Source organism: Archocentrus centrarchus, unplaced genomic scaffold (genome assembly GCF_007364275.1).
Source record: "Archocentrus centrarchus isolate MPI-CPG fArcCen1 unplaced genomic scaffold, fArcCen1 scaffold_89_ctg1, whole genome shotgun sequence".
Taxonomy (NCBI): domain Eukaryota; kingdom Metazoa; phylum Chordata; class Actinopteri; order Cichliformes; family Cichlidae; genus Archocentrus; species Archocentrus centrarchus.
In genome coordinates, this window is record NW_022060298.1 from 295,464 (window position 1) to 367,552 (window position 72,089).

At 42.7% G+C, this 72,089-nt stretch overlaps 2 protein-coding genes and 1 pseudogene across 3 annotated transcripts; all 3 read right to left on the reverse strand.

Moving 5' to 3' along the window:
* Positions 1–1,589: 1,589 nt before the first annotated feature.
* Positions 1,590–10,717, reverse strand: LOC115777954 (butyrophilin-like protein 2). Of its 2 annotated transcripts, XM_030725980.1 has the most exons (7): positions 10,583–10,717; positions 7,627–7,965; positions 7,373–7,474; positions 6,550–6,870; positions 5,733–6,056; positions 2,310–2,633; positions 1,590–2,223 (listed from the first exon to the last, which is right to left on the reverse strand). In XM_030725980.1, exons 1-7 carry the CDS (start codon positions 10,623–10,625, stop codon positions 2,132–2,134), a joined length of 1,545 nt encoding a protein of 514 aa, XP_030581840.1. In that variant the 5' UTR covers positions 10,626–10,717; the 3' UTR covers positions 1,590–2,131. The 2 variants fall into 2 exon arrangements, with proteins under 2 accessions (XP_030581840.1, XP_030581841.1); XM_030725981.1 differs by lacking the exon at positions 5,733–6,056.
* Positions 10,718–20,148: 9,431 nt separating this feature from the next.
* On the reverse strand, positions 20,149–35,943 carry LOC115777962 (uncharacterized). The gene is made up of 8 exons (XM_030725988.1): positions 35,893–35,943; positions 28,618–28,968; positions 26,280–26,612; positions 26,093–26,191; positions 25,130–25,456; positions 21,399–21,691; positions 20,411–20,723; positions 20,149–20,282 (listed from the first exon to the last, which is right to left on the reverse strand). Exons 1-8 carry the CDS (start codon positions 35,927–35,929, stop codon positions 20,149–20,151), a joined length of 1,887 nt encoding a protein of 628 aa, XP_030581848.1. The 5' UTR covers positions 35,930–35,943.
* A 13,552-nt stretch (positions 35,944–49,495) lies between these two features.
* On the reverse strand, positions 49,496–49,645 carry LOC115777965 (uncharacterized; annotated as a pseudogene).
* Between the last annotated feature and the right edge of the window lie 22,444 nt (positions 49,646–72,089).

Consider the following 72,089-nt stretch of genomic DNA (forward strand, 5'->3'; position numbering starts at 1 on the left):
GTATTTGTAATCGGGGCTGTTGGAGAGACAAAAAGTGAAGAAAAAACACCCTAAATATGTTTACAACGACAAATGAACTTCATGAAAAAAAATCTTTGCTTTTAATGCTTTGCCTGGACCCAAAGTACATAAATCAATTTTGTCCCATATTATTTAATTAAATCTAGTAAATCCACCGGGTGCATCATGAGGAACTTCTGGTACAAATCAAATTCTGCTGTGGAGTTGCAGTATAGCAGTACCCTCTTGCTTGCAGCCAAGTACTCTTTTGGGTCCAGGCGTTGCCAAAGCGTATGAACGAATGTAGCACGAAGGCTGTATGTACACAAAACACAGCGACAGTGGAGGATTTCAGGTTTCCAGTCTATCTCCAAAACTTTCCAAAAGTCAGCGACGCCACTGGAAAAAGTCGCTAAATTTGTTGCTACTTGCTTTTTGAAAAAATAGTCGGTAGGGGAGTCTGAAAAGTTGCTAAATCTAGCGACAAAGTCACTAAGTTGGCAACACTGGCCGCCAGCAACGCGTGGCTAATCCAAGTAAGATGCATCGTGACAGTGGAGTAATCGATCCACCATTATACCAAACACAGCACGCTCCAAATTCAAAGATGGCTGAGAACAGTGGACATGGTGGAGCTACCAGTTCAGGTATAACTTTAAATAGTAAATTTTTTCTCAGTGTATGTATATTGAGAAAAGCACCGGATACATGCGTCACCTGAGCTGGTAGCTCCACCCTGTCCACTGTCCTCAGCCATCTTTGAATTTGGAGCATGCTGTGTTTGGTATAATGGCGGATTGATTAGTCCGCCCTGTGACGTCATTTCAACACTTTTCTACTCGTACCAACAAACTTGAATTTGTGTCCACACAGAGGGGAGGAGTTCATAGTTGAAGAAATTAGAGTTGTTTTCACAAGGCTTTGCACTCACAGCTTTTAGATTTGTACTCACATAAAAACAATCCTAATCTGCACAGTTTCTCAAATACAAATACGAATGTTAGAATAATGCACACCTCTTTTTGACAGTTATCTTACTCCATATGTAAGCAGACTCGTCTCCATCTGAAGTGCAGCTGATGCTGGTGGTGTTGTCTGCAAACTTAACAATGGTGTTGGAGCTCTGTGATGTCATAGAGTCATGGGTTATTTGGGGCGTGGCCACAGCAAAGGTGTGAACATTGTGACATGGGTGTCACTGTTTTGATCAGGGTGACGTACAGAATGTTTGTACTAAATTTCTGAGAAACTAAATGTTTTTCTCTCCATGTAAATATTTGTTTCATTGTGTAGGAGCTTGTTGCTAACAAGGACATGACTTTACTAACGTGGAACCAGAACCTCAATGAAGCACAAAAACCAACACTCTGAGTGTCTAATGAAGTGATGTGTTTGTGGTTGGTGTTAATCTGCTCCTAAACTTCACTGAGTGACCTTAAAAAGTCTTCAAAGGTCTTAAATGTGAGTTTGCTGAAGCTGCAGGAACCCTGCTTTGATCCTCAAACACATCAGGAGCAGCTGCTCCATCACAAACACCACAGAAGAAGAACAACACTGGATCAGGTTAAAGGTCAGCAGCTGTTTTTAATCTGCATTGATGTCACAGGGACAGTGCATGTTCATGGACATCAATGTAAACATGGAAAGTTGCCAGATTGGAGCCAAACTGCTCATTTCCATCTGTAGTCCCTGAGAGGGTCACATGACTTTATCCAATATCCCAGAGACACACAGACACACAAGAACAGCCAGAGACACAAAGACAAATGGCAACAATCCATCATAGTGAGTTAAAGTGATCACAGGTCTGCTTTGTTGGAGATGAGCCTTCAAAGTGGAACATGTGACCACTGACGGTCACGCCCCTCTGATCATGTGATCATGTTGTGCTCCTCCTCCTCAGAGCATCCACCTGTGCTTCCTCTCCTCTCTCCTCCACCTGTTCCAGTGAGGGAACGTCCTCCACGATGGAAAGTGCTGAGAGTTTCCTCCAGAGTGAGACCTCTGTCACAGTTCAGAGGATCTACAGCAGCAGAGACCTTCATGGACACTAAAACACTCAAACACACAACAACAACATCACACTGACTCCACTCTGACATCACTGATCAATAATCAAAGTACAAACAGATCAAACTGATTGATCAGCCATCAGAGGAGTCGGATCAATGGAGCTGCTTCTGTTCCCAATGATCCCTGTTTGATCCTGGAATTGAGCTCTCCCTGCAGAGGAGACACAAGACAGTCAGAGACACACACACACACACACACACACACACACACACACACACACACACACACACGCCTACCTTTGACTTTGAGCAGCACTGATTTCCATCTGATGATGTGTCCGTTCCTCCTGACCTCACAGATGTATCTCCCACTGTCTCTCTCTGTGGGCTGATCCAGGGTCAGACTGAGGTCTCCAGTTCTCAGCAGGTCTTCATTCATCTTCGTTCGGTCTCTGTAATCCTGGTGCTGTTCTTCAGGCTGGTCAGAGCCGTTCTGATACACATGGACTTTTGTGTCTTTTATTACCTTCCACTCCACTTCAGCATCTTCAGGCAGGTTTCCTGTGGTTTTGAAGGGCAGCTGAACAGACTCCGCCCCCTCTTCCACCTCCACCTGACAGGCTGAGAGGACAAAAAACACAACATGAGCTGTACAAAGTCTGATCATGTGACTCCTGTTGTGCACAGTGATGGAATGGCACCTCCTTTATCAGGTGTAGTAATAATTACTGTTTGGAATGGTTGGAGGCTCAACTAGTGGAACTTAGAAAATGTGCACACTGCACAGTTTCTGCACATGTGCCTGATGAACTACTACAGTCCTTAGTTTTTGGAACCCCGGCTGAGTGGGTACTAAAAAAGTACCTGGTACCTGGACCTAATGGAAGACCCTACAAACCAAGCTGAGTTGAGTGGCATGGAGCTGAGTAGGTACTAATGGAAACACGGCTAACAGACAGTTTGTCTCTACCTGCAGGGCTTCCTTCCTGCTGTCAGTCACAGACGGATCAACAGGTTGTGGATAAAAAGCAGATTCCTTCAGCAGAGGATCCATATCACACTGGAAGCATGTGTTCGGGAAAAGAATCCATGAAAATGTTTGAAACCATCTCAGACTCTGATGTGGATCTACCTGGTTTCACCCTCAAACGCTCGCACAGAGACGCTGAAGCCAGTGGCAAGAAAAAAGGTGGAGGTCTGGCTTTATTTGTGGAGCAGAGATGGTGCAATCCTGCACACATCACTGTCAAGGAGACGATGTGTTGTCCTGGTGTTGAGTTGTTGCCTGTTATGGCCATACCAAGATAATTCAGTCCTATCATAACAATACTGTAGACTCCACCCGAGGCAACAGGCGGAGCTCCATGTGACGTCTCCATGAAACTGTTACTAGGATACAGACTGGATGAAAGCTGGCTCTGGACCTCGAGCCAGGCTGGACACGCTGGGAGAGGTGGTGGAAAAATGCACACTAAAGACATCAGAAGCCATCAACACACACTTTATAACATCTTCATGGAACAAAGATCATCAGTACTGACAAACTGCTCCCTCCATGCACACAGTATCATTGTTTCTCTTAGTCTTAAGCTGGACTCGGATCCTCCTGAGACATTTTTATATTTCAGTCATAATAACCAAGAGGACAGTTTGTGCAGGGTGGAGAAAATCTGATGCATCATCCAGTTCATTCAGGATCAGCTCCAACCTGCAGTTTGTTTGCTGCCTCCATCCACCTTGGTTCAATTTGCTCTTCTTAAAGTTGGAGCTCTTAACAGTCAGGCTGTGATTCTCAACGAGCTGATGTTTTTAACAGAAATGAAATCTGGAGAGGGCTGTGTGAACTCTGACCCCCACATATTCAATTCAGTTTTATTGATATAGCACCAAATCACAACAAACTTGATTGTTTTAGTCAATCCAGAGAAAGAGGGTGGGGTGGAAGTTTGGTTCAAATTCTCCCCTGTAAAGGTGGATGAAGGGTGTGAAACACCTCCAGCTGTGCAGGTATCTGCCACCCTCCTGACACTGCATCAGAGCTGAACTCTCAGATTTTTGATTCTCCTGTGTGATCACATCATTTTAACATCCACGTTGGGACTTTGGGCGTCTTTGAGAATCCTTTGTGTTAGATTTGAATTTTCCCATTGAACTTTTCTCTGGATGGTTTCTTTAGATTTTCAGGGTTTAATTTCACATCTAAATCTGTTCCTGGATCAGTTTGGTTCCTATTTTCTTCGTCTCTGTTTGTGTCACTCAGTCGTGTTCTGTGGTCTCACTTCCTGTTTTTTACTCACCCACTGACAGGGGAAGGTGGGTCATGTTCTCAGCTGTGTGTGTTTTTTGTTTGTTAACAAAATGACTCAAAGAGTTTTGAACCAAAATTTATAAAACTTTGTAGAAACATTCCCTCGGGGCCCAAGAAAATATGATTTCATTTTCAAGGTCAAAGGTCAAGGTAAAAAAAAAAAGCCTCCTCACTGGCAAAGTTTTAAAATTTATATCTCTGTGAGTTTTTCATCTATTGCAGTGAAATTCTGTCCTCAGGTATAAACTGTGACTGTTGATAATTAATTTTAAATTAAAATGCTACAATAATGCAAAGTGACCTACAGACCCCACACATGGTTGGAGGATGGAGTCCTGACTCCTGCAGTCTGCATCCTTGAGCAAGGCACTGAACCCTCAGTTTCCCCTGAAGCACTGAGAGTGTGAGTGTGTGTGACTGTTAAACAGCAGTGAGGCTGTGCGCCAGGGTGGCTCAGCGGATGAGCAGGCGCCCACATATGCTGCCTGGTGGTGCAGAGGGCGCAGGTTTGTGTCCCGACCTGTTGCCATTTACTGCGTGTCTTCCCCGCCTCTCTGCTCCTGATTTCCTGTCTCTCTACACTGCTGACAGTCACATAAAGTTGTAAAAAGCCCAAAAAAAAGCCCTCAGGCGCAGATAAAATCCTTCTATGAATGAATGAGAGTTGTAGTGAGAAAGTGCTTTGAGTGCTCAGCTGAGCAGAAAGCTGCTATATAATTATAATATATAAGTAGCAGTGCATTTACTATTGCTCCTCCATGACCCACCTTCATCCCTATAAGAATCATTACAGTAATCAAACTATTCTGTGAGTCTAAATCCTCTGTCCTACCACAGTGAAGTGGATGTGCAGCCCTGGTATCATCATATCACCTTCACACTGACAATATTAAATATCTAGGCATCAATAACCCAGCTGTCAGAGCCGTTCAGTCCTCTACTTCAACCAGTGCAGGATGAGCTAAGCTGCTGGACCAGCCTCCTCCTCTCCCTCTGTCAAAGAGCAGCAGTCACTAAAATGTCACTTTGACGTAAAATCAGCTTTTTACTCGCAGTGATCCTCAATCATCCCAACAACTCCTGCTTCAAACCTCTCAGCACGGTCAGAGTCCTGCTGGACAAATAACAGTCCACGTATTAAACTCACAACTTTACAGAAGTCAAAGTCCCGGGGCGATTAGAAACCCCAAACTCTGAACTGTATCATCTAAAATACTCCTGTTTAGCACACACCGTGGTGTTCAGTGGACTATAAAGACAGCCCATGAATCCATGGCTCAACAGCAGTTTAACAGGAAAGTGGGAAAATCTGGAAGCATCTGAGCTGAGAATAAAATATCAGAAGAAGAAATGGAGCACGAGTCAGAGTCCAGGAAGTCCTCAGTGGGAAAAAGACAAACAATGCTCCAAACCTTTGACTCTGAGCAGCAGTGATTTGGCTCTGAGGATGTTTCTGTTCCTCCAGACTTTACAGCTGAAACTTCCACTGTCCCAGTCTGTGGGCTGTTCCAGGGTCAGACTGAGGTCTCCGCTTCTCAGCAGGTCTTCACTCATCTTCGTCCGGCCTCTGTAGGCCCGGTACTGTTCTTCAGGCTGGTCAGAGCCGTGCTGATACATGTGCACTGTCCTGGATTTCCCATCCTTCCACACCACCTTACAGTCTTCAGGCAGGTGTTGTGTGGTGTTGAAGGGCAGCTGCACAGACTTCACCTCTGAATCCGCCTCCACTTGTGGGACTGAAGGACAACAAAGCATGATGTAAGATATGATGTTATAATGCTGAGATGAGCGTTCCACTTTGTCATCAATGGTCCTAAATGCAAATGTGGAACTAGAAGGGCACTTCCACTTTTCTTCTTTTACATTAAATGTTGGCTCAGGCTGATGTGATTCATTCTTACTATGAAGAATACACGTGCACTGTTAGAGAACCAAACTGACATTTACAACAAACCACCAACACAAACAGCTGTGTACAGAAATGAGGAAGTGTGTCTACAATTGTGATAATTTATACACAAAGAAAAATGACTGTATGCTTGTAAGAGCAGCAAATTAGAGGCTCAAGAACGAGAAGATGAGGCAGAGAGTGAAAAACTAACCAAATTAATCCAGTGTGAGCTCAGGTTTCACACTGATAAATAAAATACAGTTATTGGATGAAGCTGACTGAGACTGAACCTCCATCTTGATGACCTCTGACCTTTGACCTGTATCTACAGCACTGACCTCTGACATTAAGCTCTACTTGTTTCTCCATCAGGATCTTTCCCTCACTGCTGCAGATGGTGCAGGTGTAGGTGGTTGTCTTTGTGGGGTGTTTCAGGGTCAGACTGAGGTCTCCAGGTTTCAGAAGGTTTCTCTTCATCTTCGTTCGTCCTCTGTAAAAGTCGTGCTGTTCTTCAGGCCGGTCAGAGCCGCTCTGATACACATGGACCTTCCTGTTGTCTCTGTCCTTCCACTCCACTTTAGCATCTTTGGATAACCAAACTGTGGATTTGCAGGGCAGCTGGACAGACTCCCCCCCTGAGTCCACCTCCACCTGGTAACCTGAGAGAACAACAAAGCACGACATGATGACATCATCAGCAGGTCTGATGGTCACATGACCTCCCTGTCCCCTCCTCCTAGTCTCAGATTGTGTGTCAGTTTGTTCCTGATGTGTTCCTGACTCGTTCTTTGGTAACTAGTCACAGCGTCCTGTAAAGAGCTGCAGACATGTTGATGAAGAGCAGAAGAACAGACACACTGAGCCTCCACAGTCTCACACACATCAGCACAGGAACCATGAAGATCTCACGTGTCTGCTCTGAACATCTGAAGCTCTCCACCACATGACTGAGCACAACTCAAGGAGGAACATTTACTGAAGCTGCTGCCACACTTCCTGTCAGCACATGTTTCCATGGCAGCCTGCTGTTTGCCACCACAGAAGAAGAACAGCTGTGTGTCAGATCAGTGCAGTGAAGTTTGTGTGAGCGACAGTCAAGGAGCCCCCAGAGGACACCTGTTAACCATCGGCATTATGGGTAGTGTAGGAGCAGAGACTCACCTGACATGAAATGCTCCCAGAAATGAAATAAAAGACCCACAAAAACCACAACAAGAAGAACCAGGAGAAGCATCAGAGCTTTGGCCCAGGATGGAAACAGTTCTGTGGAGAAACATAAAGAACAACATGACCTTTGACCTCTGACTGAATGTAATAAATAAATTTGATGATAGTCCTATACTTCAATCAAAGAGTTGACATGGTTAAAATCTGAGTGATGTGAGATGGATCTACAGCAGGTGTTTGTTGCTGACCTTTGACCTGCAGCTGTACATCTGTCAGTCTTTGTTCATCTCCAAGGTCTCCAGCAGAGCAGGTGTAGGTGCCGCTGTCAGACAGTTGGAGGTCGGTCAGCTTCAGGCTGAGGTCTCCAGTCTCCAGAGCGTCAGTCTTCATGGATGTTCGGCCGCTGTAACGCTCGTTCTGATCTTTCAGCTCGTCTCCTTGCAGCTGACGCTGGTGGACGGTTGAAGGACTGAGGTCGGAGCGGCTCCACACCACTGTGGGGTCACTCAGTGTTAAAGTGTCAAACTGACAGGGCAGGATGAAAGAGTCCCCCTCATACAGCTCCACAGCTGAGGCATGCTGGGAAACTGAGGACACACAGACAGAGACTCCATCATGTGCTGCTTTGAGGTAAAGATCAAGTTTAGACACATTTACAGAAACAGAACGACAAACATTACAAACCTTTTCAGAACTCACACAGATTAAAAAAACAGGACTTCAGAAAAGAGGCAACTGAGGAATTACAACAGTTCAAACATGATGAGATGATGATGGACTTTCAAGGTCTTCTTGAGATTAAAAAATGTGTCATATTTACAATATTTCTTCACTGAAGGACCTTAGTGATCTGTGTCCAAACAAAGCTCAGAGTCAAAGGTCACACCAGACTGTGAGTGGAAGTCCTGATGGAGGACAGATGTTCAAGGTCTTTAACATCAGAGAGACAGATCATCAGAGTTCAGACTGCATGTGTGTTACTGTCCATCAGTGCAACATACAGCTGTGTATCATCCACATAATAGTGGAAATGAACACAGTATTTAGATTATCTGAGCAAATGGAAGAAGATAGAGAGTAAAATGGGACTAAGAACAGATCCCTGAGGAACTCCACGTGAGAGGGAGGCTGAGGATGAGGAGAATCCTCCCATTCAAACAGAGAAGGATCTGTCTGATAAGGAGGAGCGAAACCAGGAAAGATATCAGGGTTTCATTGTGAACCACATCAGATCCAGAAGAATTAGAAGAGATCAGAGCCCAGAGTCTGATGTTTCCATTCCTCCAGACTTTACAGAGTCAGCAGCAACAATAAATCATTGATCACTTTGATCAGAGTTGTTTCTGTGCTGCAGGGAGAAAAAACAGAAAGATTTCTTAAGATGTTACTGCTGTTCATATGTAGGATTCACTGAGATGCAGAAGATTTCTCTGATGATTTAGATAAAAACAGTTTGAAACTGTTTTGAGATGAGCTCAGACAGGAGGGTCCAGGAGGGGGGCTTACTACCTGAACTAAAATCCTCAGCTCTTCTGCACTGTTTTTATACCTCTGCTGTGATCACTGAGCAATGGAACACATGGTATTTCAGATTTCTGACCTTCAAAGGGGTGTTGTCATCAAGGACAGAGGTACACAATCTATTGAAATGATCTCACAGTTCACTGAGAGCTCCCTGAGATCACTGGGTCACAATTGTGTGATTAGCTGTTTGACTGGATCTCTACCAAGTCTGCAGTTCATCAGTCTCTCCCATGATAACGTTCACTGTTCTCGCTGTGTTCACCTCTCACTTGCCTGCTGGGCTCCCAATCTTCACCTGGATGCCTCTGTTGATGCAGAGTCCTCCTGTGGTTCATCATGGATGAACAAGCAGTTTTTATGTTCTCAGCCTGTCTGTACTGCCCCATCCTTCCTACTCAACCCATCAACAGGTTCTTCACCACACAGCTGCTGAGCTCCTATAGCTCCACCAGGGTTTCACTGCTTCCTGGACATCACTCGCCATGCCCATCAGATAAACATCCATTGCGAAATCTGAGGGAGATTTCACGATGGCAACCCCAAACCTGGTCTTCAACTCATCATGCCCCAAGAACCTCCATATGGAAAGTTGTCCACAGTCTCTGAACCAACCTAGCAGGTTAAGTAACCTCACAGATGTTGGCTTCAGAGTATTGTACCTCATCATAAGATGCAGATCCCAGCAGATCCACCCTTCCCTTTGTATCTGAAGTCCTTCAGGAAATAGTTCCATCTCAGGTTCATGCTCACTTGTCTAGCAACAACCTTTATGAACAGTTCTGGTCTGGTTTCCACCCTGTTCATAGTACAGAAACAGCCTTGGTAAAAATCACCAATGACCACCTCGTGGCAGCTGACTGTGGTCTATTAATCATTCTGATCCTCCACGATCTGAATGGAGCCTTCGACACCACATCCCAGAATATCCTTCTTGAGAGATTAGCTTTTATTGGAATCACTGACACGCCCTTAAACTGGTTTAAATCTTATCTCTCCAGCCACCGTCAGCTCATTCAACACAACTTCAATTCCAACCCATTTCCTGTTACTACTGGTGTCCCCAGGGATCTGTCCTGCAACCTCTTCTATTTATTATCTATCTACTTCCTCTTGGTCATATCGTCAATAAATTTAATATAAGTTTCCATTATTATTATTATTATTATGCTGATCACAACAAGCTCTACCTACCAATCAAACCCACCTGCATGCTCCCACCCACCAACTCTCTGTGTTTGACTCCATCAAAGCAAATCTTGGAGGCAACACAGATCAAACTGAGGATCTCATCATCTCAGTATAACATCTTCTCCCTCCCTCAGGTCAAGAGTCTGAGTTTCATCCCTGACAGCACTGATATGGTCTTTTTTGGTGATGTCGCCCTGCTGAACAGCAGCAGTGATGGTCGATGTATTTCCGGGTAACACGGAACATAAATGCATGGTTTAAATACACCAATCACGGAGCTCCATCTGTGATCTTACAGCAGAGGGTTGATCGCATTTCTCTACATGACCTCCCTGTGTGTGCTGCTCTGTGTTTGTCACTGATTTCAATCAATGATCAGAGCCTGCTGAGCCTGCTAGCAGACAGAAGAGAGCCCTCCTGCTGATCTGTATGGGACACACACACACACACACACACACACACAGAGCAGCTGATTTTTTTGAGTTATCTTACCGTGCATGAGGATCACAAACACCACAAACATCTTCATGTTCATCTGTCAGCAGCTCCCACTGTGATCCTCGGCAGACACTCTCACAATGCTCAGACTGTGAACCACAGCAGCTTTTTCGTCCTGCAGGATCACAGACCAATGAAGTAGGTGTGTCACTCTGTACAGAACAAAGACCAAAGGTCTCCTACCATGTGAAGACAAACACTTTGACCTCTGAACTCAGTGATACGTGCCTCTTCAGATTCAATCTGTTAGTTCAGCTTCTTCTTACATGACAGCCAAAACATTCAGAGTTATTTAAGTGAACTGAACCTTTAACTGTGCTCACAGCTGCTCTGCTCACATGTGGCAACCATGAGCGACTCACAAAGTTCAGATTCACAGTTTGTTGAGCGTGTGGAAATCCAGCAGAGATCAGCTCTGAGGAGGTTCAGGCTCCTCACAGTGTGACTGCTGAGTGCACCAGTTCCACACAAAGCTCAGCTTACCGAGCTCAAGGCCGGCTCAGAAGGTCACATGAGGATCATTTACAGCAGAGTGGAGCAAACTTTAGGAAGAAAAACAGGAAACTTTTAAAACTTCAGCTCACTGTGTGTGTGTGTGTGTGTGTGTGTGCGTGTGTGTGTGTGTATGTGTGTGTGTATCCGTGTTTATAGGACTAGGTTGTTGATTTTAATCTTGAGTCATAGCCTTTTATGGCCTGTCACACACTCCTGTAATTTCAGCCTGTATCTCTCTGTGGAGACAATAAACACACCTTTGATTTTCAACAATAAAAACACCTGCACTAATGAACCAGCACAGTCTGCAACATGATGTTTGATTAAATACAGAGTGAAGTATAAACAGAGTAAAAGGAGGTGAATGAAAAGGAACACATCATAGACATGCATCATCATCATATTGGGGTGATATGGTACTATGAGGTCTTTGAGATAAGATGGTGCCTGATTGTTCAAGACCTTGTATGTGAGGAGAAGAATTTTAAATTCTATTCTAGATTTAACAGGGAGCCAATGAAGAGAAGCCAATATGGGAGAAATCTGCTCTCTCTTTCTAGTCCCTGTCAGTACTCTAGCTGCAGCATTTTGGATCAGCTGAAGGCTTTTCAGGGAGCTTTTAGGACAGCCTGATAATAATGAATTACAATAGTCCAGCCTAGAAGTAATAAATGCATGAATTAGCTTTTCAGCATCACTCTGAGAAAGGATGTTTCTAAATTTTTCTAAATGCAAAAAAGTGGTCCTACATATTTGTTTAATATGTGCATTGAAGGACATATCGTGGTCAAAAATGACTCCAAGATTTCTCACAGTGTTACTGGAGGCCAAAGTAATGCCATCCAGAGTAAGTATCTGGTTAGACACCATGTTTCTAAGATTTGTGGGGCCGAGTACAAGAACTTCGGTTTTATCTGAATTTAGAAGCAGGAAATTAGAGGTCATCCAGGCCTTAATGTCTTTAAGACATTCCTGCAGTTTAACTAATTGATGTGTGTCATCTGGCTTCATTGATAGGTAAAGCTGGGTATCATCTGCATAACAATGAAAACTGATGCAATGCTTTCTAATAATACTGCCTAAGGGCAGCATGTATAATGTAAATAAAATTGGTCCTAGCACAGAACCCTGTGGAACTCCATAATGAACCTTAGTGTGTGAAGAAGACTCCCCATTTACATGAACAAATTGGAGTCTATGAGATAAATATGATTCAAACCACTGCAGTGCAGTACCTTTAATACCTATAGCATGCTCTAATCTCTGTAATAAAATGTTATGGTCAACAGTATCAAAAGCTGCACTGAGGTCCAACAGGACAAGAACAGAGATGAGTCCACTGTCAGAGGCTCTAAGAAGATCATTTGTAACCTTCACTAATGCTGTTTCTGTACTGTGATGAATTCTGAAACCTGACTGAAGCTCTTCAAATAAACCGTTCCTCTGCAGATGATCAGTTAGCTGTTTTACAACTACTCTTTCAAGAGTCTTTGAGAGAAAAGGAAGGTTGGAGATTGGCCTATAATTAGCTAAGACAGCTGGGTCAGTGATGGCTTTTTAAGTAGCTGTTTAATTACAGCCACCTTGAAGGTCTGTGGTACATACCCAACTAATAACGACTGATTGATCATTTTTAAGATAGAAGCATAATTATTGTTTTAAAGACCAAAACTGACTAAATTTGTATGTTTATACAAAGGCTGAAATGTACTTGTGCATATTTTTTTATATTTGTGCACCAACCTCTGAATCTGTCATCAAACTGCACAGATGTAAACACGACTGTTTGTTTACTCCAGTCTTTACTTCGTAACACATGCACACAGGTTATTATTTGATCATTTACACACAAACATTACTGTTTATAGCAAAAACTGCTGGAACAACAAAAGCAACAGCAGAGAGGTGAAATAGAAGTGACCTGAAGGAACTGTTTTATGTGCTTATCTCAGCTCTACAATGAAGAACAAAAGAGAAAAAGCAAAATGATGCAGGCTGTCAGCACTGAGTTTAGAACAAAGATCTCAGCAGAGGTTAAGAAACTCCTGAGGAGCAGAAACTGGACTTTGGACTTCAACTCAGCTTCAATCTGAGATAATCAAAGATATGAAAGTTTGTGATGTCAAAGAAATCAAAGTAAAACCAGAAACAACCCAAATAACTAAACATGACACAGACACACACTGAGGAGGCAACAATGACAACAAACTCCCAACAGAAACCACAACGTGAGAATATCACAAACTGAAACGAGTCCCAGGAAAATAAACCCAAAATCCCAAACTTCAATAAAACAGAAACAGCATTCAGTAATAAAGCTCAGAAACATCACCAACCCCAGCGACCATGACAGACTCACAACTGTGTCATTATTAGCTCTTCAGGTCAAAGCTGGAGCTGAGTTTGGTCTCTGCTCAGGATCAGTTCATATTCATGAAAATCCTTCAATGAAAAGAAATCATTGGAAATACATTCATATAATTGTTGAAATGAAATAAACTGTTGTCTGATTGGACTCCAAAGAGGCCACAGCAGAGCTCAGTCCCATAGTTCTAGCTCTTCAGTGAGCAGCAGCACTCTGCTGTTGTCTGTGGACACACTAAACACATCAAACACACTCCTGTTTGTCCTCAGTGTGTCTGCAGCACCTCTGAGAGTTCATTTAACGTTCCTCAGAAGCTGTTCAGTCCATCCAAACACTCTGCAGCGCTGACAGCCACTTCAGCTCATTCATGGATTTTGGTTCATCCATAAGCCAAGGAAGGAGAGGATGGTGTGGGTTTAAATAGAAAGAGAGAAAAAGAGTGAAGGTCACATGGTGATCCTGTGATCCTGTGATCCTCGTCTGTCGCTGAAGCCTTTTCCTGGATGTGAAGCATGAGGGAGTGAAGGAGCATTGAGGAGAAGAAGAGGCTCAGAGAGTCTGACTGCTCTCACACTGAATGCTTCATGCTGTGGATGTTGTTGATGAGGGTCTGCTGTGCTCACACTGCAGAGTCATGAAGATGGAGCACAGAAACATCATCTGAGATACTTCAGCCATCAGCTCTTCCTGCAGGCTGGATGACAACATCTCTTCATCACTGAGGTGCAGTTTAAATGAGAAAGCAGAATATGAGCTGTAAATGAAATTAACTCATCTGTTCTCCTTCTGCAGCAGCAGCTCCTCACATGTTTCTGTCTCTGTGGATGATGCAGAACAGGAAGTGTTTGTACAGCAGATGAAGGCAGGTGAGTGTGGATGTGGACGGCCACTTCATCACCTGTTGAGGAGCTTCACACATGACTCAGCCACATTTCCTAGAACAGAACAGTGAGATCAGCAAATCCACATGAAACTTTCAGGGCTCAAAGACACACTTTATCTCTGTTAGAAGCTGACATCAGATCAGTTTGACACCTGCTCTTTGAGGGAATGTTGGACTGAGATCTTCTCACTGAAGTGCATCTTATTAGTTGGCTATGTACCACAGACCTTCAAGGTGGCTGTAATTAAACCTCTACTTAAAAAGCCATCACTGACCCAGCTGCCTTAGCTAATTATAGGCCAATCTCCAACCTTCCTTTTCTCTCAAAGATTCTTGAAAGAGTAGTTGTAAAACAGCTAACTGATCATCTGCAGAGGAACGGTTTATTTGAAGAGTTTCAGTCAGAATTCAGAATTCATCACAGTACAGAAACAGCATTAGTGAAGGTTACAAATGATCTTCTTACAGCCTCTGACAGTGGACTCATCTCTGTTCTTGTCCTGTTGGACCTCAGTGCAGCTTTGATACTGTTGACCATAACATTTTATTACAGAGATTAGAGCATGCTATAGGTATTAAAGGTACTGCACTGCAGTGGTTTGAATCATATTTATCTCATAGACTCCAATTTGTTCATGTAAATGGGGAGTCTTCTTCACACACTAAGGTTAATTATGGAGTTCCACAGGGTTCTGTGCTAGGACCAATTTTATTTACATTATACATGCTTCCCTTAGGCAGTATTATTAGAAAGCACTGCATCAATTTTCATTGTTATGCAGATGATACTCAGCTTTACCTCTCAATGAAGCCAGACGACACATCAATTAGTTAAACTGCAGGAATGTCTTAAAGACATTAAGGCCTGGATGACCTCTAATTTCCTGCTTCTAAACTCAGATAAAACTGAAATTCTTGTTCTCGGCCCCACAAATCTTAGAAACATGGTGTCTAACCAGATACTTACTCTGGATGGCATTACTTTGGCCTCCAGTAACACTGTGAGAAGTCTTGGAGTCATTTTTGACCACGATATGTCCTTCAATGCACATATTAAACAAATATGTAGGACCGCTTTTTTGCATTTGCGCAATATTTCTAAAATTAGAAACATCCTTTCTCAGAGTGATGCTGAAAAGCTAATTCATGCATTTATTACTTCTAGGGTGGACTATTGTAATTCATTATTATTAGGCTGTCCTAAAAGCTCCCTGAAAAGCCTTCAGCTGATTCAAAATGCTGCAGCTAGAGTACTGACAGGGACTAGAAAGAGGGAGCAGATTTCTCCCATATTGGCTTCTCTTCATTGGCTCCCTGTTAAATCTAGAATAGAATTTAAAATTCTTCTCCTCACATACAAGGTCTTGAATAATCAGGCACCATCTTATCTCAAAGACGTCATAGTCCCATATCACCCCAACAGAGCACTTTGCTCTCAGACTGCTGGCTTACTTGTGGTTCCTCGGATACTTAAGAGTAGAATGGGAGGCAGAGCCTTCAGCTTTCAGGCGCCTCTTCTGTGGAACCAGCTTCCAGCTTGGATTCGGGAGACAGACACCCTCTCTCTTTTTAAGATTAGGCTTAAAACTTTCCTTTATGATAAAGCTTATCTGTCTGAGCTGCTTCACTGTCACACCGCTGTAAGAGCTCTGAGGTCATCGAACCAGCTGCTCTTACAGAGGCCTAAAACTAGACTAAAACAGAGAGGTGATCGAGCTTTTGCAGCAGCAGCACCAAAGCTATGGAACGATCTACCTCTCCATATCCGCACAGCTCAGACGATACACACATTTAAATCTCTATTAAAAACACATTTCTTTTCCTTGGCATTTGGCTGCAGTGCTACCTCCTTTTAGATGATTGTTTTATGGTATTTTATGGTACTTGTTTTAAACGTTTTAATTTTTAATTTTCTTATGTTATTTATTGTTCTTAATGTTTTTATTTATTTATTTTTATTTTATTATTTTATTTATTTATTTATATATTTTTATTTTTATTTAGTATAGTCCTTGGGGTTACAGATCTTGTACAGCACTTTGGTCAACGTCGTTGTTTTAAATGTGCTTTATAAATAAACTTGACTTGACTTGACTTGACTTGACTTATAGTTAGGGCTGGATCAGGTGACCCTGAACCATCCCTTAGTTATGCTGCTATAGGCCTAGTCTGCTGGGGGGTTCACATAATGCACTGTTTCTTCTCATTCACCTTATTTACTTTTTTTATACTCCACTCTGCATTTAATCATTAATTGTTATTAATCTCTGTCTCTCTTCCACAGCATGTCTTTCTCTCCCCTCAGCCCAACCGGTCTCAGCAGATGACTGCCCCTCCCTGAGCCTGGTTCTGCTGGAGGTTTCTTCCTGTTAAAAGGGAGTTTTTCCTTCCCACTGTCACCAAGTGCTGCTCATAGGGGGTCGTTTTGACTGTTGGGTTTTCTCTGTATTATTGTAGGGTCTTTACCCACAATACAAAGCGCCTTGAGGCGACAGTTTGTTGTGATTTGGCGCTATATAAATAAAATTGAATTGAATTGAATTAAAGCTCACATGGAGCCAGAAGAGATGGAAGCATGACTCCACATGATGAGAGCATGAACACTCAGAGATGTTCAGTTATTAGGATGAAGCAGCAGAGTCTGAAATGACACATTTCTGCTACATCATGTTGCTTAGAGAGAAAAACAAAGTTTGCTTTGAAGCTTTCTGTCATGGTCCTCGACCTTCGCTCCAGTGTTTGGAGTTTATTGTTGGTGTTGCAGTTTTGGAGTATTTGGGCTGTGTTAGCGTTTTGTGGGTTTTCCTCAGTGTGCCTGTCTCTCTGTGTGTAGTCTGTCTCTGTTTCCTTGTTTACACACTTCCTGTCTCATTTTGATTTCACGTGCATTGTGTTCAGTTTGCTTCCTCTTGTCTTGTGTTATTTTGTCCAGCTGTTACCTCTCCTTACCCTGTGTGTGAATTGCCTCAGTGTCTCTCTGCTCTTTGTTGTGTCGTCCCCTCATGGTGTTGTGTGTCCCTGTTCCTGGTTTTGCATTAACTTCTGGTTTCTGGACTATCTGCAAAGCTCTGCTCTTGGAGGATTTTGTATTTAGTCCATCCTCTCAGCAATAAACCTTAAGTCTTTGCCTGTCTGCCAAGTCCAGTGTTTGGGTCCGAGCTCTGCCAGCTCTGCCAGCCAGGACAAACATCTGTAAAATCCTGTGAGAGCCATTCATCGAATTTTAACCTTTGATTTTTGTTTCCAGCTGTTTTGAAACCAGAAACATCTGTAAAGACGGAATCTTCTTGTCTTTAACTTTCACTCTCAGCTGGGAACATCTGGATCCCAACATCCTGAAAGAAAATCCAAACACAGCCCCAAAATCCTGAAAAGCTGCAGCTCGGACAGAACGGAGGCTCAGCCACACTTTGTTCCATGGAAGAATTAATCCCTCCAGGATCAATGAAGTATCTATAATATATACTGTGGGTGGCAGTGGTGCAGTGGGTAGGTGCTCACCTCACTATTGTAGGTAGCATGGAATTGTAAAGCGTCTTTGAGTACCGTGAAAAGTGCTGTGTAAGTCTAAGGCATCATTATTATTATTATATATAAATATAAAGGAGAGGGGCTCCACTTTGTGACCATGAATAACAGAGCAGATATCTGCTGTCTCCCTCTGAGGCTCTCCTGCATGTTGTTCTCCAGCTGCTGCAGGATCTGCTCACATAGGATCTCTGCTTTGGAAAAAGGTCAAAGGTGAGATCACTGTGGTCACAAGGTAAGCTTAAAATGTGCCTTTATACCAGTCTATTATATACAGTATGTTACTACTATACTATACTATACTGTACATATGGAGAGTATACATTGATTACACAATTTTGCCGTCAGTGGGATATCTGTACATGTGACCTCTGACCTCTGAGTGAGTGCAGCACAGACTGTAAACAAGGACAAACTGCTGCTCATTTTCCTGCTTTATTTACAGCAGGAATTCATTGTGGTTATCAAAATACTGATAAATCAAATGTTTGTGAAAAAACTGTTAATATGCTTAAAACCACTAAAATGTCTGATTTTAGCAAACACTGATACACAGCATGATGTGTGTTAATGCAGCCTGATGTTCATCTGAAATGATCTCAAAACTCAATGACTGAACATCTTCACATCCAGCATGTAGTTTATAATCAATGAGAAATCAGAGCCATGTCAAAATGTACTTTTTATTACTTCATAGATGGAATTACTCACACAGATCATTTTTAATATGGGTTCCAAAACAAATACAGCACCAAACAAAGGTTTGGACACCAAACCTTTGTTTGGTGCTGTACATAAAACACAGTCAGGGTTGAAAGGTCATTAGAATAACGGCAGAGGTGGCAAAAGTACTGACATTCTGTACTTAAGTAGAAGTACAAGTACTTGTGTTAAAAAATACTTTGGTAAAAGTTGAAGTACTGGTTCAACTTCTTTACTTAAGTAAAAGTAAAAAAGTACAGGCTCTGAAATGTACTCAAAGTAAGAAAGTAAAAGTAGCTCTTTGGAGGACGTTTCTACCTGCTATTTTTCTGTTAGCTAACTGAACCTCATTATATTGTATATTATTGCAATAATATAAAAGGTATTAGGTACTAAACTGCAGTATTTTCATACAATCTTTGAATTACACAAAGTCAGCATACTTCAGTTTGTTTTGCAGTCCTTCCCTTTAAATCTAACCTCTCTTCTTCCTCTCCTGTCCTCTTTCTCCATCTCTGAGTGAACTTCTCTCTCTTTGCTCTCCCTGAAATACAGCAGCTCTGCTTTTAGCTAGCTGTGTGACAAACTGCACACACTTTGTGTGTTTGCAGATATTTGTTGAGCATTTAGAAACGTTGCATTTACCTGCCACACGTTACTCCCTTCATGCTCGCTCCTCTTCAGTACCGTGCTAAGCTGTTTATGTCCTGCGAGCACAACTTACGGACTCAGTCCGGCCCGCTGTAACTCCTGATTATAGCGCTATGAATGATAAATGATTAAATGGGCTTGTGTATTTAATCCCCTTGTACGCGATAAGTCCGGTGATGGAGCATACGCCAGTACGATTGTCTCCTTTATGTTATTATTCCTCCGTTTAGACTCAGATCGTTTGATGTTTGACGGAAATGCAAACTTTTCTCAGACGTGTTAAACCTAAAGTAACGAGTCTGTTTTCAAAATGTAAGAAGTAGAAAGTACAGATACTTGTGTAAAAATGCAGGGAGTAAAAGTAAAAAGTACTCAGAAAAATAAATACTCAAGTAAAGTACAGATACCTGAAAAATGTACTTAAGTACGGTAACGAAGTATTTGTACTTCGTTACTTCCCACCTCTGAATAACGGTCACTATATATGTTATGAAGTCTTATTGTACACATGAACAATCAGGCCTTCGCACTTTTAATGCTAATAATAACGGAGCAGACCCCGGCCCCATCATCTCTGCAGAGGCACCATCCTGACCTGCTGCATCACGGTGTGGGGCGGCGCCTCGCAGCATCTTCCTGCAGGATCTTCCAGCGTGTTGTGAGAGCAGCTGAGAAGATCATCATGCCTGTGTGTACACCATCACTTTATCCAGATAGAAGCGACTTCTGTTTTTCTGTTAGACCTAATATCACTATAAAGACTGTTATCTGTTATGGATGCATCTCATTAGCTTATTTTTAGTATAGCTTACTTAGATCTAACTAGATTTTTGTGTAAACTGTACATAATCAGATTTAGATTCACGTTTACACCATTGCACCACAAGTCTGAAAGTAATATACAGTGGTTAAGGACATTTTTCAATTTTCAATTTTTCACTCTTTGTTTCTTTGCATCCATTTGCTACAATCAAAAAAGTTCATCCTGCCCTCAGCTGATAGAGGAGTCGGATCAATGGAGCTGCTTCTGTTCCTGATGATCCCTGTTTGATCCTGGACCTGAGCTCTCCCTGCAGAGGAGACACAAGACAGTCACACACACATACACGCACGCACGCACGTGCACACACACACACACACACACACACACACACACACACACACACACACACACACACACACACACACACAAACAAACCTTTGACTGTGAGCAGCACTGTTTTCCCTCTCCAAATCTTTCCATAGACTCCACATCTGTATTCTCCACTGTCTCTCTCTGTGGGCTGGTTCAGGGTCAGACTGAGGTCTCCAGTTTTCAGAGGATCTTCATTCATCTTTGTTCGGTCTCTATAATCCTGGTGCTGTTTGTCAGGTTGGTCAGAGCCATCCTTAGATACATGGACTATCTTCTTTGGGTTATAGCGTACCCACTCCACTTTAGCATCTTCAGGCAGGTTTTCTGAGGTTTTAAAGGACAGCTGGATAGACTCCACTCCCTCCTCCACCTCCACCTGACAATCTGAAAGAACAACAAACAACATGAGCTGTATGTTAGCTGTGTCCAAATTTAGGGGCTGCGTCCTTCGAAGGCCGCATTTGTAGGCTGATTACATTGAGCGAGGCGATGAAGGCTGTCCAAATTTGAAGACTACTTCAAATGCGGTCGACGAATACATCCTTTTCTTGAATTTGTAGGATGGTTCCAGTGTATATTCATGGCCTACCATATCCCATGATTCATTGCACATCATTGCTATAGAGAACGCCTGACTCCCGGCACATCCTTTTCAACTGCCCCACTGGAAGTTAAACGCAGATATAACTCACTCGGCTGATCTCTAACAGTTGATGTTTGGTTAATTTCAGTGTTTCATTTGTTCCTGAGCAAATCAAAGTATGAATGAGCTCAGCATCTTTCAAACTCTTGGTATTTATACATTTAGACTGATTTGGACTCAACTAACAAAACTGTTGATTTGCTCCAAACTAAAATCATGTCAGAGGATTTTATTTTAAAAATTATGATCATTTTTAATCATCTTCTGTTCATTTAAATGCACAGTTGCTCCGCCTTACATTTTTGGCTTTTAGAGAAAAATATCAAAGAATTTTGATTATTTGAAGGAACTAAAAAATAGATTCAAACTAAAAACTTTTATAGAATAAACTCCTACATGACCTCTGACCTTTGACCTGTATCTACAGCACTGACCCTTGACTTTCAGTCTCATTTCTTTCCTCATCAGGGTGTTTCCCTCCATGCTGCAGACAGTGCAAGTGTAGATATTTGTGTCTTCATTTGTGGGGTATTTCAGGGTCAGACTGAGGTCTCCAGTTTTCAGCAGGTCTTCGTTCATCTTTGTTCGGTCTCTGTAAAACGGGTATTGTTCTTCAAGCTGGTCAGAGCCGTTCTGATACAGGTGGACCTTCCTACAGTATCTGCTCTTCCACTCCACTTTAACATCTTCAGGCAGGTGAACTGTGGTTTTGCAGACCAGCTGGACAGACTCCACCCCTGAATCCACCTCCACCTGGGGGACTGAGAGGACAACAAAGCACAACATGAGCTTGGATGGAGACATTTGTGTTGCCTCTAACACGCTGAATGTTGCTGCTTCACTGGGAGCTCACTGTTAGATAGAAAGTGTTCAGTGTGAAGAGGAGACGCAGCAGAAAGATGAAGACTGACAGGAAGAAAGCAGTGAACAGATTGTTGGAGCTGCTGTTAGTGGGACAGGACTTTATTCAGTCTGTGAGGAGCAGATTGGACTTGATGAAGCAGAGAAACATGAGTGTTTCTCAGTGCTGTAGCTCAGCCTGTAGAACATCTGAACAAGTTAAAAGGTTAAATGCAACCTAGCACCAAGTGTTTTTTTTATAAGAATTAAAAAAAAAATCTAATAACAATATTTTGACAATATTATAACAACATTTTAGGGGTCATAGGAAAATATCAGGGGGCCTAAAGCCCTCCTGAAACAGCTCTGTTGATATTTATGATTTTGCAAATTTCCTTCATAAAACGTAATAAGCTAAGTGACACTTTACAGTTTCTGTTATGCTAACATATTTTACTTGAGTGTACATTTGATTGTATTTTTGTGTTATTCAGGCTGTACTGTGGATTCACCTTCAGTCATCTCAGACCAGGCCAGCATCTCGTCACAACCTCCTGAGCCTCATTGGCACTCAGTCCAAAAACAGTGGGAGGACCCTTCACAACAAGATCATCAGTACTGCACCACGTCCCACAGAAAAGACGTCCAGGACAAGATGATGAATGTGATGAAGTTGCATGTTTTATTCTTCAAAATGATGCAGATGCTTTGCTGTACACTGGTATAGCCTTAGAAACATTTAACACTCGTGTCAACACTGGAAGGATATGATAGCAATGAATTTACAATACCTGTATGAGATCAAGTCCTAATGACACTGAAATTAAAGACTAACCATGTAATAAGTGACCTAAGCCACCAGTTTCACATACAGTCATGGCTGAAAATGTTGGCACCCCAGAAAATCTTCCAGAAAATGATTGCAGTCATACATGTTTTGTTATGCACATGTTCATTTCCTTTGTGTGAATTGGAAAAACACAAAAAAAGAGGGAAAAAACCCCAAACCCATATAATTTCATGCTAAACTGCAAAAATGGGCTGGACAGAATTGTTGGCACCTTTCAAAATTTTGGGTAAAAACTTTTTTTCAAGCATTTGATGCTCGTTTAAACTCACCTGTGGCAGTAACAGGTGCGGGCAATATAAAAATCACATCTGAAACCAGATAAAAAGGAAAGAAGTTGACTTAGTCTTTGCATTGTGTGTCTGTGTGTGCCACACTAAACATGGAGAACAGAAAGAGGAGAAGAGAACTGTCTGAAGACTTGAGAACCAAAATTGTAGAAAAATATCAACAATCTCCCCGGTTACAAGTCCATCTCCATAGATCTGGATGTTCCTTTGTCCACGGTGTGCAACATAATCAAGAAGTCTATAGCCCACAGCACTGTAGCTAACCTCCCTGGACATGGACGGAAGAGAAAAACAGATGAAAGGGTGCAGCACAGGATAGTCCGGATGGTGGATAAACAGCCCCAATCAAGTTCTAAAGAACTTCAAGCTGTCCTGCAGGCTCAGGATGCATCAGTGTCAGCGTAAACTATCCATCGACATTTGAATGAAAGGAAACGCTGTGGCAAGACACCCAGGAGGACCCCACTGCTGACACAGAGGCATAAAAAATCTAGACTGCAGTTTTCCAAAATGTTCGCAAATGGGCCAAAATCCTCCTGGGACAATGTCTTGTGGACAGATGAGACCAAGATAGAGCTTTTTGGTAAAGCACATCATTCTACATCATTATGGGTTGTTTTGCTGCCTCTGGCACTGGATTGTTTGACTGGCTTGCATGGCATCATGAAATCTGAAGGATTCTGGGGCACAATGTAGGGCCCAGTGTTAGAAAGCTGGGTTTGCATCTAAGGTCATGGGTCTCCCAAACATACTTCAAAAAGCACACACAGATCACATCCAAGTCGCATATATTTGGAAAGGCGAACAACCGCGCAAAAAAAACAAAACATTGAATTTCACAAAAAAATCGGAATTGGGTCACTTCAGGCTGCAGCGTGAATGTAGCCTAAGAGACCTGGACAAGTTTGCAAAGAAGCGTGGTCCAAAATTCCAGCTGATAGGTGTAAGAAGCTTGTTGACGGTTATAGGAAGTGATTGATTCCAGTTATTTTTTCCAAAGGGTGTGCAAACGAATATTAAGTTGAGAGTGCCAGTAATTTTTCTGGCCCATTTTGGACTTTTGCATAGAATTATATGAGTTTTGGATTTTTTTTTTCTGTTTTTTGTGTTTTTCCAACACACACAAAGGAAATAAACATGTGCATAACAAAAAGCACAAAAATTGTGTATTCTTGACATTTTCTTGTCTTGGAAGATTGCAAATATATAGAACTATTTGCAACATTTTATGTCATCAGTTTGTCATTAATTTCCCACCATTTGTTTAAATTATGTACATTTTGTTGTGACAATAACGTTGGCTTGTTTGTTCAGCATTACTTTATCAATTTTATTGCTTTGAAGGTAATTATACACCTCGGTGCTCTTATACTTTCGTGATTCCTCGCCATCAACACCTTCGGAAAAAAACAAGGTAATTGATAATGTAGATGTAGCTGACTTTGGGCCATAATTTCACATCATTTACACAAGTGGCAGGTGAGGCACTGTTACTGAATTGTCCTCGCTGCTTTTAAAACATGCCAGCAATGTATCCACCTCCGATGTGGTCCCATTTACGGCAGGTAAAAGAAACTACACTGTTGAAATTTTTAAATAAACAGCAAATGTGTAACCTTGCACCTTTAAACTTTTTCCACGCCTCCATTGCTCTCTGCGTGTTCGTGTGTTGTGCTTGCTGTGCTGAGAATTTCAGCTGTTATTTTTTTTCTCTACTTTAGCTCCCAGAATGGATTGCTATAACCACAGTGTGCTAGCAAGTGCTGCCATTAGCACTAGCGATGTTTCGGTACCAGAAGGACCACACAGGGGAAAAACTGCAGTACGGAAGTTAAAATATGCAGATGAACTGTTAATACGAAAAAAGTATTTCTTATCCGATTACTCAAGTAACTGATGGAATAATCGATAGAATACTCAATTACTAAAATAATCAATAGTTGCAGCCCTGATGAAGTTTGCAGCATACCATAAGCCAATGCATCACCTTCTCACATAGGAGCAACAGGATTCAGGTGATAGAGCGATTGTTAATACACTGAAGCGCTGAAGAAGATAAATTAATTTAAATTTAATCACTTTGTAAATTGTTTGTCTGAGCTGACAGACTGAATCAGCATCACGATGGCCTCTGACCTCTGACCAGTGTCTGCACCACTGACCTCTAACAGTGAGCAGCACTTCCTTTGTCATCAGGATAATTGCCCTTGTGTTGTAGATGGTGCAGGTGTAGGTGTTTGTGTCTCCATCTGTGGGGTGTTTCAGGGTCAGACTGAGGTCTCCAGGTTTCAGTAGATCTTCATTCATCTTCGTTCGTCCTCTGTAATCCTGGTCCTGTTCTTCAGGCCGGTCAGAGCCCTTCTGATACACGTGGACCTTCCTGTTGTTATTGTCCTTCCACTCCACTTTAGCTTCTTTCAGCAGGTGAACTATGGTTTTGCAAGGCAGCTGGACAGACTCCACTCCTGAGTCCACCTCCACCTTGTAAACTGAGAGGACAACAAAGCACAACATGATAACATCATCAGCAGGTCTGATGGTCACATGACCTCCCTGTCCCCTCCTCCTAGTCTCAGATTGTGTGTCAGTTTGTTCCTGATGTGTTCCTGACTCGTTCTTTGGTAACTAGTCACAGCGTCCTGTAAAGAGCTGCAGACATGTTGATGAAGAGCAGAAGAACAGACACACTGAGCCTCCACAGTCTCACACACATCAGCACAGGAACCATGAAGATCTCAAGTGTCTGCTCTGAACATCTGAAGCTCTCCACCACATGACTGAGCACAACTCAAGGAGGAACATTTACTGAAGCTGCTGCAACACTTCCTGTCAGCACATGTTTTCATGGCAGCCTGCTGTTTACCACCACAGAAGAAGAACAGCTGTGTGTCAGATCAGTGCAGTGAAGCACACACACTGTTTAGTAAAGTCATGTTGTGGAGCTGTTTCACTGATCAGTGACTGAGTCTGAAGGAGGAAGTTTCTCTTCAGCTCTCTGTATCAGCTGTTTGAACTCTGAACTCTTTCAGCTTCTGGAACAAGTTTGTGTGAGCGACAGTCAAGAAGCCCCCAGAGGACACCTGCTAACCATCGGCATTATGGGTAGTGTAGGAGGAGAGACTCACCTGACATGAAAAAGTGCCAAAAATAAAATAAAAAACCTCCAGAAACCACAAGAAGAACCAGAAGAACCAGGAGAGCTTTGACCCAGGATGGAAATGATTCTGTGGAGAAACATAAAAACAGCATGACCTTTGAACTCTGACCTAAATCTACAGCACTGATCTCTATATTCAATTCTGTTACACTGACCTCTGACCTGCAGCACTACTTTCTGTCTCAGGATGTCTTTGTCCCTGTAGATGGTGCAGATGTATCCTCCTGTGTCTCTCTGTGTGGGCTGTTTCAGGGTCAGACTGAGGTCTCCAGTTCTCAGCAGGTCTTCATTCATCTTCGTTCGGTTTCTGTAAAAACCGTCCTGGTTCTTAAGTTGGTCACGGCTGTAATCGTACTCATGGACCATCATGAATTCTGGATCAGAGCGAGTCCACTCCACCCTGGTGTCCTCGGGCAGGTCAGGTGTTGTTTTGCAGGGCAGGATGACAGACTCTGAGCCTTCCTTCACCTTCACCTCCACCTGCTGGTCTGAGAGGACAATAAACCACAATATGAGCTGTAGAAACAGCAGCAGGCACACTGATGGGAACTGGAGCCCAGCTGAGGATCTACATTACTGACCTGTGACCTCTGACCCTGTTAGAATAAAAACATGGACTCTGACAGACTTCTATAAAACCATCCTGACAGTTTGATGTTACTGGCTGACAGAAAACCATCAACTGTAAATAAATCCACAGATATGTGTGTGTGCTGAGCCTCCCTGAGTGCAGCACACACACCTCTGTGCATGTGCAGCACAGTGGAAATAACAGAGGAACTCCTATGAAGCATGGGGTTAGGATGATTTTATGTCAAGTTTTGCATGCTTTTGGTTTTTTTTGTGTGATATAGGCCACACCCATGTGGGAGTGTAGGTCTCACTCTAGTCCAGCTGCCAGGCATTTGGAGTTGAGTGCTAGAATTAAGTGATTGGTCTGGGTTTGGGCCCTCTAGAAAGGGAGAAGAAAGGAGGAGCGCTGGGCATGGGAGAGACAGGAAGTAAGAGGATTGTATGAACACAGGAGTGGCTGCTCAAAATGGAGTTGGATTGGAAATCTGAGTTGAGAAAAACCCCTTTTTTAAGGAAGCTCATTTTTACCTAGCCTGGTTGATTCTAAGTCTTTTTAAAGGGGTCTAGTTTTACTGAGAAGAGGATTCATCTTGTGTTTTAACAAAGAACAGGACTGGGAACTGCTAAGGAGAGCCTGCATGTAAAGGGAGCTGCAGGAGGAAAAAGTCCACTGTTCCATTAGGAGGTGGCCACCCTGATGAAAGCACTCAAGACCTGGAGAGGAAAAGATTGAGCTGCAGTCCCAGGATTTCATGTGGAACCCCACTCCCCACTAACACAAGGCTTTTGAAGGTGCATGGAAACTCTTTAAGGAAAGATGCAGGCTCAGTATTTGATTGACTGATTATTCCTTTAAGTGACCACCTTGTCTTTGTCTATAACCAAGCAGATAACCCTGGTGGTGGTGTTCTTGGGCCCTGAATTCCAGGCCAGGATTGTACTCCCAGCATAGCATCACACTTTGAAAAGAATAAATTATTGTGAACCTTATTTCCAGGGTGAGAGTGTTGGTGTTTTTTTGCTGGTCACTCCTTGAAGCCATTCCTTACTTGGGGCAGATTTGGCCCACTTTCTCACACATGCTCAGCAAAAAAGAAAAACTGATCACCTTCATGGATCAGTTTTGTTTAAACCAACAAACTGAAGGATTAAATGAATCAGGTGAAGGATGCTTTGCAGCCTCTGAATGGAGCAACAGGTGGGGATAGTACAGCAGTGTTAGCGCCACCTGTGTGTGGACAGCAGCCTGTGGTTAGCTTATCCAGCAGCAGGAAAGCTTGTTAGCGCCTAAATGTGTCGGTCTGTGTTTGAACAGTTTGTGTGTGTGATCAGCTGTTTGTGATCATCTTTGATAATAAAACCTGAAAACTTCAGTTCTCCACAGCAGAAACATCTCATGCAAACATCATCCCTGCTGTCAGCCTGCAGTCCTCCTCCTGTTACCTGCACTGCTCTCTGACTGACACACCACAGTAATCCTGACGTGGACACATCCAAACCTGAGAGTCTCCTTCACATCAGGACCACCTGGATGAAGCTCTGCTGCAGCTTCTAGAAGTTAAAGCTGCGTCTCTGTTCACAGAGATCAGCTTCACAGCAGCTCCTCGAGTCTCAACATCCAAACACTTCCTGCTGCTGATGTCTCTGAGCTGCAGTTCTTCTCACAGAGCTCCATGTTTGACTCTGTATACAGTCTGTAAATGTCAGGACTCTGATCCTCCACATGGAGCAAAGACTGCACAAGTTGTAGCAGTCACATCTGATTTTCTGCTGCTTTCTTCTTTCCACTGAGGTTCAGTCTGTGCTAAATGTTGCTGCGGTGTTCTGCAGGAAATGTTCCCTTCAGTTTGACCTCTGACCTTTGTCTACAGTACTGACTTTGACCTGTAAATACAGCAGTTGTTGGAGTTTGTTGCTGACCTTTGACCTGCAGCTGGATGTCTCTCAGTCTCCGTTCTCGTCTTCCATCACTGATGGAGCAGGTGTAGCTGCCGCTGTCAGTCAGTTGTGGTTTCCTCAGAGTGAGGCTGAAGTCTCCAGAGTCCAGAGCATCAGACCTCACTGATGTGCGTCCGCTGTAACGCTGGTTTTGTCCTCTAAGATCATCTCCTCCTTCTCGGAGCAGGTGGACAGATTTGGGATCCAGATCATTGCGAGTCCACATCACTGTGGGGTCATTCTCAGGTATAAAACCTGAGTACAGACAGGGCAGCAGGACAGACTCCGCCCCCTCATTCACCTCCACCAGCACAGCCAGGGCATGCTGGGAAACTGTGAGGACACACAAACAGAAACACAAATGAACTGCATGCTGTGGGTTTGAGTCCACATTTATCTGCAGGGAGCAGAGAGCAGGTTTACAGTCAGTCACTCAAATCCAAACTAGATTTAATCAGAAACACTGAAGTCAAAGAAATGTTCATATTTAATCTGGACGAGTTTAAACTGAGTGAAAGGCTGAACTCTGAGTCCTCTCAGAGCACGGAGAACTCTGCAGGATCCAACCCACCAAAACATGCTCTGAGATTCATTTCTAATGATTCAGTGTGTTCATCAATCAGCCTCAGTCTGTGTGTGTGTCCATCATGCAGCTTCAGTCTGTGTGTGTTCTGAGTTTACAGTAAATGCTGGATTTCTTCATTTTTTAAGTGCTGCCTTTAAATCTGCTGCAGCTTCATGTTTGTTAAATGTTTCGTTGGACCTGAAGAGCTCACTGTGACACAGTCTGCACCATCACACACACTTCTCTGCATGTTTGTCTGATACTCCATGAAGCAGGAACAGGTCTCCTCTTTGTCTGTACATGCTGACACAGAGAAAGTCACATGACCCCAGCTTTTTGTTTTCACTAATACAGCAAGCCTGATCACTGAGCAGCTAACACACACACACACACACACACACACACACTGTAACAAAGGGCTGACCCTAGATCAGCCTTTTCAATGGCACCGTAACCCAGCTGATGAGGGAGCGCTTCGGTGCGCAGCATTGCATACTGGATCGCCCCACATCTACCCTGCGGAACATCTATAGAGTCCTTGCCCGTCTATATGACCCTCTGGGCTTTATTGTCCCTTTCACGACACGGGCCAAAGTCTGAGTGCAGCGATTGTGGGACAAACACAGAGACTGGGATGACCCCTCCCTACCGGACAATGTGCTACAACCCTGGCTGGCATGGGAGGATCTCTCCCAGATTTCACTGCCCCGCTGTTACTTCAGCCCAGAAGTGGACAACCCTCTCTGTCATTGAGACCTGCACATCTTCTCAGATGCTTCAGAGAAAGCCTACGGTTCAGTAGCTTATTTGCGAGCAGCGAGCCCTGATGGCCACGTGGAAGTGGCTTTCCTGTCAGCGAGGTCTAGAGTTGCGCAAAAGAAGCAGCTGTCAATGCCAAAGCTTGAGCTGTGTGCCATACTAACCGCTGCTCAGTTAGCCTCACTGCTGCAGAGAGAGCTGACCGTGCCCATCTGCAACATCATTCTATGGACTGACTCCACTACAGTCCTCACATTGGCTTAAGTCTGACTCCTGTCGATACAAGGTATTTATCGGCACCCGAGTTGCCAAAATCCAGGAGCTGACTGATGACCAGGCCTGGAGGTATGTGGATTCAGCCAACAACCCAGCTGACGACATCACTTGGGGGAAGACGCTGCTAGAGCTGGCCAGTAACAGCAGGTGGAGGCATGGCTCAGCCTTCCTGCGATGGATAAACTTTTGGCCGGCACAGCCTGCGGTTGTAGTAGGAGAGGCCGAGGATGTGGCGGAGCTGCGAAGGCCAACTGTCTGCTGCCTCACTGCATCAATACGGACCTCACTGGGGCCCGATGCTGATCAGTGCTCCTCCTTTGGGTAATTGACAGAAGCTGTAGCTCGAGCCCTGCATGGGGCGGTGGCAGGCCAGGCATGTCTGTCTGCCGAAGACTACAGGGAAGCTGAAAGAGAGGTGCTTAGAAGAGCCCAGCAGGACAGTTTTCCGGAGGAACTGGACCTACTGAGGGCTGGCAAGCCAGTAGCCAACCACCAGTAGCCTCCGCTATCTTGCCCCAGAGTATGATGATTCATGTTGGAGGGCGGCTTCGTCGCAGTGACCAGCTGGACATAGACACTATCCATCCAGTGGTCCTAGACCACCGACACAGAGTGTCCCAGCTCCTCATCCATGATACCGACAAGAGCCTGCACCATTCTAGAGTAGAACAGTTTGCAGAGCTATGTCACAAATACTGGATTCTGCAGGGTCGTGAAGCAGTCAAGCAGCATCAGCGTTCCTGCCCTGACTGTCCTTAGGTGGAGGGTTAATCCATCTGTGCCAAGAATGGCACATTGACCTCCCACCAGTCCGACTGTGGCTAATGAAACCCCCCTTCGTCTCCACAGGTGTGGACTGTTTTGGGCCACTGACAGTGAAGGTGGGCCATCATCACGAGAAAGGATGGTTCATTCTGTTTAAGTGCCTAACAACACGAGCCGTGCACTTAGATGCCCTGTCCGGACTCAACAGACTCCTTCCTTATGGCTCTTCACAGATTCATTGCCCGAAGAGGAGAACCTGCCGAGCTCTTGTCAGACCAGGGGACAGATTTTCACAGAGGGGAACGAGAGCTGAAAGGTGCTTTCAAGGCAATGCACCCCACCCTCAAAGATCATCTGGCCAAATTCCAGATCCAGTTCCAGTTCCATCCACCAAATGCACCGCACTTCGGGGGCATATGGGAGAGAAGTAAGATGTGGTTGATGTGGATCCTGTGACCCCCGACCTCCTTCGCATGGTGCAGCTGAACCCATCACTGCCACAGGCAGTCTACACTGACACAGAAATGCTTAGCCGCTGCCACCGCTGGAGACACACCCAGGTACTGGACCCACTTCATCTGCCACTACCTTTCTACTTTCAGCCACACTCCAAGTGGCACAATGATACTTCCCAGCTAAAACTGGGAACCATCGTGATGGTAGTGGACCCCCAATTTCCTAGGGCCCTGTGGCCACTTGGCCGGATCACAGGGGTCATCCCAGGGACAGATGGAAAAGTCAGGACAGCCATGGTCCAGGTCAAGGACAAGACCTACACGAGGCCTGTGGCACGCCTCATCACCCTCCCAGACACCCCAGACATGGACCCCATCAGCCCTTTGTCAAGTGACAAATTTGATGGTACAGATTTGGAGGCGGCATTAACAAAGGGCTGACCCTAGATCAGCCTTTTCAATGGCACCATAACCCAGCTGATGAGAGAGTGCTGCGTTATGTAGCATTGGGTGAGCTGTAGCATTGTCAGAAGGAGAAGAAGAGTGGCTGGAGAGTGCTAGCATGGTGATCGCTATTGTTTGGACCTGTGTGATTTGTAGGTAGTGTCTGGCTTGATGTTAATCCCTGTGTGCGTTCAGTAACAAGTGAGTATTTGTCCAAGTTCTCTGTGTAGCTGTAGTAAATGTTTGTATTCTTAGTTAATAATCGATTTATCACGGCTGCATTTTACCGCGAGTGAAAAATAGCTTGTGTGTAAAATAGAGTCTATCTTGGGCTGGTTGGAAGGGAAACTAATAACACCAGGGTGTTATTAGTTTCCCTGAATATAGAAGCTGAGGCTAACACCAGGGCACAACAGGTGAAGCAAATGAAACTAATAATAGAGGGAGCAAAACTAAACACAAAGCACGGGGAACACAAGACTGTCAAAATAAAACAGGACGTGACTAAACAAGGTACATGCAGACTTGACATGGGAACTGGCACACAGACACTCGACAGAGGCGCAGACCTGACACAGGGAAACACAAGGGACTGGAAATAAACAGGAATACAAAAGAGAACTAATAAACATGAGAAATAACTGAAACAGAATCAATAGAACACAAAACACTGGGCCACCGGCCTAGGACCATGACAGGCTAGTTTGGTCTTCCCGGGTTTAGAGCAAATTTGTGCAACGGTGCATTTGATTGGATGTTTTCCTAATTTGTCCCACCCTTTCACAAATTTAAAAAATTTCTGATTGGATTTCGTCCCCACCAAGCATTTTTCGTCTCGTTTTCATTTGTTGATTTCGTTATTGTTTTTATTCGTTTAGGTAGTTTTTATTTAGTTATCGTCTCGTTATCATCATGTAAAAAAGGGTGGTTGACGAAAACTATGAGGAAAATATTTTGTCAACAAAATTAACACTGCTAATAACTGCTGTCAATCAAAGTTAAGGCCCTCGCCTTGTGGGCGTGATCGATTTAAAAGTGACCAATCATGTAAGGTCTTGTGAATCCTTTGGGCTCCGCCCCAGAAGGTCAAAAGTCAGTTTCTTCGCTAGGGTAGAATTTTGTCACCCGCGGGCGAATGAAACTGCTGCAGAGTGCGCACAGCTGACAGTCTCACCTGCGCACTGGCTTCCTTGTGGACGAGGCAGCTTTATGCGTGCGGAAATTCACTGAGTGAATGTGAATGCATTCCTGCGCCCGTGAAATTAAATTATTTGAGCGGATTGTGTTTTTGCTCCTGCGTGACTTTTGACCTAAATATAATTGCATAACCAACCATCTGATTAGTAGGTGGCCTGCTTTTTTTTTTTTTAAGCTTTATTTATCATCAGAGTGTCACAGTAACAGTAGGCATGAAAGAAATAGTGTACAGTAATAAACAAAGGACATAAAATGAAAGAAGAATATAGTCATAAAATACAAAGATAGAAAACTGTCAAAACGGAACAGAAGAAAAAAAAGGGAAAAAGAAATTACACAAATAAATGCAAGTTACAACAATAAGTTATAGTCTTTCCAAATACTTATTGTTTTTATAGCCTTTTTGTTAATTGAGTTTGAGATTGAGTCAAGATACAATTTTACATCTATTACGAAGAGGTCAAAAAGTGGTTTCCTGTGCATTATTTTACTTTTATGAATATGAACAGTTTTTAATTGAGTTGAGAAACCGAGCTTACCAACAGCGGTCTGTTTAGGGTCAAGAGGGCTCATAGGCTGGATGGAAGAAAAGTCAACATCCCTGAACGACATGAGCAAGCCAGATGGGATAGCATCAAAGACAATACTATATTCTCTTGGAGTGACAGGAATCTTATACTGAGTAAGAAATTCCTCATAGGCCTTTATTATTAGATAGCTGATTAACTTGAATAATGCCATAATTAAACCACCTCTGAAAAAATAATGACCTGTTTTTGTATAGTATGTTAGAGTTGTTCCAGATGTAACATCTCTGTGGAGAAAAATTATGTTTATAAATAAGGGACCAGGCTAAAAGTACCTGTTGGTGAAAACTGAATAGCTTAGTGGGTATTTTTGGAATACTATAATTACAGAGGAGAACAAACTCTAGGCCCCCTAAATGCGAAAAGACATGTTGTGAAATGAAGTTTCACATGGAGTTTGGGTTTTTTAAATAATTTTTGATCCATTTTATTTTAAAGTTGTTATTAAAGGAGTCAAAATCAATAAAATTTAGACCGCCAAACATATCGTTGTTAAGGACAACAGATTTGCGTAAATAATGCGCTTTGTTTTTCCAGAAGAAGCTGGAAAGCATTCTGTCAGCAGATTTACAAACTGATTTCTCAACATAAAGAGACTGGGCAGCATAGGCTAGCCGGGATAATCCTTCTGCTTTAGTGAGCAGAACCTCTCAGGGACAAGTCCCTTTGTAGCCAACTATTAAAAATCTTTTTTGACTTTTCAAGAATGGGAATGAAATTGGTAATACTTCTGTTTTTACTATTCTTAGTGATACTGAGTAGTATGTTACATTATCTTTAACAGGGATGCCACAAATAGAGGAGTGTAAGCAGTTTTTCACTGACAACAGTTCATACTTATTAATATTAAGGGATAGGCCAGAGGTCTTAGTGAAGCTTTCAACTGTACTAATTGCCAGAGACACCTGTGACACATCCTTTAAAAATAAAGCTGTATCATCAGCCAGCTGGCTAATGAAAATAGTTCGACCTGCAATACTGATCCCCTGTATAGGACTGTTTCTGACATGAACATTTAGAAACTCAGCTGCTAACAGAAACAGATATACAGATAATGGGCATCCCTGCTTTACCTGCTGAGCTACAGCCACCCCGACATGACACAACGTTCAGTGTGGCCAAAGGGAAGAGGGCGAGTACAGAGTTAAACTGCTCTCAGCTTTGAGGGGCATGGTTGAAGCGACCAATAAGAGCAAAGATGCCTGATGCTGTAGTTACAGAGCAGTGAGAGGTGAGCTGATTGCTTTCTGTGTGGTCAGTATTTGAGGGAAATGCTAATGTTATTCATCAGCATCATCCGGGAACAAATGGAGGATTTTTTTCCAACGGATGCAGGACAGTGAAGCTCTGTGTCAGCGGTGGCTGGTGAACTCAGCCCCAGAGGAAGGAGCACTCATCAAAGACGAGACAAAGGAGCTGCACACATACTACACTCATTGTTGCGCCTGTGGAGGCGTCCGACAGAGAAACGCCTCCATTCACAGGAGGAAGCTTCTCAGACTGATGCTGAGTGACCAACACACACCAAACCAGCAGAAAAAGAGGTGGCAGCCACTCAGGAAACACCTTTCTATTTTTTTTTTTTTGTCTTATCTTGATATGTTATAAACTTTTTAGGAAATGGACTGTAGGCCCTATTTATCATGGTACACAGGACCTCTTATTCTGTGACACAGAGGTGTTGTGATTTTATGTTCTGATTTATGCTGTATAAGCAATACCATTTTTTGCCTCATTGTCCTCCTTTCCTCATAAAAATATTAACACAAAAAAAAAGAAAAGGAGGTGGCAGCCACTCAGGAAACACCTTTCTATCTACCTGTGCACACCTGCACACAGGTGATGGTGATGAATGATGTCCACACACACAGAATTTCATCTCTTCATCATCAAGATTTCATATTGTGAATCTGAATGGCAATAATTTGTGTTTTTTACAAAAAAAAAGAAAGCAATTAACTGGTTCTTCACAGGATTAACAATCCACCAGAATCCAGAGCGCTTCAGTAAAACTCAGCAGAGCTGTGAGCACACTTTAGACTAAACACACCTGTGTGAACACAACATGAACACACACCTCAGCTACACACAAACTGATTACAGAGTAACAAATCCTGTTTGAAGGAGGAGGATGCAGAGCAAACAAATACACACACCATCACTCTGTGTGTGTGTGTGTGTGTGTGTTTGTGTGTGTGTGTGTTCCTACCTTGCAGGAGGATCACAAACAGCAGCCTCAGCTTCATCCTCCTCCTCCTCAGAGTCCAGATACAGAGTGGCTGAAGCAGCTGATCCTCCTCCCAGAAAACTTTTACTTTCAGCAGGAAGCTGAGCTGCATAGGCACACACCTTCACAATAAAAGCTGTTTGACTCCTCCAGTCACTTCCTGCTGGTAGTGCTGGTGTTTCCTGTTTGAGGTCATACTCACAGTCTCAAACCAGTAATTAGATTACTCACAGACATGATACACAGTCAGCGAGTCCAAGGCTCAGATTAGAATCGTATCATTGTGTTAATGTTTGCAGGACACTCAAAGCTTTTCAAACCTGTTTCCAGCCAACAGGAAAAAACCCTCCACAGCTTAATGAAGAGAACTGAACTACTCAAAGTGAAAATGATCCACTTTAAGCTGAACTGACAGAAAAACCATTCACACATTAACCTCAGTCACTGTTCGCTGAGCAAACTCTGAACTCTGAAAGAGATCAATGATCATTTTCTGATCATGTGTCGCCCCCTGGTGGCTCAAACACTACTTTGATTTTTGTCATGTTGAGCAGATTTGCCCTGCCTCCTCTTCTAAAGATGAAAACAATAATGATCATCACAGTTTGCACTCAGTGTGTAGAGCAGCTGAGAGGCGCTCTGCTCTTGAACCTGCTGCAGTGACTCTGTCTCCTCAGTGACCAGTGTGTGTCTTAAAGCTGCTCATGAAGCTCTCAGGCTGAAACACATGAACAGGAAGTGACCGGCACAGAGGAGTCAAACAGCTTTTATTGTGAAGGTGTGTGCCTGTGCAGCTCAGCTTCCTGCTGAAAGTAAAAGTTTTCTGGGAGGAGGATCAGCTGCTTCAGCCACTCTGTATCTGGACTCTGAGGAGAAGGAGGAGGATGAAGCTGAGGCTGCTGTTTGTGATCCTCCTGCAAGGTAGGAAAACACACACACACACACAGACAAAGTGATGGTGTGTCTGTTTGTTTGCTCTGCCTTGTTACTCTGTAATCAGTTTGTGTGTAGCTGAGGTGTGTGTTCATGTTGTGTTCACACAGGTGTGTTTAGTCTAAAGTGTGCTCACAGCTCTGCTGAGTTTTACTGAAGCGCTCTGGATTCTGGTGGATTGTTAATCCTGTGAAGAACCAGTTCATGCTGCACTCGTGTGAACTGTCCAATATTGTTACAGCTTTTTTTTTTTTTTTGTAAAAAACACAAATTATCGTCATTCAGATTCACAATATGAAATCTTGATGATGAAGAGATGAAACCCTGTCTGTGTGGACATCATTCATCACCATCACCTGTGTGCAGGTGTGCACAGGTAGATAGAAAGGTGTTTCCTGAGTGGCTGCCGCCTGCTTTTCTGCTGGTTTGGTGTGTGTCGGTCAGTCAGACGCCTGCACAGACACAACAATGAGTGCAGTTTGTGTGCAGCTCCTTTGTCTCCTTCCTCTGGAGCTGAGTTCACCAGCCACCGCTGACACAGAGCTTCACTGTCCTGCATCTGCTGGAAAAAGTGCTCTGTTTATTCCCTGATGATCCTGATGAACAACATAGCATTTCCCTCAATAGATGCATGTTTTCTATTGTGAGTTTGTGCCAGCTAAAGATGACAGTATCAAGGTTAGTTGTGCACACTGTGCTGGTGACAAAGTGCTATCTAGCTTCAAAAATACTTTGTCAGATTTGAAGAAACATTTGGAGTCGCAGCACAGCGCAGTCACACTTACAGAGTGAGTCCCAGCAGGTGGTGAAGCAGAGCTGCAGCTGATGCAGGAGCCCCCCAGCAACCAAACAACAAAAGCTGGACTTCGGTACAAAACCAGTAAGTGTGGGGGAGCTGAAGAAGCTTAATGTCAATGATAGTTTTTACCTTGATAAAATATAAATATATAAAAGTCACTTTGCCAAAAACTGAGTGCAGCTTCTACCATGTGATAGAAATGCTGTTTTTCACTCACAATGACCTGATATCATTCATCAGAGATATGTTTGACACATGTTTCACAGATTATAGGTCAACAAGTCATTTACAGCCATTTAAATACAGGCAATCATTTTATGGCAAACACTGCCAGCTGCTGAATGTAAGTAATCTAATCTAATCTAATGTAGTTACTTCTAAAATTAAGTAATCAGTAAAGTAAGTTACTTTTTAAAGGAGGAATCAGTAATCAGATTACTTTTTCAAGGAAACTATGCCATCACTGGTAACGACAGCTTCAGGTATCTGCTCTTATTGGTCGCTTCAACCAGGGCGTGGTGGCCATCGGGAGGTTTCCCAAACAGCCGGTCGTTTCCAGGCCGAACCGGCTCTAAGAGCTGGCTCTTCACTGAGAGCTGTTTTTCATCAGGAGGGGATACCAACACTGCAGCCCAGCCAGCGCAGCATAGGAGAGGTGAAGGGCGAGGCACCAGCTGTGGGGTCTGTTTTTCCCCCTTTGCTGCTCAGCTTTCATTCTCAGAGTCTTCACTGCATCGTGCTGCAGCTTAAAGATATATAATAAATTATTATTATGAGTCTGTTTGGTAGATTTACTTGCAGTGTTTTGTTCATTTATTTTTGTGTTAAATAAAAATTAAAAGTTTGATCAAAATATTATACAAAAGTAAGAATGCCTGCTTTGGTAATAGAACAAATACATAAAATCAAGCATGTTTAAGGCTTCTCATAAAGGGAGCACTGAATGCAAAAGGATTTATCTTACAAAACATTCATATTTGCCAAGTCAAGCTAAAATATATGAGGCTGCAGATGATAATAAATTAAGAGCTGTGCTTTATCATTACACATGCATGCAGTTGTTTTAATGCTGCTGAGAAAATAGAGTTTTTATACTGCAAAAAAAGTTACTTTGTTTTAAAATTATGGTTTGTCGGTTGTACAATCAGATAAAAGGCCTCTCCAAACCAAGCTCCCGGGCTGAATTTCAACCCCAGCCTGCCCCTGACTTCGTGTCATGTCGGGTTGGTCGCAGCTCAGGAGTCAGAGCAGATCACCTACTAATCCGATGGTTGGTGGTTTGATTCCTGGCTGCTCCATTCTGCATGACAAAGTGTCCTTGGGCAAAATACCGAACCTGTTTCAGTATGAATATGTCTGACTGTTAGATAGAAAGCACTTAAGTGTAGAAAGAAGTGCTTGTGTGGATGAGACATGTAGAATGGAAAAGTGCTATATTAATATCATAGCATGTATGTGCATCCTCGCCATCTCCTCCTTATAGGATCAACCAATCCTGATTAAACTTCACATAAAGCACAGTTTAGGGATCATTCACAATTATGAACATTATGAACAATTACAAACATTTACGACGGGGGAAGGGGAGGGGGGGTCAACGGCCAACGTACAGTTTTCAAATAGTTAGAAAATGTTGGTCAGATCTATGTAATGGAAGCAGGAATGCCACTGCCTGAGGCATCCACTCAGGTTCACTTGTACTCCACTGCATCATTGAGCGGCCTCCAGTCTGGCGGATCAGTTCAAAGGCCTCATTGGATTCTCTAAAATAGGCCATCATCATTTCACAAAATGACTCTACTGACGATAAACCGCAGGAAACGATGATGGATTTTATTCAGAAGGTTTGTACATCAGTTCTACATGTTCCTCATGTGTTTTCATCTGTGCTGGCCTGGATATTTGTGCGTAGTCTGGTGATTAGCGGCCGGCACTGTTGTCAACTTTGGTGTAAAAAACTCGCTATCAGACATATCCAGAATTGGGGGGGGGCATGTCCCCCTCAGTGCTGAAGAGAGGTCCAGGTGATATCAAAGCAAACAAAGGAATGCAGTACGAGCACTGTATGTACACAAAACACAGCAACAGTGGAGCTTTCAGGTTTCCGCTGTTGTGCCAAAACGATCTAAAATTTTCCAACGTAGGAGGACAAACTCGTTGTAGGCTGGGGCATGGGGGGGTGGGGGGGTGGGTGGCCACACTGGCCACCAGTGTTGCCAAAAACTGATTGCAGCTTGTCCCTTGTGACAGGAAGGTTCTTTATGACTCAAAATGAATTGATATCATTCATAAGAGATCATGTTTGAGATATGCTTGACAGATTATAGGTCAACAAGTCATTTACATCAATATAAATTACAGCAATAATTTTTTATTACTGTGTACAGTGTGGTCAAGTACACTTTGCGTACATGCAGTGCAGTACACATTCACATTCAAATCTGTTTATTGCACCCTATAAATTCTAACATATGGGTATATCTGTTTATTAGTGCAGTAGTGTTTTTAATACTTCCTGTTACATTAAAATACCAAAGAACCAGGAGAAATTAAATGATCAACATTTTTCTTTGTACACTTTGGAAAATGATAATTGTGAATGACCATTTAGCATCACTGTGCGCGCCACAGCCTCTTGTTGTTTTGAGACGTGATGTTTCTGTTTAAACAGCTGACGCGTTCTCTCTTCTGTTGTAAATAAATGTGTTTTTATTCATGTTTTAGTCTCCTAACTCTTTTAGAACTGATTCTATATATAAATGTATTTTCTTGATGCAAGGCAACAACTTGATAGTCTTGACTCCTGAAACAGCTTGAATTAGATTTTCTCCCAGCAGTGTGAAGTTCAGAGTTCAGCTGTGGGTCCAACAGTCATCCAAACATCAGCAGGTTGGTGCATGAAATGGAAAATATCCCATTAATGCAGATTTCCATGAGCTGAGTTGGAGCCGGTTTTCATGAACAATCAGATGGAGTCAAGTGATCCTTTCATGGTGCAGGGTGTCCTCTGCTACAGGAGGTACTAAAGGAAATCTTGGAGCTCCTTTCCTCAGTGTGTGGAGAATCCAAATGCTTCTCTGTCCAACAGCCAACATTTACTGTAAACTCAGAACACACACTGATTGAGACTGCTTGATGAACACACACACAGACTGAGGCTGATTGATGAACACACTGAATCATTAGAAATGAATCTCAGAGCATGTTGTGGTGGGTTGGATCCTGCAGAGTTCTCCGTGCTCTGAGAGGACTCAGAGTTCAGCCTTTCACTCAGTTTAAACTCATATTAAATATGAACATTTCTTTGACTTCAGTGTTTCTGATTAAATCTAGTTTGTATTTGAGTGACTGACTGTAAACCTGCTCTCTGCTCCCTGCAGATAAATGTGGACTCAAACCCACAGCATGCAGTTCATTTGTGTTTCTGTTTGTGTGTCCTCACAGTTTCCCAGCATGCCCTGGCTGTGCTGGTGGAGGTGAATGAGGGGGCGGAGTCTGTCCTGCTGCCCTGTCTGTACTCAGGTTTTATACCTGAGAATGACCCCACAGTGATGTGGACTCGCAGTGATCTGGATCCCAAATCTGTCCACCTGCTCCGAGAAGGAGGAGATGATCTTAGAGGACAAAACCAGCGTTACAGCAGACGCACATCAGTGAGGTCTGATGCTCTGGACTCTGGAAACTTCAGCCTCACTCTGAGGAAACCACAACTGACTGACAGCGGCAGCTACACCTGCTCCATCAGTGATGGAAGACGAGAACGGAGACTGAGAGACATCCAGCTGCAGGTCAAAGGTCAGCAACAAACTCCAACAACTGCTGTATTTACAGGTCAAAGTCAGTACTGTAGACAAAGGTCAGAGGTCAAACTGAAGGGAACATTTCCTGCAGAACACCGCAGCAACATTTAGCACAGACTGAACCTCAGTGGAAAGAAGAAAGCAGCAGAAAATCAGATGTGACTGCTACAACTTGTGCAGTCTTTGCTCCATGTGGAGGATCAGAGTCCTGACATTTACAGACTGTATACAGAGTCAAACATGGAGCTCTGTGAGAAGAACTGCAGCTCAGAGACATCAGCAGCAGGAAGTGTTTGGATGTTCAGACTCGAGGAGCTGCTGTGAAGCTGATCTCTGTGAACAGAGACGCAGCTTTAACTTCTAGAAGCTGCAGCAGAGCTTCATCCAGGTGGTCCTGATGTGAAGGAGACTCTCAGGTTTGGATGTGTCCACGTCAGGATTACTGTGGTGTGTCAGTCAGAGAGCAGTGCAGGTAACAGGAGGAGGACTGCAGGCTGACAGCAGGGATGATGTTTGCATGAGATGTTTCTGCTGTGGAGAACTGAAGTTTTCAGGTTTTATTATCAAAGATGATCACAAACAGCTGATCACACACACAAACTGTTCAAACACAGACCGACACATTTAGGCGCTAACAAGCTTTCCTGCTGCTGGATAAGCTAACCACAGGCTGCTGTCCACACACAGGTGGAGCTAACACTGCTGTACTAGCCCCACCTGTTGCTCCATTCAGAGGCTGCAAAGCATCCTTCACCTGATTCATTTAATCCTTCAGTTTGTTGGTTTAAACAAAACTGAGGCTCAGCACACACACACATCTGTGGATTTATTTACAGTTGATGGTTTTCTGTCAGCCAGTAACATCAAACTGTCAGGATGGTTTTTATAGAAGTCTGTGTTTTATTCTAACAGGGTCAGAGGTCAGAGGTCAGGAATGTAGATCCTCAGCTGGGCTCCAGTTCCCATCAGTGTGACTGCTGCTGCTTCTACAGCTCATATTGTGGTTTATTGTCCTCTCAGACCAGCAGGTGGAGGTGAAGGTGGAGGAAGGCTCAGAGTCTGTCATCCTGCCCTGCAGAACAACACCTGACCTGCCCAAGGACACCAGGGTGGAGTGGACTCGCTCTGACCCAGAATTCATGATGGTCCATGAGTACGATTACAGCCGTGACCAACTTAAGAACCAGGATGGTTTTTACAGAGGACGAACGAAGATGAATGAAGACCTGCTGAGAACTGGAGACCTCAGTCTGACCCTGAAACAGCCCACAGAGAGAGACACAGGAGGATACATCTGCACCATCTACAGGGACAAAGACATCCTGAGACACAAAGTAGTGCTGCAGGTCAGAGGTCAGTGTAACAGAATTGAATATAGAGATCAGTGCTGTAGATTTAGGTCAGAGTTCAAAGGTCATGCCGTTTTTATGTTTTTCCACAGAACCATTTCCTTCCTGGGCCAAAGCTCTCCTGGTTCTCCTGGTTCTTCTTGTGGTTTCTGGAGGTCTTTTATTTTACTTTCGGCACTTTTTCATGCCAGGTGAGTCTCTCCTCCTAAATTACCCATAATGCCGATGGTTAGCAGGTGTCCTCTGGGGGCTCCTTGACTGTGGCTCACATAAACTTGTTCCAGAAGCTGAAAGAGGTCAGAGTTCAAACAGCTGATACAGAGAGCTGAAGAGAAACTTCCTCCTTCAGACTCAGTCACTGATCAGTGAAACAGCTCCACAACATGACTTTACTAAACAGTGTGTGTGCTTCACTGCACTGATCTGACACACAGCTGTTCTTCTTCTGTGGTGGTAAACAGCAGGCTGCCATGGAAACATGTGCTGACAGGAAGTGTTGCAGCAGCTTCAGTAAATGTTCCTCCTTGAGTTGTGCTCAGTCATGTGGTGGAGAGCTTCAGATGTTCAGAGCAGACACTTGAGATCTTCACGGTTCCTGTGCTGATGTGTGTGAGACTGTGGAGGCTCAGTGTGTCTGTTCTTCTGCTCTTCATCCAACATGTCTGCAGCTCTTTACAGGACGCTGTGACTAGTTACCAAAGAACGAGTCAGGAACACATCAGGAACAAACTGACACACAATCTGAGACTAGGAGGAGGGGACAGGGAGGTCATGTGACCATCAGACCTGTTGATGATGTCATCATGTTGTGCTTTGTTGTTCTCTCAGTTTACAAGGTGGAGGTGGACTCAGGGGTGGAGTCTGTCCAGCTGCCCTGTAAAACCATAGTTCACCTGCTGAAAGAAGCTAAAGTGGAGTGGAAGGACAATAACAACAGGAAGGTCCACGTGTATCAGAAGGGCTCTGACCAGCCTGAAGAACAGGACCAGGATTACAGAGGACGAGCAAAGATGAATGAAGACCTGCTGAGAACTGGAGACCTCAGTCTGATCCTGAAATACCCCACAGACATAGACACAAACACCTACACCTGCACCATCTACAACAAGAGGGGAACCATCGTGATGACAAAGGAAGTGCTGCTCACTGTCAGAGGTCAGTGCTGCAGACACTGGTCAGAGGTCAGAGGCCATTATGATGGTGATTCGGTCTCAAGCTGTGTCAAAATTCAGGGGCTGCATCCTTTGAAGGCTGCATTTGTAGGCTGATTACGTCACATCAACAAAGAAGGTTGTCCAAATTCGACGACTTCTCCAAATGCGGTCAATGAATTTGTCCTTCTTTTCTTGAATTTGGAGGATGGTCCGGTGTATCCTTCGTGGCCTACCATATCCCATGATTCATTGCGCATCATACTCAACTGCAACAATGGTGGAGGAGAGCAGCCAAAAAGTTTGAAATATTACTGTTTCTGTGACACAAAATAAAAATTTAAGATGTTTTCAGGCAAGAATGTAAATGTATAAACCTCAAATATCAGCTCGTTTTATCAAGATATCGCTTAATTGCAAAAAGTGCCCATTGCCACTCTTCCAGCAGCTCGCCTCGTTAGCTGGCTGCTGACCAGGCTATCGAGGCTCACCCCGGAGAGATTGCCCAACTCCCGGCACATCCTTTTCAAACCCCTGCTGGCTTTCACGACTGAGTGGAAGTTAGACACAGATATAACTCACTCAGATGATCTCTAATGGTTGATGTTTGGTTTATTTCAGTGTTTCATTTGTTCCTGAGCAAATCAGTTTGGCTGAAATTAACGTTAAGCAAATGTTTGGCTCCATTATAACAACTGTTTTTCCACAGCTGTGCATGAGTTAAGCTGAGGTGAGGGCAGGCGACGCAGATATGAAGGCTAGACCGTCCAGTTTCACAGCCACTCACTTCCGGTCTTTGCGATGTTCGTGGTCTGGGAAGGACCCGGTCTACATAGGCTGGGACCTTTGAAGGCTGTGGCCCCTGAATTTGGACACAACTTCAGTCAACTCAGACAAACAAGAACAATTTACAAAGTGATTAATCTTTACTTGATTTATCTTCTTCAGTTTTTCAATGTATTATTCAGGGTCACCTGTCCTGATCTAATCTGCACATTTTATTGATTTCAAACATGTAAAATGGTAACAACTAGAAAACTCAGTTTAGTTTAAGCAGCTTTTTTCTGTATTTTCTGAATTTATTTTCAGTGTGAAAATAATTCTGTGTGTCGGCCTGATGTCCTTCAGATCACAGAGCGCTGCAAACAGTCTTACTGTTCTTCATCCTCATGTTCACAAACTCATCCTCAGTTTGCTTCTTCAGGGTTATAGTCAAAAAAAATTTCAGCCTAGTGTATGCATGTGTTGGAGGGTGAGGACTAATTGGCATTAGCTTGCTAATGCCACCTTGCTAATTTAGTGACTAGAATAGTTGGATGATAATATGTATGTAATATTATGCAAAAACGATTGATCTTAGGGGTCATTTAAAGCACCTGAATCTGATTGGACCGTGTGACTTGATGATGACAGGGAGTGTGGGTCCTTCTATGCTGTGTCCCAATTTGTGATGTTCGATACCACAGATTTCCTTTCCGATCCAACACTGATCGGTATCGGCGATACCAATCCGATACCGACACCTAATGTGTCTGGTAAATAAAAAAAGAAAGTGGTTTAATTCAAATCTTGACTTCACAAAGAACACAAGACATCACTCTGATTTATTAATGTTAAACTCAGAAGTACATTGAGGTAGCAGCCTCATTTATTACTCATTCCCACAAACATCACAGATCGCGTGTTGGCTATTTGTGCAGCTGAATTAGCTCCACACGTGACTTCTTTCACATTTTGCCACTGTGTCTGAGTGGGTGAGTGAGCAGCCCGCTGCGCTTGGGCATTACGTCATTATGCATTACACACTTACTAGGTGGACGAAAAAGTAGTTCTCATCAACCCCATCTCATTAAGGCAAGATCTCAATAATTTAGTTACTTCCTAACGTGTTCTTGTTAAGATACATTATCTCAAATGACTGAAGTATTGAAAGTATTGATACTTGGATTTCAGTGGTCGCCGGCTTCACCACTAAGCCACCCAGGCGCCCAATATTTGAACATTTTAACATAAAATACAACTGCAAGGTGTTCGAGACTCGTGCAGACCTCATCAACTAAATGTTACAGGAGATGGAGATTATTCATACAGTATAGTGAAAGCAGTACAGCAAAACTGGGTTGCAACTATCGATTTTTCCATTGATTAATTGAGTGATCTGATTAGAAATACTTTTTTCATATTCACAATTCATCTGAATATTTTAACTGTCAGTCTTCATCTTTCTGCTGCGTCTCCTCTTCACACTGACCACTTTCTATCTAACAGTGAGATCCCAGTGAAGCAGCAACATTCAGCCTGTTAGAATCAACACAAATGTCTCCATCCAAGCTCATGTTGTGTTTGTTGTCCTCTCAGTCCACCAAGTGGAGGTGGATTCAGGGGAGGAGTCTGTCCAGCTGCCCTTCAAAACCACAGCTCCCTTGCCTGAAGATGCTAAAGTGGAGTGGAAGAGCAGATACAGCAGGAAGGTCCACCTGTATCAGAGTGGCTCTGACCAGCTTGAAGAACAGGACCCGTTTTACAGTGACCGAACGGAGATGAATAAAGACCTGCTGAAAACTGGAGACCTCAGTCTGACCCTGAAATACCCCACAAACGAAGACACAAACACCTACACCTGCACCGTCTACAACAGGGATGGAAACATCCTGATGAGGAAAGAAGTGAGGCTGAAAGTCAAAGGTCAGTGCTGTAGATACAGGTCAAAGGTTGGAGGTCATAATCTAAATTTTTTTTGATGTTTTTCTTTAAAAGCCAAACATGTGAGGTGGAGCAACTGTGCATTTAAATGAACAGAAGATCATTAAATATGGAGTTTAAATGATCAGAATTTCAAAATAAAATCCTCTGACATGATTTTAGTTTGGATCAAATCAATAGTTTTGTTAGTTGAGTCCAAATCAGTCTAAATGTATAAATACCAAGAGTTTGAAAGCTGCTGAGATCATTCAAACACTTTGATCCATCATTTGGATGGTGTCAAAGGTCAGGGTGGAGCAGCCATAAAACTGAGGCTTTTATTGTGAAGTCCAACAGTAATGCGAGTGAAAATGATGTTTGCTGATCCAGAGGAGCCCATGGGGTCTTTGGAGGGTTTTATTTCTTTTTCTTTGTGATATTTTAGCGCAGCTGTAATGTTTATGTGGTTAAAGCCGCAGACTCCACTGACAGAAACTCTGTTACCTGGGAGAACACAGGAGAGAGAGGAAGGATATACTTTATGTCAAATGATTTATGAGGGACACTAAAATTATGATTTTTGACTGCACAGAAAATTTTACTTTTCTTTAAATAATGACGAGGACAGACACGATCTGAATGCCATGCAACGTTTATTAAAATCTTGCAATTCGGAGCAGTTACAGGTAAACAGCAACAAGGTTGCCTACGAGACGTGCTCAGGGAGGCAGTCTCAGTGTCCATCTTTGATACACATCAAATGTCTACGTGTGATTTCACAAGAGCTTAAACAGACAACAGGAAATAAAAGAGGAAGGTCTACTTAGCTGCTATCCACCTTGGACTCAGAGTTAATGTTTTTCACTTTTTTGTTATTAACGCTCTCCGTTTATTAAGGCAAGTATCCTGTTTCTTATTTAAATCAATAGTAAGTACCAGTTCCCTCATTCACTCGGCCGAGACCTCCATGAACTTCCCTTTTCTGGCAGACGTTTCCTCTTTTCATATACAGAGGGACACAGAAAGTTCAACACATCAATTCACGTAATGCCGTTTTCTTCTTAAAATCTTACTATCAGGCTATATTCTTCTATTCTTAATTCTATTTTAACTATGTTTATTATTCTAACATTACCTTAATGGTTTTCCTAATTAATAGGTAAATTTCAAGCAGGTTATATATTTCTCTTAAACACTATGCAATGTTATACCAGAGCTTGGTTATGCATATAGTTAACATAAAGACTGATACTTATTTAAATTTTCCTAACATAACAAACTGTTCTGTTTCTTCACACCCTTTGGACTTTTTAGTATTGGATCAGTATCTGCATGCAGAAAGCAGTGTCTTCTCTCCATAACCCCCTTCACAGGGAAAACTAACAGAGATCCAAAGGCAGCACATGGGGCAAGGCACTTCACCCTGTCGATAAGGGTTTGGCTATATGCGACCCGCACCATCCCGGCCACCAGCTGGAGCAGCAGCAACAGCAGCCTTTGTGGTGGTGGGGGAGGACCACCAATGCTACATACAAGTGCTTGAAATGGAAACAGAATACAATGACAAAATAGTTCACTATGATTTTGAGACATAAGACTGGGGAACAGCCATTTTTGGTATGCACTAAAACATCACAAGGTAAAAACTGGAATGCAAGAAACGATGACTGAGTCGATTACTTGTGCAGTTCAGGTGTCTTTACTTCAGGGCTCTGTTTTTATTGCACATGACTCAGAAGGTATTGATCCTTATTTAATTTTAGCAGTTGTGGTGAAACAAGCTTTATAACCTCACATAATAATGCAGGGGTCTAAACAGATTTGTTTTACAGACAGCAGTTATGATCAGAAATGAACAGATTCCTTTCTATGCCTCTGGCTGCAGTGCCCAAAGCTTTAATGATAAAATCCAAAGTTTTTTCAGCATTCTTTCAGTTTCAGAGCAAATCTGTCGTACACTGGCCCCATCTGCTGCCCTTAGCATTTGGATTAGAGGTTGTTTAATTGGTAAGGTAAGGGTTACACTTTTTTCAGAGAAGGTTTCATAGTCCACTCACCATCTTCTTCTTCATTGTACCCATGGGAAGCTTTTAGAAAGAGAAATGATCAGATCTGTGAAACTGAACCTAAAACTGTTCTTAATGATTTACATGATTTATTCAGATTGTGATGGAAGCATTTGTAAAAGTTTTATGTGTTTGTGTCAGTGTGGGTTGTAGGTCATATAACACACATAATACACATCTCCATAATATTTAGCCCAGGCCTGTGGAGGTTGTCAGTGAGTTATGAAGGCAGGGCTTATTGATGAGCATCAGGCTGGATGAAATATATCAGCATTAAGCTGAAGGAGCATTTGTCAGATCACACAGGAAGTGGCTCAAAGAGGGAGTTTATTTTTAGACTAGAAATGCAACACTAGTACAGTACAACAAGTAAAAATAATCACTGATGTTACTAAAATTATCAAAGTACTGTGCTGATTTCTACAGTAATTTTTGTACTTCAAGTCCTGCCATCAAACTGCCTCTCTTTGCTTTGACTCTGTGCTCGATATGAATCAGTTCATTGAGGCAGATGGCGTTTACTGTGACAGATTTTAATAGTAAAATGGTAAATGGACTAGTTCTTATATAGTGCTTTCCTACTCTGTCTGAGCACTCACAGCGCTTATACAACATGTTTACCCATTCACACAAGCACTTCCATGAGTAACGAAGTGCTTTTATTGTCTAACATTCATAATCCAACGCTTGCATCGGAGAGCAACTTGGTGTTCAGTATCTTGCCCAAGGATACTTTGGCATGCAGCCTGGAGCAACCAGGAATCGAACCACTGACCTTCCAGTCAGGAAGTGACCTGCTTTACCTTCTGAGTTACAACCACCCCAAACTAATAAAAATTGCCATAACTGACTGTATCTTAAGTCATCAAGGCAGGAATTGGGTAAAGTTTTCAATCAGCAATAATCACGTCTCAGTAAAACTTCATAGACTATGAAATTGCCTCTGCACAAAAACTTTGAATGAATAAATACTTTGAATGAAATGACCAAGGCTATAAAACAGGGCTCATCAATTACATTTGACCAAGGGCCAGAAGTTATCTGATATTTTTTTTCTACACAGAACAAGGTTAGACTCATCTGTTTGGTCCTAATCTGCCACCAAGACTGTTTGACACTGCTGGATTTACAGCTGATAGATGACAGAGTAGAAACTGATCAGTCTATTGATCCCAGGATCTTCCATCAATATAACTGATGTGACTGTGATCAGCGTGAACAGTGGTTTCCACGTCTCCTTCATGGTGTGACAGTGTCAGAGCTGAATGCACTTGTAGACTTTCAGAAATAGAAGCAGCTCTGATTGTAGTGCTCCAATAAATCCAAGACGTTATGAATTCACACATAAACAGTTTTCTGAAGCGTTCCTCTCGGCCTTGTTTGCAGCTCCACTGTTGTTTCTGCTGGAATCATTATTGATCTCCATGAGCTGTTTCTGCCTGAAGGAGGCGCCACTCCATCGCTTCATTCTGTGCACAATAAGAGTCACATGATGCTGCTCTGTGAACACCAATCACACTTTGTACAGCTCATGTTGTGTTTGTTTGTCCTCTCAGACTGTCAGGTGGAGGTGGAGGAGGGGGCGGAGTCTGTCCAGATGTCCTTCATAACCACAAAAAAAAACCTTCCTGAAAATGCTGTAGTGGGGTGGGTACGCTATAACCCAAAGAAGATAGTCCATATATCTAAGAATGACTCTGATCAGCCTGACAAACAGCACAAAGATCTAGAGAGTGAAAAGAGTGCTGCTCAAAGTCAAAGGTTTGTTTCTTCATTTGTGTGTGTGTGTGTGTGTGTGTGTCTTGTGTCTCCTCTGCAGGGAGAGTTCAGGTCCAGGATCAAACAGAGGAACCGAAGCATCTCCATTGATCTGACTCCTCTATCAGCTGAGGGCAGTGTGAAGTGAGATTCATGGATTAGTGAGCTGTGATGACCTTAAAGTCAGAGTTTTCTATTATAGATGTGTCTGTCTATTTACCTGGCTAAATGTTCATGGTAACAACTCCATGGTTATGTTGAAGACACAACCTGATCAGGAGCAGGTTGTGTGTCTTTTATTCCCAGCATTCAGTGTGATGTAGATTCTCTGCTACAGGAACATGTTTCTGTGTGCAGCTTGTTAATCCGTACCTGACTGAGACCACTGAATGAAGCACAAACTGTATCGTATTGTCACTGAATGTGTTTGCATTAATTTGGTTGTTCTACTATCTGTTGCTGTGTGTCTTTGACAGTAACCACACACTAAGAACACGTGTTCAATCACATTAATCTGATTTGCAACAAACTGAAGCAGGTCTCCTTCATCAGGCTGTGGGACAGGAAGCTTAGATGTTTCAGTGGATCCAGGTTCAAGTGTCAGAGCTCTGATGTGCAGCTGTCACCTTAAACAGCAGCACTGAGAGCGACTCAGCCACAGAATCATTCACTGCAGTTCAAATCTTTATTTTAGTGCTCTGTGTCACTCACAGGGATCATTCTGTGCAGAAAACATTTCACATGACCTGCAGCACATTCATTTTTATGTGAGCACACTCAGAGCCTTAAGCAGAGAGCCCAGGTTAACACTGATAACCACCATCATCATACCTGTGACTGCCCTTTTAGAGCAACTAACATCTGTTTACTAACATCTGTTTGTTCTTTGATTATTGATCAGTGATGTCAGAGTGGAGTCAGTGTGATGTTGTTGTGTGTTTGAGCCTTTTAGTGTCCATGAAGGGCTCTGCTGCTGTGTGACAGATCTCACTGTGGAGGAAACTCAGCACTTCCCAGCAGCTCCTCCATCATCCTTTAACATTGTTATGATCAGGATCACACAGAGGTGGGAAGTAACAAAGTACAAATACTTAAGTAGATTTTTTTAGGTATCTGTACTTTACTTGAGTATTTAATTTTCTGACTACTTTTTACTTTTACTCCCTACATTTTTACTCAATTATCTGTACTTTCTACTGCTTACATTTTCAAACAGACTCATGACTTTAGGTTTAACACGTCAGAGAGAAGTTTGTATTTCCGGTCACAAACATCAAACAATCTGAGCCTAAACGGAGGAATAATAACAGATAAGAGACAATCGTACTGGCGTATCTTCTATCACCGGGGCTGATCACATACAAAGGGATTAAATATGCAAACCCATATAATTTATGTATCATTTATAGCGCTATAATCAGGGATCACAGCGGGCCCGACCGAGTCTGTAAGCTGTGCTCACGGGACATAAACAGCTTAGCTGAAGAGGAGCGAAGATAAAAAAAGTAACATGTGGCAGGTAATTTTAAATACAATGTTTCTAATTGCTCAACAAATATCAGCAAACACACAAAGTGTGTGCAATTTGTCACACAGTGTGTCTGCTAGCTAAAAGAAGAGCTGCTGTATTTCAGGGAGAGCAAAGAGAGAGAAGTTCACTCAGAGATGGAGAAAGAGGAGAGGAGAGGAAGAAGAGAGGTTAGAATTATAAATGACTGCAAAACAAATTGAGGTATGCTGACTTTGTCTAATTCAAAGATTGTATGAAAATACTGCAGTTTAGTGTGTATTACATCTTTGTGAGTTCAGTTCATCCACACAGAGCAGTAAACCTCAGAGCAGCAGCAGCAGGTCAGCTGATCACAGCCTGCACACCAACATCATTTACTGCAGCTCACAATAGAAAGCTGTGATTCTTCTCCCCATGCAGAGCCACTACAGCTGATCTTAGGGTTCCTCCACCTTCTGAATCCCACTGTAACCCCTGAGTGTCCTCATGTTTGTGTTTAGGTGGAGGCACAGTCACCCTCTACTATGGAGGACACAGAGAATAGAGCTGTGTTTAAATTCCCTTTCACAGTTTGTGTCCTACATAACAGATTCAAGCTGAGTGCATTCATTAGAATTAAAATTTAGATTGGAATAACATTTGTATTCTCATGTAATATTATTTTATATTATTACAATAATATATGAGGTTCGGTTAGCTTTACACAAAAATAGCAGGTAGAAACGTCCTCCAAAGAGCTACTTTTATTTTCTTACTTTGAGTACATTTTAGAGCCTGTACTTTTTTACTTCTACTTAAGTAAAGAAGTTGAACCAGTACTTTGACTTTTACCAAAGTAGTTTTTAACACAAGTACTTGTACTTCCACTTAAGCACAGAATGTCAGTACTTTTGCCACCTCTGCGATGATGTACAGGTGCTGGTCATAAAATTAGAATATCATGAAAAAGTTGATTTATTTCAGTAATTCGATTCAAACAGTGAAACTTGTATATTATATTCATTCATTACACACAGACTGATATATTTCAAATTTTAGTTCCTTTAATTTTGATGATTATAACGAAACCCCAAATTCAGTATCTCAGAAAATTAGAATATTACTCCGTTTAATGTGGCAGCAGAGGATGAGACTGATCCCGTTTCTCCTGCTCCAAAAGAAACTGAGGAGCTTCCGTCCACTGTTTCCAACGTTCCTGCAGCTGTATGTGACCGTAGCTACCCACCAACCTGCGCTGGTGACCTTGTGGAGAATCAGACATAAATAAACCAGGAACAAAACTCCAATAATTAGACTAAGAAGGCCATAACTAAGAACATGACCCAGAAAACAGCAAAACCCAAGAATGCAATAATAAAGGAAACTCTGAAAGTAAACAAAACTCAAAATTGCAAAACTACAATAAACTGTGAATCAAGAAGCGAGTTTACATAACAGAACTCAAAGTTCAACCTAAAACCAGGATCATGACGTTTGTGGTGTAAGTTTCTCATAAAAAGCAGGAGAACGGTTGCAGGTTCAGTGTAACCAAAACCTCAGATCATTTCGTGTGATGTGACTCCACAGCAGGATGGGTGGAAATAAAGCTCAGGAAAGTTTCTTCCTGGTTCAGAGGTCACCCAGCAGAGGATGATGTGTTTGGCCAGATTTTTAAAAGTATTGGTCAGTGTGATTGGTCAGAATTAGCCCATGAAAACTAAATGTTTTAGAACAGATTTTGTTTTTTATATAAATATTTATTTTTGAATGAATTGAAAATAAAGCCAAAGGCAAAGCCAGCTTTTAGCTCTGTTTGACAGTGAGTAGAACAAACCTGATGAGTCCCAGAAAGCTTCAAAGTCACTCAAACACATCCAAACTCTGAGGACTTTTTTTTTTTTAAGGCTGGGTGCATGGAAGGCAAAAATCGAAGCCAGCTGGGCCCCAGAACAGCCGTGTGGTTATCAGAATAAACAAGACTCACCTCAATGGGGTGGATTGTGAGGCGTGTTTATTCGGTCATAGCTTCAAGGTCCTTTGTAGATATTAGGTCAGGCAGTTTTATGGTCTCAAAACACCTCATGGCTCTGCCACCTTCACAATCAGCTCCCAGCTGACCCAGAACCACAGAAGATACTTCAGATGCTCTAAAGCTGTTTGGAGAGAGGGCCGAATTCCCGTCTCCTTCAGTCCCTTTCTTAACCGTTTTCATCAGTGGCAGGCCATGTAAAACTGAAAATAAGATTCAAAACACAACAAATAATCTTACTGCATGAAGGAGCATTTGTCATGGAGCCACTTCATAATCTTTGGAGTAGAGAACAGAACGTCCCACAGCATCCACAGATTTACAACACGATCACATTCAGCTCCAAGCCCAGAGGTCTCTGTCAGCCTCGCACAGATGGACAGAATGAAAGGAAAGTAAGCAATGTGGGTCACAATGGATTTTAAGAGTAGGCCAACATTAATTTTACAGTGTACATATTCTTTAGTAATTGTTGACTGCACAGTGCTGTTCAAGCTTGAAAATAAATCTATTCAAAAAGGCTTGTAGAGCTAAAGAGGGATAAAGGTTCTCATAATGTTGGAATATCCAGGAAGTGCTCCAAACATTCCTAGCTGTTGCTTTGAAAATGCTGAAGAGGAGAAGTCAGGACAGTCTTCACCTGTGACTGTGGCAGTGGAAGCACCACACATGTCTGATGGCTGCACTGACACCAGGACCACCATACAAGAAGCAGTGCCCCATCATTGGCCGAGCCATCAGGAAAAGCTCACTCTCCACCATCACAGCAGAGTCGGCCTTCAAAAATCTTTGTGGCCACACCATTAAATCTCACAACAACATTATTTCTCCTTCCTTTGAGCAAAATGTTCATAGTTATAATTTTAAAAACACACAATATTGCTGTGGTGTAAGCGCTAACCAAGATTAAGGTGGAATCCAGTTCTCAGCATCAGTGTTGACATAACACGAAGTTAACGAGACCTACAGCAGTATCACCTGCAGCACACGTCAGACTCTAGGCCCGCGGGCCCGATCCGGCACACAATGCAATTTTATACAGCCCGTGAGATGATTTACCGTACTGTATCACAGTATGGTACGGCAGCTGCACTGAGGCAGACAGGGTCAGGCTTCAGAGGGTAGTCAAGACAGCACAGAGAATTGTTGGCTGCCCTCTCCCCTCCCTGATGGACATCTACACCTCCCGCTGCATCAGCAGAGCCAGGAACATCATCAAGGACAGCTCACACCCTGGCTTTGACCTGTTTGACCTGCTGCCCTCTGGCAGGAGCTGCAGGAGCATCAAAGCCAGAACAAACAGACTCAAGAACAGTTTCTTCACCAGAGCAATCACCACCCTGAACTCTCACACTCACCCACTGTAACTGTGCAACACCCACATCTCTGTGCAATATTATATTATTCATACTGAACAATATCTATCACTCCTATATTGTGTAATATCCAATATTCATTCACTAGTGCGATACTCACATCTTCATTGTTATATGTATACACTTGCTTTAATTTTTACAATGTATATATTTTTATACATTCTCTTATTTTCTGCATTTTTAATACATTTTATGTTCTGTATATTTTACATACTGTTTTATTGTATGTATATTTTTATTTTAGAAAGACAAACTATTGCCTGGCACTGAACAGGAGTGGCTCTCCAATCTCATTGTACATCCTGTATAATGACAATAAAGGCATTATATTCTAAACCCAGCTAATGTTCCTTCTTCTGGCACATTTGATGGAAACAAGATGCTAAAGTATTTAGTAAGAAAAGAAAGCCAACATCAATGGAGCTCTGATACCAGGATTCACCATGATAACAGGTAAATAAAGGGCGGAGCCTCCATTTTAATCCAATGATGGAGGATCGCACGTGTCAGTGTGGAGCATGACGAGTCACTTTAATCAGCCTGACCCACTCTGACATCATCACAGACAGAATAAAAGTTTGTTATCAAATATATCATTTCTTTATGTCTGCTGTCATCATTTACACAACTTGAATCTCCATCAGATGAAGCTGAATCCTAATTTCACATTTGAATTATAAAATCTAATTATTGAGCCTGACGGACAAACTGCAGGAGACAGAAAGTGAAGATAAAACTGTGGAGAAACAGCTCAGACTGAGTTTACTGACAGACCTGTTAGAGACTGAGACAGCAGCAGACCCCGGGGAGCTGACCTCAGGTCAGTTTGTTACTTAATAAAAACTGTTTTTGCTGCAGTTTATGACAGTTCAGTTTATGGCCATTTAATTTTTTCAATAATAATACAATAAAAATGGAGTCTATTGATGGAATAGAAACCTCACTTTGTTTTTTAATTGAGAATTTCATTATTTCTGCCATTACTGAATAAAAATGAGATTTACAGAAAAAACTGCTTTAATGTTTCCAGTTTGAGTGGTTCTAATCTGATCTAAGAGCAGCTTCACTGATAAATGCCGGGTTTCTGACAGCAGAGATGTTGCTGTTAAAGGTCATATTTCCATACACGCACTACATGCTGTGTCTGTGAAGAGTCGTAGTAAATGTACTGAAATATATGACCCAGCTGGTGAGAGAAATATTTGAGTGAATGCAAGATACCGTTGAGCCATGAGTCTCTTCCACATTCTTTGGGTCAGTGCTGATTGTATAAATTTTGTCTTCGTTGTGTTTTGGTTTCATGCTGGTTGTCATTGGTGGCACGTACTGGTGTTTGAATCACATGACTATAGGCACTAACAGCCAGCAGGTTAAAAGGGTGACACTGGGTTTATGTAATTTTTGTTGACTGCATGCACGCATGCTGCTTACTGTCACCCAGATCCATGCTTGTCAGTATATTAATAAAAACCATGAAAATGCGTGTGGCCTCAGTGTTCTTTCTGCAAAGGAAAGCAGCGCATCATACAAAGAGTCAGGGCCCAGTCAGCGATGTGTCTTGACAGTCATCATCCCATGCAGATGTATGGAAGAAATTCTCAGCTGGCAGTTTTTTGGTTTTTTTTGAATAAGATAAATTTATTACAAGAAAGAACAGTGTGGTACCGAACACTCGAGGTGTGCGTTGGAGGAAGTCTGCCCATTGTCTTCTCTTGACTTTAAAGAAACCTGCTACCAGCTTATTCCTTCCAGGTTTTGGCGTGTTGGTTTATCGGACAGAAATTACACAACGCAATGGAATAAGGAGTCAATTATTAAATTTAATTAGCCAATAACACACATTACAGATTGATCTGGACCAGACTGTGAATTATGACTGAGCTAATACAGAAGCAGAGTCCAATTCCTATCTAAGCAAGTCCAGATCTCATATATTCAGAGCTTATCAGCTTCTGTTAGATCATATAATGCAAAAATGTGCAAGACAAAGAATCCCAGCAGCCGCTTCTTCGTAGGACCTCGGAGTTTCTCCTTATCGCTTGTTTTGGTTTCCTTGTTGTCTCCTGCGTGTCTGTGACTGACCCTTCCCAGAGCCTCGAACGTCTGTGATTGATAAACACATACCCACCAAGAACACACTGTGCCTGGCACACACCAAACAGATGTACTTCTGTATTGTTAAGCAGCTATTTTCTTTATGTTATACTCTAAGGCAAAGTTTCTCAGGCAAATAAATGTAAGGATGGTAAGAGCGAGCCTATACCATGAAAAACACTTCCTTCCACTTACAGACCTTATATAACATTAACATGTTTTTTTTGTATACAACTTCACTTCTGAATAGCCACCTTACAGTGCTGAAGAGGTTTGTGGATATCCACAAGTAAACGTGGCACCAGGAAACCCTGGTTCACAGCTCGATGATTGATTTTGTATTCGTATCATCAGATCTGTGTCCGTATGTTCTGGAAACTAAATGAGAGGATCCTAGCTGTCAACTGATCACCACTTGGTTGGGAGTTTAATCAGGTGATGGGGGAGGATGCTGGACAGACCCAGTGCTCCTCCAGGTATTCTGGGGGTGCGCTAGGAATGCCTGGCAGATCCCAGTCTGAGGACATTGAGTCTGAATGGACCATGTTCCGCACCTCCATTGTTGAGGCTGCTGCTCAGAGCTGTGGCTACAAGGTGGAGGTACTCCCTGAACCAAACGGTGGTCGGCAGAGGTTAAGGGAACAATCAAGCTGAAGGAGGAGTTCTATCAGCCTTGGTTGGCAAATTGGACAGGAACCGGCAGGCCAAGCGGAATGTGGCTCTGGTGGTGGTCGAAACAAAAGCAGGAGTTTGGTGAGCCTCCCCATTAAGGTCTATACTAGTGTTCTGAAAAGGAGAATGTGCCTGTTAGTCGAACCTCACATTCAAAAAAACCAATGTGATTGTTGGTTGCAGAACGCTGGACCAGCTCTTTATCCTCTCGAGGATATTCCAGTGTGTGTGGGAGTTTGCCCATCCCATCTACATGTGTTTTGTGGACTTGGAGAAGGCATTTGACATGTGTCTTGGGCTATCCTGTGGAGGGTTCTGCGAGAGTATGGGATGTCAGGCCCATATTTGGGGGCTCAGTCCCTGAACAACCGCAGGAAGAGCTTGGCCTGTATTACCAGCCATAAGTCAGACTTGTTTCCTGTAGATGTTGGACTTCGTCTGGGCTGCCCTTTGTCGCCAATTTTCTTCATAAATTTTCTTGGACAGAACTTTCAGGCACAGCCAAGCAGCAGAAGACTTCTGCCTTGGTGGCCTCCGAATCTCATCTCCACTCGCAGTGGAACCGTTCGCAGTCAAGGTCTGCTGTGGTAAAGAGGGAGCTGAGCATGAAAGCGAAGCTGTCAATTTACCAGTTAATCTACTTCCCTACCCTCACCTACAGTCATGAGCTTTGGGTAGTGACCAAAAGAATGAGATCAGAAATACAAGCAGCAGAAATAAGCTTCCTCCGAACGGTGGCTGCGCTCTCCCTTAGAGATAGGGTGAGGAGTGCAGTCATTCAGGAGGGGCTCAGAGTGGAGCTTCTGGTCCTCCACATCAAAAGGAGCCAGTTGAGGCGGTTAAAGCATCTGATTAGGATACCTCCTGGGTGCCTTTTTGGTGAGGTGTTCTAAGCATGTCCTACTGGGAGGAGACCCTGGGTTAGACCCAGGACATGCTGGAGAGATTACCTCTCTCAGCTAACTCAGTTTGCAGATGTCTGAGACTTGGATGTCTACATTACTGAGAGTCAGCTCCATTCACAAAAATGCTGTGTTTGAATTGTAATACCTGCTCTGTACTTCCTAAATCTGTCCTCTTGCTGACAACACTTCCACATATTACTATAATACAAAGAAATCTGACACAAATGAAGGAAAAGTAAATATTTACAAAGAAAAAAACCCTACACTAATATAAATCCAAACTTGAAACAAACCAAACTGAACAGAAAACTAAAATAACAGAAGAAAACTGAAACTAATTAAAAACAAACTATAACAAATCTGACTTGTTTATTGTAGCGTTATAAAAAGATGTTAATGACCTGCTAATATTCATAAAAGACAGACACGGTCACCTGTAAGAAATGATTGCTTTTAATAATTAAATTCTAGAACTGATGTCTGTAGTTATCTTGTTAAACACAAAGTACTGCACCAACTTAAGTACTTATTAAAGATAAGGAAAAGATAAAGTCCAGAAATTAGAGCTACTACATCAGATCTAAGTGTCACATTAGCTCACACTTTTTTACAAGAAATTCCATCAGAATTCTGTGGAACCGGATCTAAAGGTTTTCAAGTATGACCCCACAACCAGAAGAGGACCTTTGTGTGTCTGCAGATTCATTGTGATCCAATGATAGGAATGATTTCATCCCTGCATGATCATGCTGATGGTTTGACAGAGCAGATAATGAAGTGAACGATTTTGCACATTGGTAACAGTGAAACAGTTTCTTTGCAGCGTGGGATCGCTTGTGTCGGGAGTATGAACTGAGATTCCTGAAGCTCTTGTCACACTGGTCACAGCTGTAGTTCCCTTCAATGTGTGTATTTTCATGAGTGTTACGAGTACTTGAAGATGAGAAGCTTTTGTCACAGTGTCTGCACTTGTATGGTTTCTCTCCTGTGTGGAGTCGTTTATGGTCTTTAAGGTGACTTGCATTGATGAAGGATGACCCACACTGGTCACAGAGGTACTTTCTAACTCCACTGTGGATGAGTTTATGTTGTTTTAATTCACATGTTGAGAAGAAGCTTCTCCCACATTCTTTGCAGTACTTCAGTTTGTGTAAAGTTTGTCTACGCTGATGTCTTCTTAGGCTCTGTTGCTGACTGTAAGTTTTCCCACAAAGCTCACAGAGAAATGCTTTCTCACCACCACACTGATGACTGGGTTGAGAACTGGATCCATCTGTGTGGCTCTGCTTCTAAACAAAGACACAAAGACAGTGTAAGTCAGAGAATTCCTTCAACATTTTTATCCTGTAAAGCATCTCTGCCAACGTCCAATTACACTTTACGGTTTACATTAGAACATTCAGCTTACTGGGATGCAATAACCAATATACTACAACCATAATACCAGTATTATAGTATTATTACAGTATTATATCTAGTATTAAATACTCATTCAATACTATAATAACCTTAAGATCATAAAGTACTGCCACTACAATACTATAATGCTTACATAGTACCAAAATACTAGTGGTGGGCGGATCGATCCAAAATATCAATATTATCGATACAAAGCTGGTATTGGTATCGAACAATATTAGCGTGATAGGATCGATACTTTAGTTTATTTGTCTCCTGTACGTTCAGTGTGTTTCTCCTGTTCATCAGAGAGCAGATATGCCTGTGCAAACACAGCTCCTCTCACGCAAGCACTCTTTGCTCCGCCCCCTCCTCTCCCTCCTCTCTGCACCGCTGTGATTAGTTGTCTGTGATCACGTGACTCAGCAGCACTGAGCAGTCATGTCGGCTGCAGTGAGTGAGAACGCGGAGCATCGTCCAGCTGTACTTTAGAGCTGGAAATGAAAACAGTAAACAGTGATGCGTTTTGGGAGAAAATTCTCTAGTGTGGGAACACCATGGACATATTTAAAGACGTGAAAGAGCATGAAAAAGAAAAGGCTTGGTTCTCGAGGAACAGGAGGAAGGGTATCCCTCAGACAGACCCAGACCCGACCCGGAGAAAGAGCCCACTGTCACAGTCCTTTCAGAGAGGCTAAGAACAACTAGGTAGCTCATATAGTGGTGAAAGTCATGTTTCAGTCATCACTCATGTTGGTTCTTTAGGATTAGTTCATGTTAAAAAGTAACTTATCTTAGATGTTACTTCAGCAGACTGATTTCCTATAGACAATATTCAGGCAGTCAGATATATTTTCAGCCCATTAAACTATGTTAAATTACTTTATTGAAACTCACCCTTTGTGTGGACTCATCAACTCTGTAACAGACTGTCTATGATTTAATTGTTTTAATATTTTATTTTTATTGTGTTAACTAATTATTGTGGAAAGTAAAAAAAAAAAAAAAAAAAAAAAAAAAAAAATCAGTGATTTAGTGGTCATTAAAATGTGTTCAGATTTGGCAAAGTGATGATGATTCATGTCAAATCATGACACACTGCTCTCCCCTACATAAGCAGCTTTTATAAGTCAAAAGTATCGGGATCGGTATTGGTATTGTCAATAATGGCCCTATATTTACGTGTATCGGATCGATACCAAAATTTGCAGCATCGCACACCACTACAAAAAAACCACATTAATACAATACTGCCAATGTAATACTATATACAGTGGTACAAAAAGTGGGTATGCACTCTATGCAATGGATAGGGGCACCGCGCAAGAGGTGGGTGCCAAAGTGACGCGGGGAAATTGGCATTTTCTGTATTTAACAGCTGTGCATACATTATCAATAACAGAGACATGGAGCTGATTAATTCAATTCAATTTTATTTATATAGCGCCAAATCACAACAAACTGTCGCCTCAAGGCGCTTTGTATTGTGGGTAAAGACCCTACAATAATACAGAGAAAACCCAACAGTCAAAACGACCCCCTATGAGCAGCACTTGGCGACAGTGGGAAGGAAAAACTCCCTTTTAACAGGAAGAAACCTCCAGCAGAACCAGGCTCAGGGAGGGGCAGTCATCTGCCGCAACCGGTTGGGCTGAGGGGAGGGCTGATTAGGCACCCGTGTTCTGGCACCGCCCCTCCTTCTGCCCCCCACCACCACACCACACCACACCACACATATACATATAAGTCCATGAATAATTGAGATTTGCACACGTGAACTAGGGTTTAATCCCGGGAGCCGGGATTCCCGGGAAATGAGATCAGAACCATTTCAGGCATGTTCAGCCTCCGTTTAAGGCTTCAGCCTTCATCTCAAGCGTTTTAATAGAGGTATTACACAGTTGTTCTTTTTTCCTCTTTAATTTGTTGAAATCGTAGGCAATGTGTTTAGCTTAAGGTATTTTGTATTATATAATTTTATATTATATATTGTTATATTGCATTATATAGCCTATAAAATATGGCTGCCCTGAACAATAAAGAAATATCTGTTTAACTTCGAGTGTTTCTTTTCCTCGTTTGCAGCCGCTTACTAAATTAGGATACGGGCCTAATGTGTGAAGAAAGTATCATGAAATAGATACTTTAACATATTTCGCTTTTAAAATGGAGTTGAGTAAAATGTATATTTTTAGGCTATAAGGATTGGCCAGTTTTTCAAGAGACGATTCACAGCGAACCTACTTTAACCCTCAGACACGGCGTTATAAATTTGCTGTTGCCAGAATGGCAATGACCAAGTCATAGTGCATTACTCAAGGCCCTGTGTTATGTCATATTATAGTGCAGTACGGTAGTTAACTTTTCAATGACTATTACAGCGTTCCACTGGTGGAACAGTGTGCACGACAGCGCAAGTGGCTGAGCCTTTATCAATGCTGTGTGGAGATGAACCGTATTGTTTTGCACCAGCAGTTGTAAAATATCTTGGTATAATTCCATGTACAATGCAGGAATATTCGAATTATATTTGTTAAGGGAGTGTTGAGGAACGATACAACACCGCATAGCTCGAGCACTCGAATGCCGAGATGTAGGTTTTATTGCATTAATCAAGCCAATGTTGCCCCCTACTGGGCATAACAGGACATAGCTGGAAAGCTACCTCTACAATATCAGAATAGGTTAAGGCCGACACAGGCTACAGAAGGCCTAATTAAAATAAAATTTAAAAAAAAAAAAACTTTAAACCCTAACGCGAACACAGTAAACCTTGAAAGGGTCCTTTATCCGGAATCAACCGCACTATTTTTAAATCCCGACAGCAAGAAAATGGAGACACGCAAAGCACAGGAAGGCTCGGTTTGCAGCTGTAGTTTTGCAACAAGACAGCCACCCATTACCTGCCCCTAGTTAACTAATGGAAACGCGGCTTAATAGGAAGCTTCGATTTCCATGGAGAGTGGCTGCAGGGCCGCTGTATCATGCACCATGCTTAAAGCTTGGCTTGATCTGCCTCACTGCTACTCATGGTGTTGCTAAATATAAATGGTAAATGGACTGGTTCTACTCTAGTTAGGAACACATGCTACTTTTTTCATTGCGGAGGTGCCGGTGCTTGTGCCACTGCTGGTGTGACTTTCAATGAAACAGCAAAATGCTTAAGAATGAGCCCGCGTTTCCACCACACTTTGCGAACTGTTCCTTTACGTATGATTGTGGACGGGTCCTCGTCTGGACACGGAAGCCAAAGGGCACAAACGTGGGGAGAACACACTCCCCTTTCTTGTGCTGCGAACACATTTTACGGTGCAAACAAAACTACTGCAGCATCTGTGTGCAGCACAGAGGGAAACACAGACAGAGATTAGAGCAAGACGACAAGTACGCACTTTGTGTCCTTTTATCTGTGATGTGAACTGATACAAAGCAGCAAGTTCAGCCTTAGAGCCCAACCTAATTCACAGCCGTGAAAACCACCTCGCTTTTCTCATGTAATACACACCATGTAGTGAAACAGCGTTAGAAAACTTGACATTGAGACGGCACGCCTTTCTGCCGCTTTCGTCATGTGTCCTTGGTTCAAGACCAGCTAGCTTGTGGGGCCGGAGTTGAACCCATTTTTCAGCTGAGCACCGAGTGCATTCATGGTGGAAAAACCTCTGAATGGTTCAAATGCGGTCACCAGAACCCCATCAGTGGAAAAGTGGCCTCAGAGAGCCCACACTGAGCAGGTGGTTTAGCACTGAAACCCACCCATCCTGTCACATCCTGTTTTCAGAAAACAACATGGCAACAGAAAACAAATTCCAATCTTGAGACTTCAAAGCTCAAGTTATGAAATTAGTGGATGATATCATAGAAACTAGATCCATTTTCTGTTGATAAACTAATGCTGCTTTAACCTGTTAACTGGCTGCTCCAAAATCAAAAACGCCTGAAAAAGCATACCCAAATTAAATCAGCTGCTGTTCCTGAACTCTTTGGAGTACATGCAAAAGCTTGGTCTCTTTGTGAAGACAAGCTATATTTTTCTTTTTTCGCAGTCAAAAATGCTGTAACTGAAATGAGTATGTACCTATTAGGTTCGAAACAGAAAAATTAGACAATTTTTGCCTCGCCTAGATTTTTCCTGTTTGTTTTTATGTAACTACACACTGAGTGTAGAAGGTATGGATTGGAAAATATAATGAAGCTGTACAATGAAGTCTTGTTGACGTGTATTTCAAATTTTATCAAGATAGCACAAAAACCTACTGTTTTGTAAAGGTTTTTGTGTGCTGATGTCCAAGCATGGTCTCACATGTGCCATTTGGAGACTGCAAACTTCAAATGGCTGTAACGCAATGCTTCAACATACAGTCATCAATCCTCTGCTATACACAAATTTACTGATAGTGTGAGTTAATTATAAATATAGACATAAATCAGTGGCTGGGCTTTCATTCACAAAAAACCTTAGTCTATTTTTAGTGATTCCTTCTCACACACACACACACAAAAAAATTAATTTTTTATCAATATACAACTGCAGTAAATGTAAACACTACATATACACAAAAAAAAAACAAACAAAAAACAAAACAATAATCCTCCCTATTGTCCACTGATATACAACCTACAAACGCCTCTGAAACAACTTCCCCCACCCCCGCACAAACACAAAGGAACCCAAAGTCGAATATCAATAAACATTGCTCTTAGCTATTGTGTAACCGCCGCGAAAGCCCCATCGAGACATCCATATTTACATCTAAAACGGCATATAGTACGAGCACGAGCTGGGAATAAAACCTTAGACTAACTATGAAATGCCTTCGGAGTAACAGCTGTTCTGCAGCGATAAAACCAGTCAAATCAGTGACAAAGTCCTCTAATAAATAATAATCCACTCTCGTGATGCCATATCCCCACGTGTCAGGAATTTTATTGGCTGTAGAGCTGTAGTTTTAGATTTTGGGTCAGAGTTGACAGAATGATTGGAGAGCATTTGGGGCATGTCCAGAGAAGTCACATGACGCTGTCTGGTTATTATTGGCTCTGGAAAACCCATTTCATAACGAGGTGCCAATGCAATTCGGAGGGTCTACTCTGTCATATAAAAGCATCGTGAGCATGGACTGCAGCGTTACTGTGACGGTATGAGGCTTCAAAGTCGGAAAGCACAACAAACGTCCCGCAGGCGGGACACTGCCAATTAACAGGTTAAGCTAGAAGGTGTTTTCAACTGAAGACAGAAGAATATTTCTTAAAAAGTTAACGTTTAAAATTTTTTAAGACTCACATCCCAGCTCTGCTATGGAAATATTAACATAAATGAGCCAAAAAGTGACAACAAAAAGTGGCATCACAAGCAAACAGCAGAACAGGCAGCTTGTTAAAGACCAACTCCCAATGCCAAATATTTAAACTGTGCTAACGGACCATAAGATGAGATATTTATTTAACTTATTTATTTATTTCTTTGTATTTCTTTTATGAAATTAAAATGACTTTTTTCTATATACACCTGACTGAGGGAGCCACTGTAAACCAACATAAGCCCCACATAGGCATAAAGAATAATACCATGATATACCAGGAAACTGCAGGAACAGTGTTATACCCAGCAGCTGATCTCCCACATCTGTGCCTGGCTGATGTCCTCTGGGTTCAGACCATCAGAACTGCTCGCTATCACAGCAATTAGTAAAGCGAAGTCCCCCGAGTATTGCCCCCCCCACCCCCGTGGCCAGGTCCTTCAAAACACCACAGTATCTAAGGACAAGCACTACAAAAAAAGTAATTGTGTTCTATGATCATAACTGAATTTTTAAAAAAAAAAATTTTTTTTATCATTATGACTGAAATTATGTGATGACTTGCGCTTTACATGCTAACATAATTTAACGAGCAGAGTTCTTCTAAACATTCAGATTAAAATGACAAGATCAAAATAAAAACACATACCTCACAGTGACCGCACTCGCAGAGTCTCTTTTTGTTGTGGATCTGTTGGTGGTCTTTCAGGGAATGTGGAGCTTTAAAAGTTTTATCACACACGTCACATTTATAAGGCCTCTCCGCAGCGTGGGTAAATTTGTGACGTTGTAAATGTGAGTTTGTTAAGCACTTTTGGCCACATTGATCACAGCGGAACACATTATGTTCTGTGTGCATGCGTATGTGTGAATTTCTGTTCCCTAGCAGGCTGAAGGATTTTCCACAATATTCACAGCTGTATGCCTTAATTCCAGAGTGGGTAACTTGATGAATCTGTAAGTCGCAACTGCGAGTAAAGGCTCTACTACATTGATCACAGCTGAACCGTTTCTCTCCACTGTGGATGAGTTGGTGTGTTCTTAAGCTTCCAGCATGGGAAAAAGACTTTCCACACAAGTCACAGCTGAACGGCTTCTCTCCAGTGTGGACGACTTGATGATTTTTAAATGAATCCTTCCTGGTAAAATCCTTCCCACACTGATCACAGGTGTATTTTTTTTCTCCCTTCCTTCTGTGAGGTTTGTCAGCCTTCTGAGAGCGCCGACTTCTCGCTCCATGTTTGTCCTGCAGTGATAGAGATACAAACAGAGGCAGTGAGTGAAATGCAGTTGTGGAACAAACCGTCAAACATCCTCATTAATACCAGGGTTATAAAAGTTTTGGATTTTACATTATAGTTTTAGTTTGTTTTTACTTTTTTCTCAAATTCAGTTTTAGTTAGTTTTTAGAGTGGCTTTGCTAGATTTTATTTTTGTTTTCATGATTAGTTTTAGTTAGCTTCAGTATTAGTTTTAGCATTTTCATACTTCATCAGGTGCAAGATTCAAGGCACAAAAGTGACTATTGTGTAATGAAAACTCGACAAAATATATCCTTTAAAGAAATGTATTCAACAAATAACTTCACAAGACAGCAGCACTACATGTTAAATATGTGTAATATTAAAGACACATGAATCCATCCACCCATCCTCTTCAGCTTATCTGGTTCCAGGTCACAGGGGCAGCAGCCTAAGCAGAGAATCCCAGGCTTCCCTTTCCCCAGCCACCTCCAACATCTGGAGGGACCTCATCCAGATGAACCCCAAGCTTTTCCCAAGCCAGCTGTGAGATGCAGCTCTACTCTGAGCATCTCCCGAATGGCTGCACTCCTTACCCTAAGAGAGAAGCCAGCCACCCATCGGAGGAAACTCATTTCTGCCGCTTGTATTTGCGATTGGTCACTACCCAGAGCTTATGACCATAGGTGAGCGTAGGGATGTAGATTGACCAGTAAATCGACAGCTTTGCTTTTTACACTCAGCTCCCTCTTCACCCCAACAGACCGGTGCAACATCCGCATCACTGCAGACGCAGCCCCGATCTGTTGATCATCCGCTCCCTTCTTGCGTCACTCGTGAACAAGACCCCGAGATACTTGAACTCATCCCTGAGCCGGGGAGGACACGCCACTCTTTTCCGGCTGAGGACCATGGCCTCAGACTTAGAGGTGTTGATTCTCATACCAGCCTCTTCACACTCAGCTACGAAACCATTCCTCTGCAAGCTGGAGGCCACGACCTGATGAAGCCAACAGGACTGCATCATCCGCAAAGAGCAAAGACAAGATTCTGAGGCCACCAAGAAGAAGCCTTCTGCCACCTGGCTATGCCTAGAAATTCTGTCCATATAAATTATAAACAGAATTGGTGACAAAGGGCAGGCCTGGCAGAGTCCAACACCCACAAGAAACAAGTCCGACTTATTGATAGCTCTATGGTCCAAGCTCTCACTGCAGTTGTATAGGGACTGAATGGCCCACAACGATGGGCCAGACACCCCATGCTCCCACAGGACCAGGGTACCCCGAGGGATATACTGTGGGAGTTGAATGCCTTCTCCAAGTTCACAAAACACATGTAGACTGGTTGGGCCAACTCCAATGCACACCCAAATATCCTCGAATCTACCCGAACGTTGTACAACCAGGATGAAAACCACATTGTTCTGGTTGGATCTGACATTCGGACTAATGGGCGGACCCTCCTTTCCAGCACCCTGGCATAGACCTTACCAGGGAGGCTGAGGAGTGTGATCCCGCTAAAGTTGGAGCACACACACTCCGGTCCCCCTTCTTAAAGATGGTGACCACCACCACTGTCTGCCAATCCATATCGCCACGCAATGTTGCAGAGACGTGTCAACCAAGACAACCCTACAACACCCAGGGCCTTCAGGAACTCTGTGTGAATCTCATCCACCCTAGGACCCCTGCCACCAAGGAGTTGTTTAACCACCTCAGTGACCTCAACCCCAGTTATGGGTGAGTCATCCTCCTGGTCCCAAGACTCTGCATCCACTACAGAAGGTGTGTTAGTGGGATTCAGGAGGCCTTGCAAGTATATCTTCCAACACCCAACTATAGCCTGAGTTGAGGTCAGCAGCACTCCACCTGCACTATAAACCATGTGAGTGGAGCACCGCTTTCCCCTCCTAAGTCACTTGACGATTTGCCAGAATCACTTCAATACGAAAGCAACATGGATCTGGCAAACTGGGCCCTAAACACCATTGATCAAATTTTCTCCACCATGAGATCGGGGACAGGGGAGCCTGCATGTCAGAGTGGAACAGACCCCGTCGGCTAAGTCATCAGTTCTTGGAGCTCGTGAAGACATGTGTGCATCTCACCTCTGGAGGTTGAGGACGTGGAAGATGTTTACATATTCAGCTACTTGGTAACAGGATCTCTTCTGTTTGGGCTCGGAGGATACCTGATTTACCGGGAAATTAAGAAAACCTGGGCAGCAGTTCGGCATCTGCCGAGGCTGCAGACCCAGGTGGGTGAGCTGTGCAGAGCCGTACAGACTCAGACTCAAAGCCTGTAGGACCTGAGCCGTAAAGCTGAAGCATAGTCCAGCTGAGAACGTGCTCGCAGGCGAGAGGAATTAGATCTGGAGATAAGGTTCGGTTCCTGCTAGGCGAGGACGGTAACTAATGAATTTGGATTATTGGATTTACTGAATGGGCTCCCCAGTGAAACTGAAGGCTGTTGGAAAAAAAAAAAAAACAAGCAGCCTGTTCCAAAACAACATCTGTATTATCAGGAATTCGGCTCCCCAGTCGGCCTTGAGGCTGGTAATCATCTCTCTCCGGGACAATGCGTGATGGACGCTCTTCCCCTCTGCCCTCTCTGTGATTTGTGTGAGCTGGATCTGGTGTACCATGGCCGCTGATGAACTTCCATCACTATCAGCGAACTGTTTTGGCTAGGAGCTGGCATCTGGCTCCACAATGCCCTGACCCTCTCGTCTCCGTCTGCATCCCCTCCTGCCCTGCCTACCCCACCATATTGCTATCCTGGCTTTAAATGTGCAAAGATGCTTTGCTAAGGTGGTTTTTTGGACCCTGGTACGGTGCTCATCTGATAGCCCATGATGTGTGTTTGTTTCCTTTTTCTGGCAACTGATTGTAGCGGCGGCGCCAGTGTGGCAGCGGCTGCGGACACCCATCTCCCTATGTTAGTCTTGCCTGTTCTTCTCTGGATGGTTGTTCTGAACGCAATTTCGTTACATTATGAAGGAATGTCGTTATATAATTCGTTGCATAATGATTAATTTCGTTGTATGTATAATGACAAATTTCTATTCTATTCTTCTATTCTATTATATTTAATGGATAAATTTAAAACAAATTAATAAAATGAAATTGAATAGTTAGATCTGATCTGACCATAGGTTCTAATCAAATTTAAAGCTTAACCCCAAAAGCCTGCAGTTCAAGACTCAACTTTTTAACTATAGACAGTAGGGAAAAATCAGAACTTTATCACACTGGACTACTTCTTTCCATGGACACCAGTAACAGGGAATGTTTTGCCTCAGACTAGGATGCCTGTCCGTCACACTATGGATGGGAAAATCCCGGTGTGATGGTCTGTTATCTGGGTATAAATGGAATTTATAATTCCTGGTTTGTCAAACAGAGGGCTGATGTGTAGAGGATGGGAGTCTTGGGAAATGGAATGGTGTCTGCCCAGGTTATGTCAATAAAACAATCAGCCTGAAACGGTCCTTTTTATGCCTTAATAGTTGCAGCAGCAGAGTTGAGTCACTGTATGTCTTTTGGGCAAAAATTAAACAAAATTTAGATTCTGTTAATTATAATATTAAATCAGGAATGTTGATTAACCTTACAGAGACTAATTGGAAAACTTAGTGAGAGATAAAACACTATTAACAGCAGAGAACTCAGAAATAAATAAATTCTGTATCAGTGATGGGAAAATGTTTTGGGAAAATCAGATGGACAAATTCTAATTTTTCTCTTTTATTCTTTATTACGGTTACTGTAAGAATAGAATAAATCTAAGAATAATTCTTTGGCAAATACAAAAAGAAAAAAGGGTTTGAACCTGTAATGACAGGATCAATTATTTAGCAAATAAATACTAATTGATGAAAGTGCAATGATGGACAATCATCTTATGTGATGAGCTTTAAACAGATATATTCTGAAGTTATGTTTGCAGAATGATCATGATTTCATGTCCCGTGCTTTAGTCCACTTGCTTGGCATTTTGTTTGGTTGGTTTTAATGAGGGTGGTTTTGGAAAATTTGAGTGATAATAATAGTTATGTCTTAAAATGCTTTTCCATTCTTTACTGAACAGAGAGAGCAATTTAAGAGCAAGTCTGCTTTGCAATGACTGACTGTGCTTAAAAATATATTATAATCATGCCATTACTGTTGGTAAATGTTTTTGACCAATAGCTTAATAACCATGGTGGTGTATTTTGGCACCTTTTCAGTAAAAGGAGTCAAAGGAGGGAGTTGCTGGGGTTTTATTTTTTAATCCAAAGAATAAAAGGACAAATGTTTAAAAGTAAACTCCAGGAAATTAATAAACAGTGGATGAAGCAAACAGACAATTTAATAATTAAATAAACAGATACATTAAGCATTAGAAAGTGCCTGACTAACTGATGAGAGGAATCTGAGTCATGAAAACCAGCTTGGACAAGACCAAATGATGAAGGCCGACCCGCAGCACCCAGACTCTGTTTATGTGTAGATAAGTTGTGGTATAAAGATGTTATGGTTAGACAGGAACACGGGCTCAGAAAAGAGAGAGAGAGAGAGAGCGAGCACACACAGGCCTGTCTCTACCTCCGAGTCCCACATGTGTTATATCTTCTGATTCTTAAATATAATAAATGTCTTACTTTTTTAATTAAAGTGTTTCAGGTGTCTCCCTTTACAATTAAGTGAACACGGTAACATGAGCTAACAGACACATCCTGGTCAAAGATGAATCCAAGATTCCTCACAGGACTACTGCAGGCCACATCAATGCCATAAAAGGACAGCATCACACACTCTTTCAAGTACTGTATGCATATATTTTCTAACAAATAAAGAAAATATGAGCTCTCTCTCACTGGGTTTCTGATCACACTGACAGACAAACTCCACAGTGTTGAACTGCAGTTTGTGATGTAGTTGTTGTTCTGCTCTGCAGCCTCTGTGAGTTTGGTGTAGCAGCACATGAAGCAGCTCTCCACCTTCTGCAGCTTCTGCTTAGAGTGACCCTAAAGCTTGAAGCAGATCTTCAGAGCAGAACAAGGACTACTGCCACCAGCTGCAGTCCAACACAGTGGAGTTGGAGTGTGTTGAACCACAGGATGAGAGACTCTGGGGATCACCACAACAGCAACT

What these genes read in the sequence shown, in the direction of transcription:
- LOC115777962 (XM_030725988.1), bottom strand. Translation starts at nt 35,929, where the DNA reads ATGAAGCTGAGGCTGCTGTTTGTGATCCTCCTGCAAG. An exon ending in TTGGCACTTTTTCATGTCAG is followed by an intron (nt 25,457 to 26,092) that starts GTGAGTCTCTCC and finishes TTGTCCTCTCAG; the next exon opens with TTTACAAGGTGGAGGTGGAC. An exon ending in GCTGTAGATACAGGTCAAAG is followed by an intron (nt 20,724 to 21,398) that starts GTCAGAGGTCAT and finishes TCAGATTGTCAG; the next exon opens with GTGGAGGTGGAGGAGGGAGT.
- LOC115777954 (XM_030725980.1), bottom strand. Translation starts at nt 10,625, where the DNA reads ATGAACATGAAGATGTTTGTGGTGTTTGTGATCCTCATGCACG. An exon ending in AGTAGAGCTTAATGTCAGAG is followed by an intron (nt 6,057 to 6,549) that starts GTCAGTGCTGTA and finishes GTTGTCCTTCAG; the next exon opens with TCCCACAAGTGGAGGCGGAT. An exon ending in AGTGCTGCTCAAAGTCAAAG is followed by an intron (nt 2,224 to 2,309) that starts GTAGGCGTGTGT and finishes TCTCCTCTGCAG; the next exon opens with GGAGAGCTCAATTCCAGGAT.